The sequence below is a fragment of the Scyliorhinus canicula genome, chromosome 21 (genome assembly GCF_902713615.1).
Source record: "Scyliorhinus canicula chromosome 21, sScyCan1.1, whole genome shotgun sequence".
Taxonomy (NCBI): domain Eukaryota; kingdom Metazoa; phylum Chordata; class Chondrichthyes; order Carcharhiniformes; family Scyliorhinidae; genus Scyliorhinus; species Scyliorhinus canicula.
This window is the reverse complement of record NC_052166.1, coordinates 36980883-37034674: the sequence shown is the minus strand read 5'-3', so window position 1 is coordinate 37034674 and position 53792 is coordinate 36980883. Positions and strand designations below refer to the sequence as shown.

Here is a 53792-nt window from a genome sequence, read left to right as displayed (position 1 = left end):
CAACCTCCTTTACTGCAAGAGGAACAACCACAGCCTTTCCAACCTCAACGTGATGTTGTAACTACAACCTGCATTCCTAGAACCATTCTGGTTAACCTTCTCTGCACTTGCTCAAGGATCTTCACATTTTTCCTCAGGTGCGATGACCAGAACCGCATACAATGGGAAGAGGTAATGTAGTAGTAATGTCACTGGACCAATAATAAAATAGACCTAGGCTAATGCTCTGGGGACAAGGGTTCAAATTCCACCATGGCCACTGGTGGAATTTAAATTCAATTAAAGAAAAAATGAAATTGAAAACTGGTCTCAGTTGACCATCGTCGATTGTTATATTTTCAACAGAATCCCCCAAAACCAACACCTCTCCAGCTTAGAAGGACAAGGGAATGCTATTATCACAGTTGTGGCATGTAAGTCGACTATTGAAGCTCCAAAAAACAGGGGTCAACTTATGCACGGAGTATGAAATGTGAGCACAGTAAGAAGTCTTACAACACCAGGTTAAAGTCCAACATGTTTGTTTCAAACACTAGCTTTCAGAGCACTGCTCCTTCCTCAACATTTCACCTGAGGAAGGAGCTGTGCTCCGAAAGCTAGTGTTTGAAACAAACCTGTTGGACTTTAACCTGGCGTTGTAAGACTTCTTACTGTGCTCACCCCAGTCCAATGCCGGCATCTCCACATTATAAAATGTGAAACATGGGTGGTCGTCATTTTGAAATGTGAACCACATTATACTGATAACTAAGAATAAATTGCATGGCACAGTTTATTGGATGAATTTTGGCAGAAAATATTGCAAAAATATTATCTAAATGATCAGAGATTGCAGAGGGACCTGGGTGTCCTAGTGCATGAATTACAAAAGGTTAGTACACAGGTACAGAAAGTAATTCGGAAAGCTAATAGAATGTTATCATTATCGTGAGAGGAACTGAATACAAAAGTAGGCAGATTATACTTCAGTTGTACAGGACATTGTTGAGACGGCAGCTGTAGTATTATGGACACAATTGGTCTCCTTATTCAAGGAAAGATGTAAATGTGTTAGAAGCAGTTCAGAAAAGGTTTACTAGACTAAAACCAGGAATGAGCAGGTTGTCTTATGAGGAAAGGTTGGACAAGTTAGGTTTGTATCCCCTGAACTTTGAAGGTGACTTGATCAAACCTTTAAGATCCTGAGGGATATTGACAGGGTGGATATAGAGAGGACGTTTCCTCCTGTGGGAGAATCTAGAACTAGTGGCCACAGTTTAAAAATAAGGCATCACTCATTTGACAGAGATGAGGAGAAATTCTTTCTCTTGGGAGGCCGTGAGACTCTGGAACTCTCTTCCCCAAAAGGCAGTGGAAGCAAAGTCTGAATATTTTTCAGGCAGAGATAGAAAGATTCTTGATCAACAAGGGGGTGAAAGGTTATCGGGATAGCAAAAATATGTGGTTGAAGTTACAATCAGATCAACCTGGATCTAATTGAGCAGCGGGGCAGGCTTAAGGGGCTGAGTGGCCTACTTCTGTTCCTAATTTGTATGTTTGTAGATTATTAATTGTACAAAGATACCTTTAGCCACAATGCAACCATTTTAAAAGCACCAAATTAATTGCCTTCACCATCTAAAAGGAAAGAGTCTATCAAATCCATTCTTGTCATTTTGGCAATGAAATCATTGTCAGGATCCCATTCTGGATCAGACTTGAGCTTTCATTTTCAAAATCTCTCCACAAACACTCATCTTCCTCTCCATCCAATGACTTGAATATTCCACATTTTTTGAGCAATCCGATGACACTTTGTGCACCACAATTTCATAATGAAACCAAACAAAACATCAAACAGGGCAGTGCACAGGTTTCCACTCTTTGTGTAGGTTTTTCTCTATTAACCACCCGTCTATTTCATTTGGCAAGAATGTGATCCTTGAATGACTTGCTTAGGCACGCATCCAAAAGTTGAACTATGGACGTTGCCCCCCCCCCCCCCCCCCCCCGCCCCGGTATAATTGAAATGTCGCTGTTAGTTCATCATAGATCCTCTCGATCTCTTTGGTTGTATGGAATCTGAGCATGTCCCACATGTATAAGCTGTGTCCTTTATGTAGGTCGCTAGGACTCCTAAACCGCACACCAATCACTCTGTCCTAATCCATCCAACTGCTATGATGAACATGCCCAAAAACCCCTGCGGTGAACTTTATGTTCGGCATGATTTTATGGTAGACGATTACCATAGGCTTTAATTTTGCTTTGTTAACCATGCATGCAGGCTGGTACTATAGTGAATCTTTTTTGCTCCTAGCCTGTCATTTTCACTAGAACTGCTTTTGAACCTTTTTATTCTACAGATTGGGGGCTGGGCATATTGAAATTTGTGGTGTTTCAGCCATGTTGCCAATGTGACTAAATGGGTACTCAAATTTTTTGCCACTGACTGATGGTGAACTGCTGAAAATTAGTCATTTTGGCATCGAGGTCATGCGGTCGTCTCTGAGAACTCTGAGTCTTCTGTTCCAACTCGAGATAAACAGTTTTGCTCCATAAAGTGGCTACACCAATGGTCTGTGGGTCTGAAATCTTTGCTGGACTCATGGTTTGATTTGGCCCTCGTAAGTATGCACGTACACAGTTTATCTCTGGTGATGATGTAAACACTGCAACAATTTTCGAGGGCCCATTCCAATGTATATTTCTCAAGGTCAGGCCAGTGGCTGGTTCCTGTTCTGATGATGCATTGGCCTTTGGCATCTTCTTCAGTTTGAAATTTTGTTCCTTCATTCTTGCATCAGATTTTCGCCAGTATTAAACTCCCTCGCGGCAGCAATCAGTTGATGAGTGGGCAAATATTATGACTTTTAGCTTGAAATCGCCTTCCTACTTTATTCGTTTTGCTGGAGGACCCCAGCAGCACGGTTCAATTCCCGTACCAGTCTCCCAGAACAGGCGCCAGAATGTGACGACGAGGGGCTTTTCACAGTAACTTCATTTGAAGCCTACTTGTGACAATAAGCGATTTTCATTTCATTTCATTTTTTTCATTTTGTTTGTCACTCGCCAAGCCATGTGTGGCATGCTGTGTGTGAATGTCTTGACAATCTTCTTCACAACACAGCCCATGTCGTCTGCTTGGCCTAGTGTGCCGACTTATATTGAAAGAGTAAAACTTGCAATTCTGGGAGTGAAAATTTGAGGTGGACTATGAATGTGAGTTATAGCATTTTGTAGCTGAAAGGATGTGGGGGTGAGACTTATCTGCCGAGTATATTTAAAAGCATGATTTTTGGTGCCAAACGGGATGATCTTATACGTGGGTTACATATACGTCGCAATCTATGGTCCCGCCAAATGAGACACCATACAGAATTGGTCATATGTCACCATTCCCCCATCATCACCAGGTCAAGTTACATTCGAGCCACACAGGCAACGGCCATCTCTTACAATCGCTCCTTATCATTCAATGGCATTACCATTGCTGAATCCCTCACAATCAACATCCTGGGGATTACTATTGATCAGAAACTGTACACGACTAGCCATACTAATACTGTGTCTACCAGTGCAGGTAAACGGTTGGGAATTCTGTGGCAAGTAACTCATCTCCTGACCCCCAACGCCTGTCCACCATCTACAAGGCACAAGTCAGGAATGTGATGAAATACTCTCCACTTGACTGGATGAGTGCAGCTCCAACAACACTCAAGAAGCTTGACACCATCCAAGACAAAGCAGCCCACTTGATTTCTCCCCCTTCCACAAACATTCAATCCCTCCACCACCAACGAATAGTGGCAGACGTGTGTACCATCTGTTGTGCTCTTTGTTTTAATTCTTTCATGGTGAAGGTTGTAGTACTAACAAAGAATAGCAAGCTGCGTTTAATAAACAAAGCTAATTTATTACACTACACTGAATTAGATTTGAACATATTACTAAGCAATTGGTGAAGTAAAGATTGCACAATACATCTACACTATTGATAATACTATTAGTTCAACTATCTCACAACTACTTGGGCAGCACGGTAGCATTGTGGATAGCACAATTGCTTCACAGCTCCAGGGTCCCAGGTTCGATTCCGGCTTGGGTCACTGTCTGTGCGGAGTCTGCACGTTCTCCCCATGTGTGCCTGGGTTTCCTCCGGTGCTCTGGTTTCCTCCCACAGTCCAAAGATGTGCAGGTTAGGTGGATTGGCCATGCTAAATTGCCCTTAGTGTCCAAAATTGCCCTTGGTGGGGTTACTGGGTTATGGGGATAAGGTGGGGTTGTGGGCTTGGGTAGGGTGCTCTTTCCAAGAGCTGGTGCAGACGCAATAGGCTGAATGGCCTCCTTCTGCACTGTAAATTCTATAATAAATTCTATACTCTGTCTTGCTCACTCTCTCCATCTATCTCGATCTATCTTCCAGAAGTCAAAGAGGCATGTGATATTTGTATGGTTGCTCGATAGCACCATCTAGTGACCAGAGTAGTAACATTACATTAACCCTTTGTGTGCTTTACAATACCCACATATTGTGACACCAGCTACACTATTCACTGCGGGAACTAGCCAAGGTTGCTTAGGCAGCACCTTCCAAACCCACGACCATTATCATCTAGTAGAACAGCTGCAGAAGATACTTGGGAACCCCCACCATCTGGAGGTTTCCCTCCAAGTCACTCACCACCCTAACTTGGAAATATATCGCCGTTCCTTCACTGTCGCTGTGTCAAAATCCTGGAATTCCTTCCCTAACAGCACAGTGGGTGTACCTACACCTCAGGTACTGCAGCGGTTCAAGAAAGCAACTCACCACCACCTTCTGAACGGCAACTAGTGATGGGTAATAAATGCTGGCCCAGCCTGCGATGCCCACATCCCATAAATTATTTTTTTATGATATGTCTTGAAACTCCCAACACAAGCATGTGGGTGTATCTTTACCACATGGACTGTAGTGGTTCAAGAAGAAGGCCCACCATCATTACAATATTGGCCCTGCCCATATTTCCAAAGCGAATAATCATTATGGGTAGATCAAGTACTACACACCTTTGATCTCAAAGTTCCGCACTGCATGCAACCAGGCATGAGGGAAGTGGCCTGACAGCCCACATGCAGCCCCGCCCCTCCCTCAACTCTCTCACTGGCCAATAACACCTTATGCCGGCTTCAGGAAAACTAAAGTGTAATCACTCCAATGCCACATTGGCACCACACTGATTCATGGTTCTATATTTAAAATCAGATGATTAAAGTCTGAATCCAGAATTCTATTAACTTACCGCCTCAGTAACATTAATCGGATCAAAAACAAGCTAGTGACAGTACACTGCTAAAAGGAAGATGCTGGTGCCAGTCAAGAATGACATTTACGTTACACTGATCAAAAGTGAACTCTAGCACTTCTGCAAGGCTTTATTTAAGACATGGCCTGATCCAATAGAATCATTGTTTTTCACAGTAGAGTTTTAAAAATTTTGAACTGCTCTGGAAAACCTAAAGGTTGGCGTTTTAAATTCCTTTTTCACCTGATGCATCTGTTGTTAAGCACTGTATTATTCTGACCTGACAGGAGGGCCCAGAGATCTGAAACATCAGAGTCCCTGTGGCTTCACTTGAACACGATTTACCCAGATGAGGGGTGGGGTGTCCCCCCTTTTCCTCGGGTAGGGGGAGTGTACAGTTAGGAGAATAAACTCGCTAGCCTGAGAGTTTATACATACACTGTAGCCACATACTCCCTCCAAACACGAGCTGCTCTCCATCTATTTCAGAAGTACAAGAATGCATGTGCTTCATGGGAAAAAGGAACAAACTGTATTATTCCAGTAGGGAGATCGCCTGATGGAAGCATTCAGCATATAAGGGGAGCAGCTCGATCAATCCATGCAAATGCAGTACGAGTCCACAGAACAGACTTTGGCCTCTGTATAACCAGAAAAATGCATTACATTGAAAGGCAGCAGATGGCAGATGCACAATTGAGAGTTTATCACACTGCAAGGGTTTAAGTGATTTTGCTAAATGCCAGGGCCAAGCCCTGTAGCACACTCTTGGCCTTTGCTTATTTTCCATTGAATTTATTACAAATTAACTTATTCCGTGAGAACTTGGAAGTTGCAGCATTAAGTCTTTAATCGTTTGGATCATTTGGCATCAGGCCCCAATAGCATGCAGAGGAGCAGCACTTCAAGTCGGTTCCCGTTGGCTGCTACAACATGTACAAAACTGAATTTAAAAGCTCATTAAGTGAAGCATTATTATACAGCAGGAAGATGACAAGCACCAAGGAATAACACTACTGCAATCTAAATCTCAAGGCACAGGTAAACCACGTAAACGTGTTTCAACCTTGTGTTTTCCGACATCGTTCGAGTAGGATTATGACAATGCGCTCTCAGATCATTATTTTTTTTTTTTTTTAAATTTAGATTACCCAATTATGTTTTCCAATTAAGGGGCAATTTAGCGTGGCCAATCCACCTACTCTGCACATTTTTTTGGATTGTGGGAGCGAAACCCACGCAGACACGGGGAGAATGTGCAAACTCCACACGGACAGTGACCCAGAGCCGGGATCGAACCTGGGACCTCAGCGCCGTGAGGCGGTTGTGCTAACCACTAGGCCACCGTGCTGCCCCTCTCAGATCATTATTAATGTTTTGTGTGTATTTCCTCTTGTCACAGCAATGATGACGCTTTTAAAATACTTAATTGGCTATAAAGTGCTGTGGCATACCCTGAGGTCATGTGATGCACTACTTCATTTAAAATGCGTTCTTGGGCAGCACGGTGGCCTAGTGGTTAGCACAACCGCCTCACGGCGCTGAGGTCCCAGGTTCGATCCCGGCTCTGGGTCACTGTCCGTGTGGAGTTTGCACATTCTCCCCGTGTCTGCGTGGGTTTCACCCCTACAACCCAAAGATGTGCAGGTTAGGTGGATTGGCCATGCTAAATTGCCCCTTAATTGGACAAAATAATTGGGTAATCTAAATTTATAAAAAAAAAAAATTAAAAAAAAAAAAAAAATGCGTTCTTTCTCAGAACCTGATTGCATTTTGGAAATTGGCCCCGAAGATATTGGAGAACAAGTTCCAATAATTGCCAACGCTGGATAGGAATCAAACACATATCACATCCTTCTCTGCTTAATGAATTGATGATGATGGAGTCCCCCTGGCGCTTCAATACAAGTGAAAATCAAGTTTGCATTCTAGGTTGATGTTATCTCGCGTGTGATGTTAGGCGAAGTCTCTATGAGGTTATTCATGACCTTGCCCCACGCCTGAGGTGTGGTGATCCTCAGGTTAAATCACTACCAGTCAGCCGGTGATCATCTGGGACTACGGCGATTTTACCTTTACCTATTGGCATAACTATTTGCAAATACTGCCCCTGCTGTCAGTGCTGGAGGGATAGACGAAGGGTTAGCTTTGTGCCACACTCGCAAATCCTATCCTATTTTCTGCAAATGAATTACTATCCCAAAAAAAAAGAGAAGTGGAAAAATAATTCCTGTAGCTGTAGCACAGGAACTGACTAACGTTTACTACACTTTAAGAAGTACTGAATTATTGCCCGCCAAAAGTAACTTCCAAAATAAATAAAGCCTAATTTCTTCAAAGATGCCTAACCTCCCTATTGCCTTAGTTCATAAACCCCAAAGAACCAAACACATGTGTACTTTAGGGATTGAGGCCGTTTAACAGGAACCAACAGCAAGGGTCAATAAGAGTCTGTTTATCTTCCAGATGGCAGCATATGTCAAATACATACTGTAGTGGGAGTGCTCTATTGCAAGTCAACTAATCAATAATCAGACTGATATTACTGTGGTTTAACAATGAGCCGCTTTCACATGATAGTGCAGCAGAGCTTTTTATTAAAAGCAAAATATTGCAACTGCTGGAAATAGAACATAGAACATAGAACAGTACAGCACAGAACAGGCCCTTCGGCCCTCAATGTTGTGCCGAACAATGATCACCCTACTCATCCACCCTATACCCGTAACCCAACAATCCCCCCCTTAACCTTACTTTTTTATTAGGACACTACGGGCAATTTAGCATGGCCAATCCACCTAACCCGCACATCTTTTGGACTGTGGGAGGAAACCGGAGCACCCGGAGGAAACCCACGCACACAGGAGGAGGACGTGCAGACTCCACACAGACAGTGACCCAGGCGGGAATCGAACCTGGGACCCTGGAGCTGTGAAGCATTTATGCTAACCACCATGCTACCCTGCTGCCCCGATCTGAAATAAATCTGAAATCTGAAATAAAAGCCGAAATTGCTGAATAAACTCAGCAGGTCGGGTGGCAACTGTGGGGAGAAACAGAATTAGGTTTTCTGGTCTAAATGACCCTTCTGCAGAACTTTTTATTACGCTTTGTTTTCACTTTTTCAGGGTGTACTGCGCACCTTGCTATACAGAAGAACTTACAAAATAGGAACAGAAGTAGGCCACTCAGCCCTTTGAGCCCCCTCCAGCACTCAATGAGATCATAGCTGATTTTCCTGCATTGTCCCGTGATATTTTTACTATGTAGAAATCGATCAATCTTAATCTTTAACATGCTCAATGACTGAGATTCCACAGTCGAAAGATTGCACCCCCCCCCCCTCTGAGTAAAGACATTTCTCCTCATTTCAGTCCTAAACGGTCTACCCTTTAGTCTAAGACTGTGTGTCCTGGTTCCTGAACACCCAGCCAGGGGAAACATCCTTCTTGCATCTACCCTGTCGAGCCCTGTACAAGTTTTGTATTTTTCAATGAGATATCCTCTTATCTTCTAAACTCCAGAGAATAAAGGCCCAGTTTATTTACCCTCTCCTTGTGGGACAATCCCTCCATCCCAGGAATTATTCTGATGAACCTTTATTGAACTCCCTCCATGGCAAGGATATCTTTCCTTAGGTAAGGAGAACAAAACTGCACAAAATACTCCAGGAGTTATCTCACCGAGACTTTATGTAATTGCAACAAGACATCTTTGCTCCAATAACAAATTGTATAGTAATATAGGTCGCAACATGCCATTTGCATTTTTTAAAATAAACATTTTATTGAGGTATTTTGTTGGCATTGTAACAGCAGCAATATAAACAATGTACATGAAAATATAAACATAGTGCAAATACCACCTCCCTCCCCAACTGGTCCCACCATTAATTAGCCCCTTAATCTAACCCCCCTCCCCCCACCCCTCACCCCCGCTGACGATTAATTCTCCGTGAAGAAGTTGACGAGCGGTTGCCACCTCCGGGCGAACCCTAACAGTGACCCTCTCAAGGCGAATTTAATTTTCTCCAGACAGAGAACGGTAGCCATGTCCGATAGCCAGATCTCCGACTTCGGGGGTCTTGAGTCCCTCCATATCTGCCTCCGGGCTACCAGGGAAGCAAAGGCCAGAACATCTGCCTCTTTCTCCTCCTGGATTTCCAGATCCTGCGACACTCCGAAAATCGCCACCTTTGGACAATGTCACCCTTGTTTTTAATACCTTGGACATGACGTCAGCAAACCCCTGCCAAACTCCCCTCAGCTTTGGACATGCCCAGAACATATGGACATGGTTCGCTGGTCCTCCCATATCCTCTGGAAACTACCCTGTCCTGAATTCCCCCATAGCGGCAGGAGTGGGAATGTTGATACCTGTCTCCGCAGAAAGTCCCTCACCTGTAGATATCGAAATTCGTTTCCCCCCGCCAATGCAAACTTCTCCTCCAGCGCCCTTATATTCGGAAAGCTCCCCTCTATAAACTAATCCCCCATCCTCTCAATCCCCGCTCTCCGCCATATTCGGAACCCCCCCGTCCATCCTCCCCGGGGCAAACCGGTGATTATTGCAGATTGGGGACCAGCCCAATGTTCCCCCTGCTCTCACATAGGAGGGCATTAGCTATGAGGAGCGGTTGAATAAACTCTGTTTGTTCTCACTGGAACGACGGAGGTTGAGGGGCGACCTGATAGAGGTCTACAAAATTATGAGGGGCATAGACAGAGTGGATTGTCAGAGGCTTTTTCCCAGGGTAGAGGGGTCAATTATTAGGGGCCATAGGTTTAAGGTGCGAGGGGCAAGGTTTAGAGGAGATGTACGAGGCAAGTTTTTTTACACATAGGGTAGTGGGTGCCTGGAACCCGCTGCCGGAGGAGGTGGTGGAAGTAGGGGTGATAGTGACGTTTAAGGGGCATCTTGACAAGTACATAAATAGGATGTGAATAGAGGGATACGGACCCAGGAAGTGTAGAAGATTTTAGTTTAGACGGGTAGCATGGTCGGCACAGGCTTGGAGGGCCGAAGGGCCTGTTCCTGTGCTGTACTTTTCTTTGTTCTTTGTTCTTTTATATCTCCTCCATTGCCCCCAGACTCTCAAGGCCGCCGCCACCACAGGGCTGGTGGAGTACCGTGCCGGCGGGAACAGCAGAGGCGCAGATACCAGTGCCCCCAAACCTGTGCCCTTACAAGAAGCCGCCTCCAGACTCACCCATGGCGACCACCCCCCCCCCCCCCCCCCCCCCCCCAAGCCACCCCCCACCCCCTGCCACCGCCACCAACCACTTCCTTATCATGGCTATGTTAGCTGCCTAATAATAATTGCTAAAGTTCGGCAGCGCCAGCCCTCCCTCGCCCCGACTCCGCTCCAGCATTACCCTCCTCACTCACGGGGACTTGCCCCCCCATACGAAGCCCGCTATAACTTTATTGACCTGCTTAAAAAAGGACCACGGAATGAAGATGGGGAGACATTGAAATACAAACAGGAATCTCGGGAGGACCGTCATTTTCAGCCTTTGGACTCTACCGGTTAGAGACAACGAGAGCGAATCCCATCTCCGGAAATCATCTTTCATTTGATCTACCTACTGGGCCAAGTTCAATTTATGTAGCCGGTCCCAATCCCGCGCCACTTGGATACCTAGGTACCTGAAACTGTCCCCTACCACTCTGAACGGTAGTTCCCCCAGTCGCCTCTCCTGACCCCTCGCCTGGACCGCAAACATCTCGCTCTTCCCCATATTAAGCTTGTACTCCGAAAATCGGCCGAATTCCCCTAAAATTCCCATGATTTCTTCCATCCCCTCAATTGGATCTGAAACATACACAAGCAGGTCGTCCACATACAGCGAGACTCTGTGCTCCACCCTCCCCCCGACCAGCCCCTTCCAGCCCCTTGAGGCCCTCAGAGCAATTGCCAGCGGCTCTATAGTCAACGCAAACAGCAGTGGGGAGAGGGGGCATCCCTGTCTCGTCCCACGGTGCAGTCTAAAATAGTCCGAAGTCGTCCTGTTCGTCCGTACACTTGCCACAAGAGCCTGGTACAGCAACCTGACCCAGTCAATAAAGCCCCTCCCAAATCCGAACCGTTCCAGTACCTCCCATAAATAATCCCACTCAACCCGGTCAAAAGCTTTTTTCCGCATCCATCGCGACCACTACCTCTACCTCCCTACTTTCCGGGGACATCATGATCACATTTAACAACCTTCTTACATTCTTGCCTTCCCTTAACGAACCCCATCTGATCCTCCACAATGACATAATCCTCAATCCTGAAGGACAAAATTTTAGCCAACAGTTTGGCGTCTACGTTCAATCGGCCTGGAAGACCCACATAGCTCCGGGTTCTTGCCCCGTTTCAGGATAAGCAAAATTGTGGCCTGTGACATAATCTGTGGCAGAACCCCTCTTTCCCTTGCCTCATTAAACACCTTCACCAGCACCGGTCCCAATATCCCGGAGATCTTTTTGTGGAACTCCACTGGGTACCCGTCCAGTCCCGGGGCCTTACCCGACTGCATGGCCTTCAAGCCCTCCACTATCTCTTCCAACCCGATCGGGGCCCCCAGTCCTTCTACCAGCTCCCCGTCCATCTTCGGTAAAGTCAGCCCCTCCATGAAGTGCCTCATCCCCTCCGGCCCCGCAGGGGGTTCCAACCTGTACAGCCTGCTGCAGAAATCCCTAAACGTCTTACTCACCCCTGCCGAGTCCCCAACTAAGTTCCCATCCCCGTCAATAACTTTCCCTATTTCTCTAGCTGCTTCCCTCTTTCTGAGCTGCTGTGCAAGCATCCTGCTGGCCTTCTCACCATGCCCGTAGATCGCCCCCCCCCCCTCACCTTTCTAAGCTGTTCCACTGCCCTCCCTGTGGTTAACAAGCCGAACTCCGCCTGTAGTCTCTACCATTTCATAAAAGCCCTATCTCTGGAGTCTCCGCGTACCTCCTGTCGACTTGAAGAATCTCTTTTACCAGTCGGTCCATCTCTGCCCCGTCCGTCCTGTCCCTGTGAGCCCGGATCGAGATCAGCTCTCCTCTCACCACTGCCTTCAGCGCTTCCCAGACCACCGCTGCTGAGATCTCCCCCTTTTCATTTACCTGCAGGTAATTCTGTTTGCATTTCCTCAGCCTCTCGCACATCGCTTCGTCTGCCAATAGCCCTACATCTAACCTCCATTGCGGGTGCTGATTGCTATCTGTACTAACCTGCAGGTCAACCCAGTGTGGGGCATAGTCCGAGATTGTGATCGCCAAGTACCCCGTGTCCACCATTCCTGCCAGCAAGGCCCTACCCAAAACAAAGAAATCGATCTGAGAGCATACCTTATGCACGTGGGAGTAGATGGAGAACTCCTTCACCCTTAGCTGCCTAAATCTCCATGGATCCAGTCCCCCATCTACTCCATGAACCCTTTCAGTTCCTTTGCCATTGCTGGCACCCTGCCTGTTTTTGAGCATGACCGATCCAGGCCGGGATCAATAACTGTATTAAAGTCCCCTCCCATGATCAGCTTGTGCGAGTCCAGGTCCGGTATCGTCCCCAACATCCTCTTTATAAATTCCACGTCATGCCATTTTCATTCTTAATTGTTTGTTATATCTGTATGTTAGCTTTAGGTGACTCATGAGTGACACACAGTCCTTTGAAGCTCAACACATCCAAGCCTATCACCATTTAAGACAGAATCCATATTTCTGTTTTCTTTACCGAAGTGGATAACCTCATATTTCTCTACATCGTATTCCATTTGCCAAATTTGCTTTGCCTCTCCAAATCCCCTTGAGGCATCTTTACATAATAATAATCTTTATTGTCAGAAGTAGGCTTACATTAATACTGCAATGAAGTTACTGTGAAAATTCGCTAGTAGCCATATTCCGGTACCTGTTCGGGTACGCTGAGGGAGAATTTAGAATGGCCAATATACCTAATAGCACGTCTTTTGGGACTTGTGCGAGGAAACCGGAGCACCCGGAGGAAACCCACGCAGGCACGGGGAGAACGTGCAGACTCCACACAGACAGTGGAATCGAACCTGGGACACTGGAGCTGTGAACCAACAGTGCTAACGACTGTGCTACCATGCCGTCCTGCATCCTCTCACAACTCACACTTCCACCTAGTTTTGTGTCATCTGCAAACTTGGAAATATTAACTTTAATCCCCGCATCCAAATCATTGACGTAGATTGTGAACAGCTGGGGCCCAAACATTGTTCTTTGCCATGCCCAACCAGTCACAGCCTGCCAACTTAAAAATGAACCATTTATTCCTACTCTCTGTCTTCTGTCTGCTCACCAGTTCTCAATGTACGGCAGTATACTCCACCCCAATCGCAGCCCCTCCGCTCAATCCATGTGCTCTAATTTTTGTTCACTAACCTCTTGTACAGGACCTTATTGGAAGCTTTTTAAAAATTCTAAATATGAGGGCAGCACAGTGGCGCAGTGGTTAGCAATGCTGCCAAGGTCCCAGGTTCAATCCCGGCTCTGGGTCGCTGTCCATGTGGAGTTTGCACATTCTTCCCATGTTTGAGTGAGTTTCGCACCCCACAACCCAAGATGTGCAGGGTAGGTACATTGGCCACACTAAATTGCCCCTTAAATGGAAAAAATGAATTGGGTACGAGGAGAATCTAAATATACAAACTTACCAGTTCCCCCTTATCTGCTCTGCCAGTTACATCCCTAAAAAACAACCTCCAAATGGTTTGTTAAACATGAATTTCCCTTTCATAAATCCGTGTTGACACCAGCCAATTCTACCGTGGTTTTCCAAGTGTCACAGCAAATGCTTAGATACACAGCAGGTATCGCAGCACCTGCAGAAGTTGGTGGCTTTTTGTCAGAGGTGGGGAAAGGGGTGTAACAGGTTTTAAGCAAGCACAGAAGCAGGAAAAGGAGAAGAGGAAAAACAAGTGGGGCCGTCTCTGATAGTATAAGAAGCAGGAGTTTAACGGTAAAAGGATGATGGTGCAAGGCAAAAAGAGATGATAATTTAATAAGTGCAGAAACAAAAGGTTGGCCTACTAGAGGTATTTATGCAGATAGCAGAATCATTAGTAGCTATTGTTCAAAAATATACGTCAGCAGAGGTTATGATCTGAAATTTTTGAACTCACTAAAGTAAAAGCGAAATGCTACGGACGCTGGGGATCTGAAATAAAAATAATTTTGAACAAATCATCAAGTCTGGAAACTTGAAAGTGGAGACAGAAACAGAGTTAGTGTTTCAAATCCAGCATGACTCTTCTTCGGACCCCTGGAGTTCCTGAATGTTTGTATATGGGCTGTTCAGTGCAAGAGACAGAGTGAATGTCAGGCCAGGTGAATGGGTCAGAGCCTCCCCGAGGGAAAGTGCACTCTGGTTTGAACCCCCCACGCCCTGACTCCCTCATTCCACTGATCCACATTTTCCCACCCCCTTCAACATGCTAGATTTTAATGTTTCCATGTCACCAAATTGAAGAGTGAGTGCACTCGTAATTCCCATTTTTGATGTAATTGACACCATCCCCTGCCCAAATCTTCTTTCATCCTCCCCTGTTGGAAAGCAGAAATCTTTTAGTTTCTACCATTGTAAATTGACGATTGTCAACTGAGTCAAGTAGACAACTTATCAAAGTATCATAGAATGGTAAAACAGAATCAAATCGTAGAATCTGTACAGTGTAGGAGGCCATTCGGCCCACTGGCTTCACCTACCCTCTGAAAGAACACTCTATCCAAGCTCAGCCCCCCCCCCCTCCCCTCCCCCTCACCCCCTAATCCCATAACCTCACCTAAGCTTTTGACGCTAAGGGTTAATTTAGCATGTACATCTTTGGACTGTGGGAGGAAACCAGAGCACCCAGAGGAAACCCACGCAGACACAGGGAACAAAGAACAAAGAAAAGTACAGCACAGGAACAGGCCCTTCGGCCCTCCAAGCCTGCACCGACCATGCTGCCTGTCTGAACTAAAATCTTCTACACATCCGGGGTCCATATCCCTCTATTCCCATCCTATTCATGTATTTGTCAAGATGCCCCTTAAACGTCACTATCGTCCCTGCTTCCACCACTTCCTCCGGCAGCAGGTTCCAGGCACCCACTACCCTTTGTGTAAAAAAACTTGTCTCGTACATCTCCTCTAAACCTTGCCCCTCGCACCTGTAATTGATTTTATGGAAAGATGTGTCATTTGAAACATGGAAGTCTGGCAATACCTGATTTAAGAAACACGAGAGGATGCAGGGAAAGATCCCATGAAGGGTTAACAGCAGCTGCAAAGAGCAGGATTATAAAATGCAGATTCTTTCTCCCAAACAGGCTTAGCAAACACAAAGGATTTTTGTATGAAGCTAAAAACAATGGTTCACACCTTCATTAAAATGAATCATCTTAGTAAGCATCTGGAAAAGCATGGATGAGGGTTTCAGTTGAGCTAGGTGATAAATGTAAACCTTTCAAGTTATAACCAAGTGGATTTTTAGCATACAGCTAAAAGCAATGTTTCACACCTTCACTGAAGTAAAATCAGCAGATAGAAAAGAATGACTACAGGGTCAAATATATAGGTGTGAAATTCTGCCAACACCAGGTAAATTAAAAGAAAATTGGAGACTATCAGTCTACGGGAAACATAATTTAGATCCAAAATCAAAGTCAAAATTATGAGCTGGGAACACAATTGGAAACCAAAACTATAGAAATGACAGGAATTAAAAGTAACACCTCTTGAAATCAAAGCATTTTGAATATCACAAAGGAACTTTGAACATCACAAAGGAAACAATGTAATCAGAGACCTGAGAGGTGAGGTCATGTCAAAATGAATACTTAGTCGTGTTTGAAAGATTTAGATTAAATGTACCTTTTACAATCCAAGTGAAATAAAAGTTACTTTACAATAAAGTAATAAAAACTTAATAACTGTTAGAACGATATATAAACCCCGAGAAAGGGACAGGAGATTAGGGAAGTCCAGGAGAGAAGCAGAGAAGGAACAAGCAGCTCAGAGTCAGTTTACAGTCAGTTCAGTCATGGGAAAGGGACAGAGCCGTAGCCAAGCTAAAACAGCTAATACATCTAAGGAAAACCAGAATTTAAAGAGGAGGCAGAGGCAGCTCAGAGTCAGCTCAGAGATAGCCAGCAGCGCCAGCTCTCATAGCCCGGTACATGGGATCGACAGGACATAGCAACCGAGCAGAACAGTGAATACATCTAAAGAAGACCGGATTTTAAAAAGAAGATTGATTGTCAAGGTGGGCCTGAAGGTCCCTTCAACCAACCAGGAGGATCCAGAAGCAATATATTTTTACCTGTCTGTAATTGCATCTTTTATAAGAAAAAGAAAAAATATAATAAAATAACTTTAAAGTTTTAACCTGAAACAGTGGTTATTCCAAAGTCTACTTTACTTACTTAGCAATGCGGGACTCAGGAATGATGCTACTAAATGAAATCTTCTGTGAAGGTATGGGTAATACCGGGGGATAACTTGAAAACATAGTTTGACCTGAATAGCACCCACGAAGCCTGCATAGAAGTCGGGGAGTGAGAATCCCTGTTCACCATTTAGAATGTCGGCCCTTTTTGGTATAGGGGGACTTCTAAGAATAGTGGTGAGTTTTCTTTTTTTTAATTTAGATTACCCAATTATTTTTTCCAATTAAGGGGCAATTTAGCGTGGCCAATCCACCTACTCTGCACATTTTTGGGTTGTGGGGGCGAAACCCATGCAGACACGGGGAGAATGTGCAAACTCCACACAGACAGTGACCCAGAGCCGGGATCGAACCTGGGACCTCAGCGCCGTGAGGCGGTTGTGCTAACCACTAGGCCACCGTGCTGCCCTTAGTGGTGAGTTTTCAACAACACACCTTAAGTGTGAGGTTATCCAATAGGACCAAAAAAAAAGGATAGAGCAGAGTACTTTCTAAATGGAGGCAAGGTACAGTGGGGAGAAAGTGCAAACTCCGCACAATCACCCAAGGCTGGAATTGAACCCGGGTCCCTGGAGCTGTGAGACAGCAGTGGTAACCACTGTGCCACCCTGTATATTTATGAATGATGAAACATTTTCTATAACTCATTATGAATTTTGTGGTGTACTAAATGTGGTCTTATTCATGAGGGAGGGGGTGGTGGTCGTGAACAAGCCCGATTTTCATGAAAATGAAGGAGGGCCACTCGTGCTGCCCTCTCACTAGCCTAGGTTGGGGCGCATTGGTTGAGTCAATGTGCTGTCAACCACGCCCTGTACACGTCGTGCTTAACTTCCATTGGGAAGTCATTCAATTCCTCAGTGATGCGATTAAAACCCCACCTCTACACGTGTCAGCCTATGAGTCGTCACTCTGGGCGGGACGGATATTGACAATTTATCAATTGGTCGCTCCCTGCCCCCTTTCTGTATCAGTCTGTCGGAGACGGTATCCTGAACGGTAGGTGCTGTGGCCAATTTTGCCTTCTTAAATAGTTCCTCCTGGAGTTGAGCGAGTGGTGAGTACAGAAACATCCCCGTGTAGTGTCGAGAAGAACTTGGCGTTTCTCTTTTCAATGATCTGACGTTTTGCACTTTTATTTTATTTTTTTGGAAAGCTGTCAGGATGTCAGTGGCTGTAAGTTCCAAGCTGAATAAAGCCGTCCGGGAACAGTACCTTAAACTGCCCCAGGGTGACAAGGTGCAGGCTACCTACGTGTGGATCGATGGTACAGGAGAATGTCTTCGCAGTAAAACCAAAACTCTGGATTTTGAGCCCAAGACTGTTCAAGGTCACGTATTTATAAAAGTTTACCCCAACACACACACACACACACACACAGTAATGCTGTCTGTGACTTCATTCAGAAGATTTTTAAACTTGCCTGATTGAAAGCTTTGCTTTCTTCCCCCACTTCCAACAGATATCCCGGAGTGGGATTTTGATGGCTCGAGTACCTTTCAATCGGAAGGCTCCAACAGCGACATGTATCTGATTCCGGTCCGCATGTTCCGGGATCCTTTCACCCTGGATCCCAACAAGCTTGTGCTCTGCCAAGTTCTCAAATACAATAGGAAGCCGGCAGGTGAGTTCTGTGGAACTGCTGCCTAGTTGAATTGGCTTGAATTAATGTTGGTTGATGTTTTGACTTTTTTGGGGGGAGGTGGGAGGAGGAGATATCCTGGAAAGGTTACCAAGCGACTATTCCCCTTCCTGTTTAAATAGTATAATTTCCTAGCCTCTTTTATTTTTCTCTCTTTCTTTCTCCCCCCCCCCCCCCAATTCTATTCCATTCCTCAAATGTTATCCATGTATTTTTTGGTTTGGAAACCTAACTGCTCCAAATTGTGTTGTAGAAACTAACTTGAGACAAACGTGTAAAGAGGTGATGGACAAGGCGAGCTCCTCTCACCCCTGGTTTGGGTTGGAACAAGAATACACTCTGTTAGGAATCAATGGACATCCTTATGGCTGGCCTGAAAATGGGTTTCCAGGGCCACAAGGTGAGTAGAGACATTATGGGATGTCCTTGGCAGCTGCATTTTTTTAAAGCTAATTTTACCCCAGTTTTCACATTTTGATTTAATAAGTTTCTGTTCCTATTTCTTTTTTGGGCAATGCTCCTTTTTAGGAGTGGCCCCTTTTAATTTATCCCTCTGGTAATTTCTGTTCTATTCTGTTGATTGGCTCTAAAACATCAATAACATCTATGCTATTGTGGGGGGGAGTGGGGGGCAATAGTTGAGGCATGCCTCTTATTTTCTGGGAACTTTATGTTTTTAACTTCTCCCTGTTTTATTTCCAAGAATTAATAAAAGGGCAGATTTTGTGGCTTCTAGCCAAATGTATTGGAATGACATCAGTCATGGACCTTGGCCCACATGAAGTTATCATTTTATGGGTGTTGAGGAAACCCATTTCAGTTGGAATGAGGGAATTAATACATGTATTGGCACAGAACAGTTTAACCAGTGAATTTGTCAAGAATGTGAATATAGTAACCTGGGGACAAGAGGTGTCACTTGATAAATTTATTATACACAATAGGGTTAAATAGTCTGGTTCTAAGTTACAGTAAATAGCTAAGTATTGCTAGCTTGTAAAGTTACTTCTAACTTAAAAATAGAGATGTAAGATGAACATTGTAAATGAGATGTTGTGAAATAACCCACACAGTTGCTGCATTCCGATTAATTTATAACAGGACCCTACTATTGTGGAGTTGGAGCAGATAAAACCTTTGGTAGAGATATAGTGGAAGCTCACTATAAAGCATGCTTCTATGCTGGAGTGACGATATCGGGAACCAATGCTGAAGTCATGCCATCGCAGGTATAAATTTGGGCAGAGGTTGCATGCTTGTCTGGTAGTTCAAAGGAAATTGAATTTAACTATGAGCTTATTTATCTCTTCCAGTGGGAATTTCAAGTGGGAACATGTGAAGGGATAGAACTGGGAGATCACTTGTGGATTGGCAGATATATCCTTCATCGCATTTGTGAAGACTTTGGAGTTGTCGCTACATTTGACCCAAAGCCAATAACTGGAAATTGGAATGGAGCTGGATGCCATGCTAACTTCAGCACAGAAGCCATGCGGAAGGAAGGCGGGATCAAGTAAGATTTTAATCATCTGTAATTATATATCTATGGGTTCAGTGATATCAAGAAACGTGTTGCTTGAGAGTAAGTAGGTCAGTTTAAACTGATTTATCAATGACTAAAATCAAGTCAATTTAAACATTTTCAGTAAGTATCTATGATAGATCTACTTGGTAATGAAGGTGATACATTTGAAATGTCAGGAACTTTTGGTTCCAAATTCATTAGTTTTGGATGGATAATTGCAGCATTAATTGGCATCAGTTGGCAGATATTATCCTTGTATTAAGTAGCCCAAAACAAATTCTATGGATCTTTACCCTAGTTACCACTTTGAAGGTACTATTGGGATATTTTGTATCCTTCCCAAGAACTATACCCTCTGCACCGTGAAGTCTATGGTCTAAATCACATGAGCTACATCCACCACTGATTTATAAATGTTTATTTTCTGAATTGAACATCCTAAAACTGTCCCAGTAGGAATGTTGCCCCTTGGATATAGAACTTGTGATTTGGATAGAGAACTGGTTGGCAGACAGGAAACAGAGTGGGAATAAACGGGTCCTTTTTCAGAGTGGCAGGCAGTGACTAGTGGGGCACCACAGGATCCATGCTGGAACCCCCAGCTGTTCACAATATACATTAATGAGTTGAACAAAGGAATTGCATGCAATATCTCCAGATTTGCAGATGACACTAAGCTGGGTGGCAGGAAGCAGAGAGGCTGCAGGGTAACTTGTAGGCAAATAATCGGCAAATGCAATATTATGTAGGTAAATGTGAGGTTATCCACTTGGGTGGCAAAAACAGGAAGGCAGATTATTATCTTGATGGTGGCAGTTCAGGAAAGGGGATGTGCAACGAGACCCGAGAGTCATGATGGAACAGTTGCTGAAGGTTGGCATGCAGGTACAGCAGGCAGTGAGGAAAACTAATGGAATGCTGGCGTTCATAGTGAGAGGATTTGAAGTAAAGGCGTAGGGTTGTCTTGCTGTAGTTATACAGGGCCTTGGTGAGGCCACAGCTTGTGTGCAGTTTTGGTTTCCTAGTTTGAGGAAGGACATTCTTGCTATTAAAGGTTGCCCAGCAAAGGTTCACCAGACTAATTCCTGGGATGTCAGGACTGACAAATGGAAGACTAGATTGACTGACTGGGCCTGTACTCATTGGAGTTTAGAAGAATGAGCGGGTATCCCCTAGAAACATATAAAATCCTGATGAGTCTGGACAGGCTAGATGCGGGAAAAATGTTCCCGATGTTGAGGACGTCCAGAACTAGGGGGTTACAGCCTAAGAATAAGAGGTAAGCCCTTCAGGACTGAGTTGAGGAAGAACTCGGAGTTATGAACTTGTGGAATTCACTACCACAGAAAGCTGTCGGGGCCAGTTGGTTGGATATTATCAAGAGGGAGCTGGATGTGGCCCTTGCGATTCAAGGGGTATGGAGAGAAAGCAGGAGTGGGATACTGAATTTGTATGATCAACGTGATCATATTGAATGGTGGTGAATGCTTGGAAGGGCCGAATGGCTGACTCTTGCACCTATTTTACTATGTTCCTAACATAACCATCCACAAGGAAACAGACAAAGGGACAATGCCTAATGGTTGGATCCAAGTCTTTCAGGTGTGTGTTTGTGGTAGATGATTAGAATTCTATTGTACAATTAAGTTAATTCTCAGTTAATTAATTTTAATTGAGATTAGCAGATTTGTTAACTGGATGTGTCCATAACCAGATGTACTGAGGGGTCTGGCAATGGTTGGTATATGGTGTTAGATCATCAATCGGATATGAATTTGTTTGTGCTTGCATAGTTATCTCCTATTCTTTACTATTCCAATGCTAATGTGGCCCATCTCACGTCCTCCACATTTATAAACTTCAGTTCTTATCGTGTCCTGCAGTTCCACTTGCTATTAAACTGTCCTCCCTGAACTATTATTGGTTTCTAGTTCCCTAAAATGCCATTCATTTCCAATTGTTATGTTTAAATTTTTTTTTTTTTGCATTGTCCCTCCCAATAACAGTGGTTCCCCTCTACAACCGTTTTTGAATTTTACTGTTCCTCTAATTGGTACTTACCTTCCAGTCTTTGCCCCACCCAACCCTGTGCTACAAAATTCCCTCCCTAAATATTTTACCCCCCCCCCCCACCAAATCTCATTGACTGAGCTTTTGATTTGCCTATCTGGGGTGGCACTGCACTGCAGCCTCACAGCACCAGAGACCTGTGGTCAATTCTGACCTTGGGCAACTGGCTGGAGTTTGCACTTCCTGTGTTTTGCGTGGGTTTTCTCCCTGTTGGGTTATGGGGATAGGGTCTAGGTGGGCTACTTAGTGTTGGTGCAGACTAGATGGGCTGATAAGCCTCCTTCTGTACTGTAGGATTCTGAGTCCCTCAAGATCATAAGATCAGAATATTTTCCCTTCTAGCACCTGCTCTGATTTTATTGAATGTTTTTATATAGTGTCCATTAATATTGATTACTTTTTAAACTAATCTTGCATGCTTTTATTATTGGTTGATGACTATCTACTTTGGAATTTTGTAAGAGCTTTCTATCAAGTGATTTTTAACAAATATTGTCCGTTGCATTGGTTCAGGATCAGTGTCATTTTCAATGCAAAAATCAATAAACCAAGGAAAAGGCTATTTTGGATCTGGTGGTGTATGATGAGACTGGATTAATTAATAATGGGTCCTCTAGGTAAGAGAAGTCCTGACGCGGTAAGAGTTAAAAATGAGAAATGTGGGTCTGTAACTAGTGTCAAGGCAAATCAGTTGGCTAAAGTGAAATGCGAAAGTAGCTGAGAGAAGCTATGGAAGACATTTAAGCAGATAAGATGCCAAGATGCATAATCCATCCATGGAATTAAGGATGGTATCTAATTGCAAAAGAAAAATGTATAATGCTCCAACGATTAGTGGTAGGCCAGCAGATTGGAAGAACTTTAGAAACGAGCAAAACCTGCCCTTTCAAGAAATGACTAATATCAAAAAAGGAAATAAGTAGTGACAGTTACCATGTCACATGTCTGCACAATTAATAATGAGGAATGACAGACTTTGAAGTATTTTATATCTCTCTTCACAATACAAGAGACCTAAAGCATCACTTGAGGAGGAAAAAGTACAAAGAAAATGAATGGGGCTTGAGACTTCAGTAGGGTGGTGTGAAAGGAAGTGGCTGAAGAGATGGTGGATGCCCTGTTTGTGATCTTCAACGTTCTCTAGATTTTTGGAAGATTGCAGTGAGAATTGGAAATAACCACTGAGGAAACCGTAGGCCAGTTAATCTAAGATCTGTTTTTAGGAAAATGTTGGAATCCATCATTGAGTAGTTGTGGATATCTAGACAATTGTAATCTAATTGGGCAGAGAAAACATGGTTTTGTGAAAGGGAAATTGTGTTTGATAAATGAGATGTAACCAGCAGGTTGGATGAAGGGGAACCAACATGTGTAAAAGGTTCCTGAGAAAGGCAAGCACATTGGGGTGATATATTGGTACAAGTGGAGGATTAACTAACAGGATGCTGTTTCAATTGGCAAACAAACTAATGGAGGGCCATAGGAGCTAGTGCTCAGACCTCTGCTATTTATGATCTATTTAATGACTTTTGTAAAGGGACTATATTGTAACCAAATTGCTGCTGATAAAGTTTGAGGAGGATACTAAGTCTGCAAAGGGATAGGCGACTGGGGGAACTATCGTTTAGAATGGTAGGGGGAAGTTTTAGGGATCTAGGCATCCAGGTAGTGTGGGAATGGGGAATAGCTACACAATAATCTGGCCCATCTGGTGGACCAAATGAAGGACAATTTTCGGAGGCTGGACGCACTCCTGTTGTCACTAGCTGGGAGGGTCCAGACAGTGAAGATGATGGTCCTTCTGAGATTCCTGTTTGTGTTCCAGTGTCTCCCCATCTTTATTCCGCGGACCTTTTTTAAACAGGTTAACAAGTTATTACGGGCGGGCAAGACCCTGCGAGTAAAGAAGGGGATATGGAGCGGAGCCGGGGAGAGGGCGGGCTGGCGCTGCCAAACTTCAGTAACTATTACTCGGCGGCGAACCATGATCAGGAAGTGGGTGGTGGGGGGAGGGTCGGCATGGGAGTGTATGGAGGCAGCTTCATGTAAGGGAACCAGCTTGGGGGCGTTGATAACATTGCCTCTGCCATTCCCGCCAGCACGGTACTCCACCAGCCCTGAGAGTCTGGGGGCAATGAAACCTGGTAGCCTGGAGACGGATACTATTGGCTTGGAGGAACTCCTAGCCCCCGAAGTCGGAGACCTGATATCTGACATGGCGAGCTTTCTCTGTTTGGAGAAAATCAAGTTCGCCTTGGGAGGGTCACTGTTGAGGTTCGCCCAGAGGTGGCAACCGTTCATCGACTTCTTTGCAGAAAACTAATCGTTAGCAGAAGGGGGGGGGGGGTTAGTTTAGTTTAGAGTAGGGGGTTATGTTGCTCGTTATGCTTTTACTTAATTGCTCTGTTTTAATAACCTTTGCTCTCGAGTCGCCAGGTATCTTTCTGATACCACCACGAGGTTCAAAGCCAAGTGCTAATCAATAACTCAATAAACCAGTTAGTAAGTTTCAAATCAATACACATTTATTATACACAGTCAATCACTACTCATGCATAAACTCTACTTACTAAACTATCACTGCTACTAAAGGCCTATACTTAGCTTTCGAATGGCCCAGCAGGTCAGAGGAACAATGGCCTTTGTCCGGTTCTGAATCTGCTAGCTTCAAGCTGGTATGGAATAGTAGCTAGGAGCATCTATCTCGTAGTGTGCGTTGACTGGAGACTTACTTGGTTGATGCAGCTGCTAGGCAGGTCTCTCCTCGCTGAGAGTCATGGTCAAGAGTTCTTTTGAGAGCTGCCAAGAGAGCAAACTGAACTTGGGGACTCTATAGGTCCAAGAGGTTTCGCGTCCTTTTGGGCGTACACCGGACTTGGTCCCAATTAATTGGACCATTTCCCTATCGTTTTTATCGATTTCTCCAATACTGCAGTTCTCTGATCGTTGGGCGGACCCTGTGTCCATTGGCCTGCTTTTGTCCTAGCTCCCAGTGGCGCCAGGGAGTCTGGTTTGGTCCCGATTGATTCGATGTTTCTGGGGATCGCTCATTAGAATGTAGATGGCTATTGGTTTCGGTTCTGTCTGGGTTCTGCAAATCTTAATACACAGGAAACCTTGCACCTGCTTGTTTTCCTTGTAGCTGGCCAATTTTCCCTGTACTCTTTGTGGGCATCCATTTTGGAATCGGGACGTGGCCACCCCAGGTGGCTACACTCCCTCCTTGTGGTCTTCAACGTGAAGCGTGAAGGATCACATTACTGCGATGTCTTCATTCCCTGACCCAGCGGGCATTCATACTTGGGCTCTACTCTTACACTAACTATGCACATTCTCCCCGTGTTTGCGTGGGTTTCGCCCCCACAACCCAAAGATGTGCAGGCTAGGTGGATTGGCCACGCTAAATTGTCCCTTAATTTGGAAAAAATGAATTGGGTACTCTAAATTTATTTTAAAAACTATGCAATAAATTTTTAACAATTTTACATACACTTCATCAAAACTCTATGTCATTAAGGACATGCATTACCAAACAAAAACTGGAACCTCTAACTATCCTCAATAAACCACTCACTTAAATCATTCAAACATACTAACTTCCTAACTGTACAAATAGCAGCATTCAAATTTTCCTCTGGTTTGGCAGTCAAACCCAGAGTTTTACAATCCTTTAGTCATAAATGAACACATTTCTTTATTTACAAATTAAGACGCACAAACAAAACAAATGTTCTTTATTCCATGTCAAGGGGTTCGGGGGCTTGGTGGAAACTGAAAATAGGGGATCTTATTCTGTATACCGGGGTGCGAGAGCGGTAGGCTCTCCTTCGCCATTTCTTCATGCGAATAGTCTGCACAATGCTGCAGAGTATCGCCAGTGCTAGAAGTGCTTCAACAACATACAAAAGGGAATACCATGTGATAAACGTATCACACCATGTCGGGGTACTGTTGGTAGTTACTGGGCCCTGTGTACTATGGGGGAGTGAATCATTGACGGCCTGTGGAGTGGGGATGAGGGGGTTTGCATTCACGTGCAACCAAATGCATACTGTCCAAAGATGGAGGATGAAGTCAAGAGGTCTTCTCCTCTTGTCCAGGAGCTTCTGGAATTCTGTGGATACAAGCATGACATCTGTTATTATCTTGCTTAAGATTTCGTGTGTTAGTCTGTCAGTCCTTTAGTGTCAATTTCCCTTTATAATTGGTCACCATCTGTGACTCCCTCATTTTTTTTTAAACCGAATTTCAGGACAAGACACACTTAAAAATACTGAAGCAGTGCGAGCCGTCTCGCAGGCTGTGCGATTTACCATCCCAATGTTTGAGGATGTAAATAGCGTGAGGAGAAGCAACCGAAGGGTTACTATAAAACAAAACAAAAACTTTTGAAACAAAGGAGCCAAAATGAGGTGCATATGGGCCGCGACGGGTAACACTTGGATGGGATCCCGGGTAGGGCGGGCTGTGCTCTACCCGAGCTTAACTGACCAGAGGGGGGGGGGGGGTCCTCAGACAGGGCGGGGGTTAGTGCCGTTTCTCCACTGCCTGAGTAACCGGCAAGAACGGGCAAGAATTTAGTCATCGTGGGGGTTGCAGTAATGCCTCTACCGTCGAATCGGAAGAGCAGTTACGAACTGTGTTCTGGCAAGTTCTCAGTGATTTCGGCTGATAAGCTTACTGGCAAGTTCTCATAGGTTTCTGCGGACAAATTGGCGTGGGGTTGTGGAAGGCTGTTTAAATTCAAACAAAGAACATTTGACAAACACAAACAAACATGCAACGAATATCGTGCAGGTTCCATCAGAAAGGACACCGTTTCTCTCTAGCGGTTCCTTATTAACATCATCTGGACATCTCCGTTATCTGTTGCGAAGAGGGTCGCAAAGGGATTCGCGTGGTGAGAGTCAGACTTCATGTCATCTTCTTCTCCCAGCTGCCATACTCTTGTACGGATAAGGTTCGTCAAAGCTGCGTCGTGACTTGGGGTTCATCTCAACGTTCCGGATGAGTCTGAACGAATTGTCGCGGTGCCATATAAGTGTGTCAAGTTCGGAGGTAATGGAGTCAGGGTCGTCATCGTAGGGCGGTGGTTCTGGGTGTGGGGCCTTTAAGGTATGTGATCACTAAGGGATCACTCTAATCGTGTTCAGAGTTGCTGGGAGTGGGGCCTGTTGCAGGGGGGATAGTATCGTGGTGTGCTGTGGCTGTCGTCGGTGTCTCCGCAGTTGCTGTCGCTGTAGCTGAAGTCAGTGGGCGTGGAGAGGCGGAGTTGAGGTAGAGTCTGTGGATGGGCTGGACTGGCTGGGGATGGTAGGAATGTGTCTTCTGTGGGTGGGGCGGGGCGAGGTCCTCTGCTGCGGTGAGCAGAACGTGGCGTGCGTGGTTGGACTGCGAGCCATATGCCTTGAGCTGGTTAATATGAAACCACGCAGTCTTGCCGTTGGGGTACTTTATCTTATACACAGAGGGGCTTACTTTGTCTGAAATGGAGTACGGACCTGAGTACTTGGGTGACAGGAATGTACTGGGGTTGTAAAGGGATAGCATGACCTGCTGTCCTGCTGCAAACTCAGTCGCATGCACTGTCTTGTCGAAACAAGCCTTGCTCTGTTTCTTTCTTGTGCCCAATTTGACTGCGGCTGCTAGCTGAGCCGTTTTAACGTTATCGATTAGCTGTCGCACAGCGTTCTTGTGGGTGAGGGCTGTCACTTTGGGGCTGGTCAAGTCTAGTCCCAATAAATATTCTGTGCCTTTCATGGGGTGTCTGGTCATGAGAGTGTGGGGGGGGGTGTATTCTGTGGATGTGGAAACCGTGTTCCGTAAAAACATGACAGCAAATGGGAGGACTGAGTCCCATGAGCTGTTGTTCTGTTGAACCATCTTTCTGAGGGTGGCTTTTGGGGTCCGATTCATTCTCTTGACAATACCGCTTGGCTGAGGGTGGTATGCTATGTGAATTTTGAGTAATGCCAAATATTGTCAGGATGTTTTTCGTAACGCGTCCTGTGAAATGGGAGCCTTGGTCAGATTCAATGCTGCGGGGGAGTCCCCATCTCGTAAAGATGTGGTCAGAATTTTGGCTGTGGTCTTCACCGTATTAATTCTTGATGGGAATGCCTCTACCCATTTTGCAAATGTGTCGATGACCACTCAACACATTTGTAACCATTTCTGCAAAGGGGTAAGGGTTCTATAAAGTCAATCTGGAGGTTAGTCCATGGGCCATTAACGGGGTGGGTGTGGCTAAGTTGAGCCTTTTTTTGCATATCTGCCCGGATTGTTCTGGGCACAGATCAAGCAATTATCAACGTAGTGGGTGATGTCTGCTTTTAAATTTGGCCACCAACAGAGCTGCCTGAGGTGGGCTACCGTGGGCTCAATTCTCTGATGTCCATGACTGTCATTGGAACAAACAAATGAGTTGATTCCTGTCCTGCTCAGTAACTACATAAAGACTATCAGCATGACACCGTCATGTGTGGTTATAGAGTTCCTAAATTTGTCGTAAGGGGCTGGGAAGTTTCCCTTTAAAATTTCCCTGAGCTTTTCGTCTTGTCGCTGGGCCTGCATTAAATCTTGGATATTTGCCTGAGACCTGCACTGCGCGTACTGGCTCGCTTTTGGGGGGGTTCCAAAAATAACCATGCCTGGAGCCTGCTTTAGCTAGTGCGTCAGCTTTCACATTTCCAGGTGGGGAAGAATGGTGGTGACTGCGAACTTTGAATATGCCATATATCCTGTCCTTTGCCTGCTTTAAAATATGGTGGAGTAATGGGGCTGATGGTAAGGGTTTCTCGTCTGTGGAAACAAATCCTCTTGCTTCCCACAGGGGTAGGAATTCTGTCAAGCTGTTGCAGACATACAGGCTGTCTGAGTATATGTCTGCTGGGCTGGGGAACGAATCGGGGTGATCTACTATATAAGCAATTGCTGCCAGTTCTGCTGCCTGCGAGCCCAAGTGTCCTGGTAACGGAAGTGAAATTTCCTCTAGGGCGCGTCCCTGCACGTCCTCTACATAAATTCCGCATCCTGTTATGCGTTTACTGTCCAGTACTGTGGAAGAGCCATCCACATATATTCTCAGGGGTGCGCACGTGTCTGTGGGCTGGGGTCTCTGGGGTGAACTACCTATGTTCTTGGGAGGTGTTTTTGCGATGAAGGGCCTGTGTTGTGGTGTGGTGAGATAATCTCACATTCATGAGGGGTGCCTGGGTACTGTAAATTGTCTGCAAGGAAAGTGTGGGTTTAACTGTGATGTCCCGTCCCTGTAAAAGAAGGGTCCAACGGGCTGCTCGGATTTGGCTGACTGTGCCATCTTTAAGTCGGCCGTCTAACAATAGCTGTGTTGGGGTGTGTTGTGTGAGGATGGTGAGGGGGTTGAGTCCTGTTATATATGAAAAATACTGAACCGCCCAAAAAACTGCGAGCAGGTGCCTTTCACAGGCAGAAAATCCTTGTTCGACAGGATCTAAAACTCCTTGAGGCATAAGTCTTAACTGTTCGTGCTGTTCCTGGAGGAGCACGGCCGAAAGGGTTTGGTCGGTACTCGCTACCTCTATTGCGTAGGGGGAGAGTGGGTCTGGAACCTGTAGTGCGGGGGCTGCAATGAGTGCGTGTTTTAAAGCGTCCATGGCATCTGTATGCTGCGGAAGCCATTCCCACGGTGCTTTTTTCTTCAGAAGGTCGGATAGGGGCGTTGCTTTAATGGCGAAACCGTCGACATGGTTTCAGCAGTAGCCAACCAGTCCTAAAAATGACCGGAGGGCTGAGACATTTTGGGGAAGGGGCAATTTGACAATCGAGTCAATCCTTTTATGCTCGATCCCGCGTTTACCATGCATGATAATTGTTCCCAAATATATTACCTTGTCTTCCAAAATTTGGGCCTTTTTTGGGGTTAACCTTGCATCCAATTTCTTTCAGGAGTTCTGCTAGAATCGATCTTGTGTTCTGACTCTGTGTCTGTCTGCAGTAACCGGTCGTTTACGTACTGGACCAGACATTCGGGGTGGGAAAATTTAGATAAGCCATTTGCCAGCTGTGTGTGGAAAATGGAGGGGGATTTGTGGAAGGCATGTCCACGTGTATTGCTGACCTTTAAAGGCGAAAGCAAATTTATACTGGTACGCTTTAGCCAATGGAATGGACCAGAATCCGTTGCTGATCTCCAAAACCGTAAAATATCGTGAATGGAGTCCCTGCTTAAGCATGGTCTCGGGACTTGTGGCTACAGTGGGAGCTGCTGCTGGAGTGACTTTGTTGAGTTCCTGATAATCAATGGTCAGTCGACGTGATCCATCAGGTTTTCTTACTGGCCAAATCGGCGCATCATTAGTGGAGGCTACTGATCTTAGTACGCCCTGTTCTAATAAGCTGTCTATAACTTTTGAGATTTCTCCCTCTGCTTCCTGGGAAATCCGTACTGCGTCTGGGGTCAGGTCCTGTAATCTGAACCGAGCCAGCCATTCTGCCACAGTCTTGCTTATGATGTGCAAATGCTGCTCTGTTTACCTGCACAACTGCCCGAACCTGCTTGTCTGTGCTAAGTGTGCTCGGGTCAAAACAGTATTCGCCGTCTGCGCTGATCCTATTAGCATAGTCTCCTACTGTGAGTGTGGCGGGGGCTCTTGCTGTTTTTGCCATTCTCCTGACACATTTGTTTACTGGATCAAATGAGAGGTTCTGGGAGCTCATGAAATCAATTCCCAAAATGTGTTCTGCTGTTTGGGATAGATCAACTAAAACTATGGGGTGTTTGGTTGTTATATTGCCAATCAGAATGGATACAGGGGCTGTGATGTGTTCCTGCTGTGAGTGGCCTGTAAAGCCGCTGAGTGTGATGGTGTCTATAGTGGGCCACGTGTCTTTCTGAAACATGGTGGAGGAATTAAGTGTGGTGCGGGACCCTCCTAGTGTCCCAAAGAAATTCAACGGGCTGACCCCGTACTTTTGCTGCAACGACCGGTCGGCTGGACTTATCCCAAAGGGTGTCACAGACCCAAGTTGGGGAGCCCGAACACCGTTGGTCTGTGCCGTTCATGCCTGCCTGGTCTGAACGGGCGCTTGCACTGTGAATAGGCTTTGTCCTATTCCTATTTAGGGTGCCTGTCTGTTGGGCTCTCTGTGGCTTTTGTGGGGCATTTCATTCTCGTTCAAAGTGTCCTAATTGACCACAGTTGTAACACTCCTGTGATTTCTGGGGTGGGCTGTTTCTACCTTCATTTACCCATGCGGGGTTCTGGTGCGTTTTTACTGCCTGCTCTTCATCGGGTTTCCTGAATGCGGGTTTATTCTGTACGGATTGCTCCCAAGCGCGGGACAACCTTTTTAAAACCCATTTTTCGTTGTGGGCCTCATCTGAGGGGTCATAATTCGCACAAGCTCTCTGTCCTGCCTCTGTTGTGTGAGAGATCGGGATTCAAGTCCATTTGGCCATGTTAACGGAGGACAAATGGGCGCGGGCTAAGTCTCCGAAAACTGCCGTGAAATGAATCCACAAGCGTCCAGCAAATGCTGTGGGGTGTTCTGTTTTCTTCTGCCTGCATCTATTCAGGCCTTCTACTGGGTCGCCTCGGTTATAGCCGATCGCATCAAGGATCGCTGTGTGCATTTCTGCTAGGGTGCCTCCTCGTACATTCTGTGGGTCGGGAAGGGCTGCTACTGCGGAAGGGTCTAGACTCAAAGCTGTGAGCTTTACCCTGCTCTCTCTTGTCCAGGCCGTACATGGTTGCCTGCTGCTTAACCTTTGCAAAGAATTGGTGGGGGTCTGAAGTGGGGAGGAAGGGTGTGATTTTCTCGCACGCGTCCCGTAATTGGGTCACGGTTAAGGGGGTCGTATACATGAAATCTGTGTCTCCGTCTGCGGTTGGTGGTTACTGGATTCATGGGGGTGTGTTCTATCTGTTCTGTAGGGGGTTGGGGTGCTCTTCTTTTCTGGGGCTTCTCTTGTGCACATGCTCCATGTACGTACCTATGCGCTGTCTCATTTAACTCTTGCCAGTCGGGGCCGTTTTCCTCATTTAATTGGGATCCAAATGTGCTTTGAAAGCCATTCTGGACTGAAAGCAGAGATTGCAGTTCTGCAATCTGCTTCTGGCACTTTGCATGGCCTACCAAGCTCTGTCTTTGTTCCGTGGTGGAAGCATGGAGCGCTCCTAGGGCTGCCTTTAAATCACTGCACTGCTTCTGCAATGCCTCTACCTGCTGTTCCGTTTCTTGTCTTACCAGGACTGCACGTTGTGTGTCCTGGTAGGCCTTGTCGTACTGGGTCTGGAAGCTGCTTAAGTGTGCCAGACAAGACTGGTGTGCCTTCTTGGCATCATCCACCTCTGTCTTTTGCTGCCAACCTCCCTTTTAACTCTGTTCTCCTTCTCTATGTCGCTTACATCGACTTTACTCATCGTATCTCTCATCTATCTCTTTACGGAGCGTCCTAACGACCTCCTCTGTGCCTCGCAATTGTGCCAGACAGGACACGGTTGCCATCGGCTTGCAAGCTTTCCCAAGCTCCTCTTGTGGATCTCTGTCAGGTTCTCCCACCAAGTATGTCCTATACTCCCAGGACCTGTTTCCTCATTTGCACAAAATTCGCTCCAAAGGGGCCATCCTTTCTCTTTGAGGTACTTCCTTATTTCCTCTTCCCAAATGGGACACTGTCCTACTCTACTGGTCGCTGCGACCACAAATTCCTGCAGGTTCATAAGGCGTTCCATTTCCTTCATTGCCATTTTTCCTCTCTGAGTTCTCTTTAAATTTGGAACAAGGGGTAACAAAGCAGTGCTGCAAACACGGTTACAGCTTTCGCTAATTTCCGGAATACAAACTCCCGACAGAATTTGTTGTGAAAAACTATCATATATCCCTGTTAGTACGCATGCATTAACACACTTCCGAATTCTGGAGCATTGATCACAACTGCTTGAACACTTGTGGTTATTTCTGTTCCCAATTGGATTCTAATTCAAATTTTAGGTTCTCTCGGAGTGGGAGGGGGGCCACTTCTAAGTCGAGTCCCGTCTAGAGTTCGCCAATAAATGTTGCTCGTTATGCTTTTACTTAATTGCCCTGTTTTAATAACCTTTGCTCTCGAGTCGCCAGGTATCTTTCTGATACCACCATGAGGTTCAAAGCCAAGTGCTAATCAATAACTCAATAAACCAGTTAGTAAGTTTCAAATCAATACACATTTATTATACACACAGTCAATCACTACTCGTGCATAAACTCTACTTACTAAACTATCACTGCTACTAAAGGCCTATACTTAGCTTTCGAATGGCCCACCAGGTCAGAGGAACAATGGCCTTTGTCGGGTTCTGAATCTGCTGGCTTCAAGCTGGTATGGAATAGTAGCTAGGAGCATCTATCTCGTAGCGTGCGTTAACTGGAGACTTACTTGGTTGATGCAGCTGCTAGGCAGGTCTCTCCTTGCTGAGAGTCACGGTCAAGAGTTCTTTGAGAGCTGCCAAGAGAGCGAACTGAACTTGGGGACTCTACTTAACTTTATAGGTCCCAGGGGTTTCGCGCCCTTTTGGGTGTACCCCGGACTTGGTCCCAATTAATTGGACCATGTCCCAATCGTTTTTTATCGATTTCTCCAATACTGGAGTTGTTCCCTGATCGTTGGGTGGGCCCTATGTGTCCGTTGGCCTGCCTTTGTCCTAGCTCCCACGGGCGCCAGGGAGTCTGGTTTGGTCCCGATTGATTCAATGTTTCTGGGAATCGCTCATTGGTATGTAGATGGCTATTGGTTTCGGTTCTGCAAATCTTAATACACCGAAAACCTTGCACCTGCTTGTTTTCCTTGTAGCTGGCCAATTTTCCCTGTACTTTTTGCGGGCATCCATTTTGGAATCTGGACGTGGCCACCCCAGGTGGCTACAGTTAATAAAGGTGAGATCTATAAGGGAGGAAGCAGGTGCACTATAGAGTTATGTATAGTGTTTATTTTGTCGTAAAACCAAAAATACCTCAATAAAATGCTTGTCTGCAAAGGGATGAGTCGGGAAAAATGGTTGATGGAATATAATGTGGGTTATGTTGGCAGGAAAAGCACAGAGACCGCAGTACAGATCGGAGTGATCTGGTGCAGAAATCACTTAGTGTGCAGGTACAGCAAGTGATTCAGGAAACAAATGGAATTTTGCCCTTTTATTGCAAGGTGAATGGAGTATAAGAGCAGGAAAGTTGTACAGGGCATTGGTGAGACTGGAGTACAGTGTATAGTTTAAGGAAGGATATAATTGTATTGGAAGCAGATGATTTTCTCGACAGATTCCTTGGAAGAGGTCCTCTTATTTTATTTTTTTATTTTTAAATTTAGAGTACCCAATTAATTTTTTTCCAATTAAGGGGCAATTTAGCGTGGCCAATCCACCTATCCTGCACATCTTTGGGTTGTGGCGGTGAAACCCACGCAAACACGGGGAGAATATGCAAACTCCACACAGACAGTGACCCAGAGCAGGGATAGAATCTGGGACCTTGGTGCCGTGAGGCAGCAATGCTAACCATTGCGCCACCATGCTGTCCTGAAGAGGTCCTCCTTGTGAAGAAAAGTTGAGCTTTCATTGGAGTTTGGAAAAATGAGGTTATATTTTTTTTTAAAGGATTCTGAGGGGACTTGCAGAGAATGTTTCCTCTTGTGTGGAATCTAGAAGTAGGCAGCACTGGAAGAAAAGGGGTTCCTATTTTAAGATGAGAGATGAGGATTGAGGGTTTGGAATTTCTTTTTCACAGAGCAGTGGAGGCAGAATTAGGCCACTCTGCCCATCCAATCGTGGCTGATATTTTTCTCATCCCATTCTTCTGCCTTCTCCCCATAAACCCTAATCTCCTTATTGATCAAAACGCTATCTATCTCTGTCTTAAAGACACTCTGTGATTTGGCCCCCACAGCCTTATGCGGCAAAGAGTTCCACAGATTCACCATCCTCTGGTCGAAAAAATTCCTCCTCATCTCCGTTTTAAAGAATCGTCCCTTTAGTCTGAGATGGTGTCCTCTGCTTCTAGTCTTTCCTACAAGTGGAAACATCCTCTCCACGTCCATTCTATCCAGGCCTCGCAATATGTTGTAGGTTTCAATAGGATTCCCCCCTCATCCTTCTAAACTCCAATGAGTACAGACCCAGAGTCCTCAACCGTTCCTTCCTAAGCATTTCCCCATTCAGAAAATAGTCTATGCCTGAATTCCTCCTTCCAAAGAGCATGCCCTCACACTTTTTTCCACATTGTATTTCATCTGCCACTTAATTGCCCACTCTCCTAGCCTTTCCAAAGCCTTCTAAAGCCCCTTTGCTTCCTTATAGGGGACAGGTAGGAATGTGGAGGTGTGGCCACTTCAGGGGCGAAATTCTCCGACCCCCAGCAGGGTCGGAGAATTGTCTGGGGCCGCCAAAATTCCCGCCCCTGCCGTGGAAGAGATTCTCCGCCACCCGGGAAGTGGCGGGGCGGGAATCTCGCCACTCCGATCGGCGAGGCCCCTGCGGTGATTCTCCGGCCCAGATGGGCCAAAGTCCCGCCGCTGGGTGGCCTCTCCTGCCGCCGAGGTTTGAACCACCTCTGGTGGAGGCGGGATCGGCGGCGTGAGCGGGCCCCTGTGTCCTGGGGGGGGGGGCAATTGGACCCCGGGGGGTGCCCCCACGGTGGCCTGGCCCGCGATCGGGCCCCCTCCCTCAGACTCCGGGCCAGTGCCCTGGGTGCACTCTTTCTCCCTCCGCGGCCACCACGGCCTCCGCCATGGCGGAGGCGGAAGAGAAACCCACATCGTGCATGCGTCGGTGGTGACGTCTGCGCCGACCGGCGAAAGCCTTTCGGCCAGCCCCGCTGCCGGGGGTGCCGGTGTTTTGCGCCAGTCTTCTGGTGCCAACCGCTCCGGCGCAGGGCTAGCCTCCAAAGGTGGGGAGGCCTGACCCCGGAGTTGTTGGCGCCACTCCCCAACGCCGGGCCGGGTAGGGGAGAAACCCGCCCCAGATCAGCCGTAATCTTGTTGACTGGTGGAATAAATCTGAATAGCCCCCCCCCCCCCCCCTCCCCCCCGGTGTTTTTAATGACCTTGTGTAATGGGCACTTTGTTTTGTTCGAAGTAGAGCCTAGGTTGAAATTCTCCTGGATGAGGGCTGACATTTCCATGTATAAAATGTTTGATTTAGGTATATTGAAGAAGCGATTGAAAAGCTGAGTAAGAGGCACCAATACCACATCAGCGTGTATGATCCAAAACGAGGACAAGATAATTCCAGAAGGCTAACCGGACTGCACGAAACATCAACCATCCATGACTTCTCGGCTGGAATAGCAAACCGTGGGGCTAGTATTAGAATTCCCCGGGGGACTGGACAAAATGGTTGTGGATACTTGGAGGACAGAAGGCCAGCTGCCAACTGTGACCCTTATGCTGTCACTGAAGCTCTGGTCAGGACCTGTATCCTAAATGAAACGGGTAATTAGCTAAAATGTTGCACTCAGTGGGCCCTATAGCACCTAAGAAGATTGGTGATATTTTACCTAATCCAAAATGGTTTCATTTGTCAATATATGTATTAGACATGCATAACTTGTATTTTTAAACACCTACTTGAATATTAATAGTTATTTAATGCTCTGTATGGAAGCTTGATTACACCAGTAAATCTTAAAGCACACAATGTCCAATAATAGATGATTTTAGTGTCAAAACAGTCGGAATGGGTGTGGGAATTACACTTGTATAGTTTTCTGAATTAGTTTTTTACCTGACACCCGTTCGAATTACCTCTAGGATACTCCAATTGTTTCATTGATTCGAGGAGGGGCCTTAAACTTTAGTTCACCAACTTACAATAGGTTCATTTATATTGTGATATTTCAATGTTGTATGGAATAAACTTTTTTGGTCTCTTGTTTATTGTAATATATTTTTCTTGTAATAAACACCATGAATTATCAAAAACGAAATCTCAAAACGGGTACAGAATGTCCTAGCAAACCTAGGAACAAGTGCGACAGGCCAACTCCGAACTATTACTTCAGGAACTGGCACCTCCTTGGATTATATAATGGATCAGTTCAACTGCTTAACAAATGAGTGGGGTGGGTGAAAACAGAATGAAATTGCTCATGGTAAGTCAAAAATGGGTAAGTCAAAAATTGGTAAGAGTCAATGTGGGCATGCTGAATTTCCTGAGAAAGTATAGGCGGTATTGTGCTTTCTTGGTTGTAGTGTTTTCCTGCTTTTAAAAAAAAAAAAAAAAAAAAATTTATTCAAATTTTCACAAAATATCAATAACAGAAAATACTAGCAGAAAGAACAACCCAAGCCCCCCCCCCCTCCCCCCAAGTGTATACAAAGAAGAAATAATTTAACGCCCGTCATTAGCGAAGAACAAATATATATGTCCCTTCAGCCCAAAACAAAGAGACAACACCCCCCCCCCCTTCCAGGTTGCTGCTGCTGCTGCTGCTGGCCCTTTGCTACTGTTCTGCCAGGAAATCTAGGAATGGTTGCCACCTCCTGAAAAACCCCTGCACTGATCCCCTTAGGGAAAATTTCAACCTCTCCAATTTAATAAACCCTGCCATATCGTTGACCCAGGCCTCCACTCTTGGGGGCCTCGCATCCTCCGCCGGGCTACTAGGGATGCAAAGGCCAGAACACTGGCCTCTTTCGCCTCCTGCACTCCTGGCTCCTCTGCAATGCCAAATATTGCGAGCCCTCAGCCCGGATTGACCCTGGATCCTACCACCCTCGACACTGCCTTTGCTACGCCCTTCCAAAGTTCCCCCAGTGCTGGGCATGCCCAAAACATATGGGCATGGTTTGCTGGGCTCCCTGAGCACCTAATACACCTGTCCTCACTCCCAAAGAACTGGCTCATCCTTGACCCGGTCATGTGAGCCCTATACAGCACCTTAAACTGTATGAGGCTAAGCCTCACACAATTTTCTTGTTTTTAATTGGTGTTCCAGTTTAAGGTATATCAGTTCAGCCCATTGATTTTATTTCCCTGTTTCACTTTTTTTTTTCTTCTGGGCTGACATCCCCTCAGGCTTACTATGTTACATTATCTTGTCCTAAAAATAAAATACTGTGGTGCTGGAGATCTGAAATATAAACATACGGCTGGGTAAACTCGGCATGCCCAGGGCAGCATGGTGGCTCGGTGGTTAGCACTGCTGTCTCTCAGCACCGAAGTTCCCAAGTTTGATCCCGGCTCTGGGTCACTGTCCGTGTGGAGTTTGCACATTCTCCCTGTGTTTGCGTGGGTTTTGCCCCCAACAATCCGGACGATGTGCAGGCTGGATGGATTGGCCACACTAAGTTGTCCCTTAATTGGAGAAAATTAATTGAGTACTCAAATTTTTTTTTAAATCTCAGCAGGCCTAGCAGCATATGTTAACGGAGTTAAGGTTTCTGATCAGTATGATCCTTCACAGCACTGTAAGAAGGTCTTATGGACGAGAAATGTTAACTCTTGTTTCTCTCACCACAGATGCTGCCTGACCTGCTGAGGTTATCCAGCATTTACTGTTTTTATTTTTCATAACCCTGCACCTGTAAAGTCTCTTTGGTGGCTAATTGTCCCCCCCCTCTAATAGCCACGAAACATTGTGATGCCCCCTTGCCTCAGAGGGTGAGTGAGGCATTTGAGACTGGCACTGCTACTCTGCTAGTGCTTGGAAGTACCACAGATAAGATGGGGCCGCTCTAATCCTAGATTTAAAATTTTAAAAGTGCTTTTTCTTAATACCTGGGGGTTGAGTTTAAAGGCACAGACATCTATGTATAGGTTATGGCTTTCAGTGGTCCTCATGTACTGGGGAGCCCAGTGTCCAGGATGTTCATTTCACACAGGTGGCGTTCCTGACCCATGGAAAAGGAATGCAAAAACGGTTCAGGGATGCGGAGGAAAATTTGATTTCCTCTGAAAGAAAATTCAAAGACATGGGTTGTTTCGTGAACCAAAATGTGTCTCAGCCATGCAATTCCATGAAGGTGAAGGTAGGTGGCAGCAAAGACGGGGCCTGGCAAAGGTGGTCTGGTGCTGACAATGCCAAATCCTGGGGCCCAGGCTCTGAGTGCCTGCAGTTCATCATTGTCTACACTAAGCAGCCAGATCGAGCTGAAATATCTGGGGTGTGATCCACCAGCCAGTGCCGCCAGGATCGTGAAATACAATTGGGTGGAGAATTCTGTGTCGGCCAAAAAACGGTGTTGCTAATTGTACAGTAAATGTCATTGGCATATTAATGGGCCCTACCTGGCATTTTCTAGGCCTTTCACACTGCTCGCCTCCACCAAGAGGAATTGCCAACAGTGTGGTTCGCTTGTGGTATTAACCATTAGGAAACGGGTGCTGTGGTTGCTGAGGGGGTGTGAAGGGTGCCCAACATCGCTTATAGTGTGCTGTCACTTGTGCCGCTGGCTGGAGGGCATCTGACAGGGTTGGGGAGAAATGGGGGCGGCCAGGAGATAGGCTGGGATCAGGGTGGCCAGGCATGGACCACCAAAGGCAGCTATGCAACTGCGCACTCCACCGACTGCCCACTGAACTTAGCACCATGGGTCGTACGGGTGCTCCCCTGGCCGTCATCTTCTAGGTACCTCTGGCCCCAGACAACCCATCAACGGATGGGTGTGCTCCAGTGCTGTCTTCACTGGGATGAGGGTTGGCATGCGTTGGAATCTCAAATTCTACATGGTGCTGGTGCTAGACCATTAATGGGACCTGATTGCCCCAGGGCTGGCACTGCCTTTGTGAATGTAGAACAACGCAAATCAGTCCCAGCATCAGCACCTCGTCTCTCAAATGGAGAATCAGCCTCTGATGTTTTTTGAGCTGGTCTATCTCCGGCCAATTCTACTGCTTCCTAATGTAATGTGCCTGTGTGCATTGTAATGTAAATGTGCACAGCAGAAGGGTTAAGGTGGGTTGGAGAGTCGTGCTGCCCACTGAATGATATATGTAGTCACACGGTCAGAGAACAGTCTAGTGAGAATAACATTCTTTAAGCAACTAGCCTGCATGCTGGCAGCAACCGCATGCAAGATCGTACTGGGCACTGTGACTACCCTTAGCTCAGTTGGCTGGATAGCTGATTTTGATGCAGAACGATGCCAACAGCATGGACTCGATTCTTATTCCTCTTGCCCTTGCCCGAGATGTGGTGACCCTTGGGTTTGATCACCCATCAGTCAGCTGACTTTCGGGGGTGGGGGGGTGCAGCCTAATCCTCGGGGACTGTGGTGACTTAAATTTCACCAGTAAAGATGTTAATGTAGGGCAGCACGGTGGCCTAGTGGTTAGCACAACCGCCTCACGGCGCTGAGGTCCCAGGTTCGATCCCGGCTCTGGGTCACTGTCCGTGTGGAGTTTGCACATTCTCCCCGTGTCTGCGTGGGTTTCGCCCCCACAACCCAAAAATGTGCAGAGTAGGTGGATTGGCCACGCTAAATTGCCCCTTAATAGAAAAAATAATTGGGTAATCTAAATTTATTTTTAAAAAAGATGTTAATGTTTAAACAGTAGCCGCAATCTCATCAGTGAGCCATCGCTGCAATATAATGGACCCATCGTGTGTAGATAATGACACTTCCTACCTTCAGAGAGTTTTACAATTCCAATTTTTTTTTTTTGAGAAGCCCACCAAGAAATCGTGAACCTTTCCAAAGTTGAGATGCAGCAACTCTGTGTGCCTGCTTGAAAAATGGGTAAGTCAAATACATGACATTGTAGAACTTAATACTGTTTGGGGGGGAGGGGACATTGATCGGCCTTGATGGGGAACCTGGAGGGAGGTTTGGGGAACTATTGAAGGGAAGGTGTGAGAGGGGTTGGGGGGGAGTTTGGGAGAAGGTTGGAGAGGGTGCGAGGGGGTTTTGGAGGCAGGTTAGATGGGGCATTTTGGAGGGGGTTGTGGGTAAGGTTGAGAGTAGGGGAGTTTGGAGATGGTTGGGATGCTGGGTGGGGAGTTTGAAGGGGTGTTTTTTGAGGGGTTAAGTTTGAGGGAGTTTAGAGGTGGTTGGGAGAGATGTTGGGGGGGGGTAGGGGTTGGGAGATTTGGAGGGGTGTTGGGGGGGGTAAGGTTTGGAGGTTGGAGAGATTTGAAGGGGTATTGGGAAGGGAGGTTGAGGGAGTTTGGAGAGGTGTTGGAGGTCATTTGGAGGGAAGGTTGGGAGAGATTTGGTTGGGAGAGATTTGGAGGGATGTTAGGTAAGGTTGAGGGAGTTTGGAGGGGTGTTGGAGGTGATTTGGAGGGAAAGTTGGGAGAGATTTGGAGGTGGTTGGGAGAGATTTGGAGGGATGTTGGGTTAGGTTGTTGGAGGTGGTTGGGAGAGATTTGGAGGGATGTTGGGTGGGGCGTTTGGAGGGGTGTTGGGAGAAGTTTGGGAGAGGCTTGGAGGAGGGTTGCTTGGAGGAGGGTTTGAAGGGCTTTTGGGAGGATGGCTACAGAATTGAATTGTAAATATAGTTATTTATTTGTAGCCATTTGTTGTGGCTTGAGGTAATACGATGAGGCAGAGTTAAATCACAATGGTAATTATTAATAAAAGGAAGAACCTATTACATACAGAACAACACAACTCCAACACAGGACTAATTCTGTCAACTCCCAGGCTTATACTGACGATCCCCTGCTCTCCAGGTTTGCGTGCTCCAATCGGCCCAGGTTCGTGCACTCCACCTGCATAGGTCCCAGGCAGGTCACATTGCCCATGAAACACTGCCCCTTAAAGAGGCCACGCTATTATATCCCTCCCCCTTGCGTTCACTTACACTTGCATAAAAAGTATTCTTTTATATACAAGTATGTACAGTCAAACAGAAGGGAGCAAAAGGGTAAAGTTTTTAAGGGCGGTCTATAAGGGGACTTTCGGACACTTGCAGAACGTCGCATCTCTACACTTGGTTCTTCCAAGACCACAAGATGGATAAGCAGCATTAGACCATTTGAACCATCGGGTCTGCTCTGCCATTCAATCATGGCTGATATGTTTCTCATTCCCTTATTAGTCAAGAACCTAACCTATTTATCTCTTATCTTAAAGACACACTGTGATTTGGCCTCCACAGCCTTCTACGGCAAAGAGTTCCAGATTCATCACCCTCTGGCGAAATAAATTCCTCTTCATCTCCGTTTTAAAGGATTGTCCCTTCAGTCTGAGGCTGTGCCCTCTGGTTCTAGTTTTTCCTACTGGTGGAAACATGTCGACTCTATTTAGCCCTCGGAGTATCCTGTAAGTTTCAGTAAGATCCCTCCTCATTCTTCTAAACTCCCGAGTAATCCAGACCCAGAGTCCACAACTGCTCCTCATACGACAAGCTCTTCATTCCTGGGACATTCTCATGAACCTTCTCTGGACCCTTTCCGAGGCCAGCCCTTCCTTAGATATGGGGCCCAAAACTGCTCCAAATACTCCAAATGGGGCCTTGTACAGCCTCAGAAGTACGTCCCTATTCTTGCATTCTAGCCCTCGGATGAATGCTAACGTTGTTTGCCTTCCTAACTGCCGACTGAATCTGCACATTAACCTTCAGAGAATCTTGAACTAGGGTCCTAAGTTCTTTGTGCTTCTTATTTCCGAAGCCTTTTCCCAGTTAGAAAATATTCGAGACATCAGAATTCCCATCAGTGGCAGGCAGTCATACAGATTCTGAAGATGAGCCCGTACCGATACTTCTCCAGCTACTTCTGCTAACACATTAGATTCCCCCTGAGAAATCTTTGGTTCTACCACCATCGACTCTGTGGCTGGTACGGTGGTAAGTACCACTGGGTCCACACATCTCACTGTGGGGCTGGCAGCTTCCAGCTTTCCTGTATGATCTTTATGCATCCGCACTCTGCGGCCCTGTCAGTGATGACTTTTGACACTGGGCCAGTCCTTGCTGTAACCTTCATGGGTACCCAAACTGGTCGCCCCCCCAAAATTTCAAACGAAAATTAAATCCTCCACTTCAAACGGGCCGACTCCCTTGGCTGAGTTGTGGTGCTTCTGTGAGGTTTGCTTAGACTCCACCCTCCCCATCAATTTCGGTAAAACAGGGCAGCACGGTGGTGCAGTGAGTAGCACTGCTGCCTCACGGCGCCGAGGTCCCAGGCTTGATCCGGGCTCTGGGCCACTGTTCGTGTGGAGTTTGCACATTCTCCCCGTGTTTGCGTGGGTTTCGCCCCCACAACCCAGATGTGCAGGCTAGGTGGATTGACCACGCTAAATTGCCCCTTAATTGGAAAAAATGAATTGGGTAATCCAAATTTTTTTTAAAATAAAAAATAAAACGATTTCGGTAAAACAAGGTCAAGGTGGGTCCTCAGGCCTCGACCCATCAACAACTGGGCCGGTGTAACCCCGGTGCTGGCATATGGGGCCGTGTTGTATGGGAGCAAAATATTGGCTCATTGAAGCGGCAGTGGCCTGTTGGGCTGTTTCCTCATTGAAGGATTAAAGGTTTGGACTGCTCATTCCGCCAAGCCATTGGAAGCGGGGTGGTAGGGTGCTGTAAGTATGTGTTGGACACCATTGGGCTTGATGAAAAGTTGAAGCTCCTCGGATGTGAAAGCGGTGCCATTATTGTAAATGATCACTTCCAGGATGCCGCGTGTTGCAAAATTCTGTCGCAGCTGTGTGACGGTGGCTGACAAAATCGTTGAACGCACGAGTTGGACCCAACCATTTTGAGTGGACATCCACAACATTGAAAAACACCATTCCCATAAAAGAACCAGCAAAATTGATGTAGAGCTTTGTCCAAGGGCACTCCCCAGGGTGTAGTTTTGCTGTGGGTGGAAGGGTCGGTTGCGTCTGGCACTGCTTGCAACAATTGACGAGAACCTCTATTTCTTTGCCTAACCCTGGCCACCAAATGTAGGTCCTGGTCAACATCTTCATTTTGGTTTGGCCAGGATGCGTGTTGTGCAACTCCTGGAGAGGTGACTGTGGTACCAGGGGTGGCCCGAACACTCTGTACCCCCAGAAAAGAAGCCTGTCTACACAGGTGATTTCAGCGCGCAACTGCAAGTAGGGCCTGACTTGCTCTGACTTATCAAAATGGCAGTCAGTAATAACCATCCTGTTTACCTTTGATAAAACTGGGTGCCTGTCAGTTCGTGTCTTGATGCATGCCAATTAAATGGGCAGAATGTCAAGAGAATTTAAAGCCAAGACAATCTCCTGTCAAATGGGAGGCGCTGATGCTGCCTGTGGAAGCACAAGCCGGCTTAAAGCATCAGCATTTGAGATCTATGTACCTGGTCTGTGTTGAAAAAGTGTAACAGGACGCAACCAATGGCAATGCCTATCTTTGCATTCTGTCCAATGCAATCGGTGGAACCAGATTGTCCGGAGAAGCTCAAATATCGGTTTATGGTTTGAGACAATGGTGGGGTGGCTGCGTAAACATATTGGTGCAATTTTTTGACATAGACATAGAATTTACAGTGCAAAAGGAGGCCATTTGAGCCATCGAAAGAACACCCCACACCTCCAGCCTATCCCTGGAACCCAATAACCACAGCTATCCTTTGTGGACACTATGGGGCAATTTAGCATGCCCAATCCATCTAACCTGCACATCTTTGGACTGTGGGAGGAAACTGGAGCACCCAGAAGAAACCCACACAAACAAGTGGAGAATGTGCAGACTCCCCACAGACAGTGACCCAAGCCGGGAATCGAACCTGGGACCCTGGAGCTGTGAAGCAACTGTGCTAACCACTACTACCGTGCTGCCCAGTGACTGCATATATGACTACCAAACTTTCTTTATCTATCTGTATATACATCCTTTCGTAGGTTGGCAATTGCCAAGGCGCTGCCAAGCATAGCCCAGCCACTGAGGAGCATCGCCAAGGACATTGACACGATGGTGCCAACCATGGGGAACCGCTGGGCAGGCAGAGCTCGAACCAGCTACCCCTCCATGCCAAGGTGAACCCCAGGGCCTTGTGGGCATGGACCAGGAGGAGGGGGTTTGCTGGATGCCATCCTATGGAGTCGCAACAGTGGCCGCCAGCTCCCCAGAGTTGCACCCCTCTGATGTGGCCGCGTCTCAAAGTCAGCATATGGGAGAGTGTGAGACGGTGCGCGGCCTAAATAGAGTGGACATGTTTCCACCAGTAGGAAAAACTAGAACCCAGAGTCCCCAGAGGATGCCCACCAGGGGCATCGTAGGCTACAGCTGGCTGCTTCCACCTCTGATGTGCATCCTGGGGAATCGCCTATATGTTGTGGTGGTGCTAGGAGGGGGAAGCACGGGCGGCACGTGGCGCAGTGGGACTGCAGTGCTGAGTACCCGGGTTCGAATCCCAGCGTTTTCACATTCTCCCCGTGTCTGCGTTTGTTTCGCCCCCACACCCCAAAGATGTGCAGGTTAGGTGGATTGGCCATGCTAAATTGCCCCTCAATTGGGAAAAAAAAAGGGAAGGCCAAGCACACTGAGGATCACTGAGGGCACCAGAGGAGGAGGGGAGATGGTGGGGGGGGGGGTGTTTGGAGGGGGGCGCGGGGGTGGGGGCAGCACCATAGAGAGAGTGGGGAATTGTAAAACACATTAAACATCCTTGTGCAGCGGCATGGTGGCACAGTGGTTAGCACTGCTCCCTTATGGCGCTGAGGATCTAGGTTTGATCCGGCCCGGGTCACTGTCCGCGCAAAGTTTGCACATTCTCCCTGTTTATATGGGTCTCACCCCCACAACCCAAAGGTGTGCAGGCTAGGTGGATTGGCCACACTAAATTGCCCTTCATTGGCAAAACAAAAGAATTGGGTAGTGTAAATTTATTTTTTTTTAAAGAAAAATAATTAACACCCTTGTGCACAACCATTATGACGTCTGTCACTTTCTTATGCAATGCAGGCTCATCTCCGATCCCTTGGCCCCTCTCCCCCCTCACCCATGGCACTCACCCACTCTCCAGCCATGGTCATGTCCCCAGAACTGAGTCCCATTCCCTGGGTGTTCTGATCTTGCGTCCACAGTGTTCAAGCACAGTATCCATGCATCAAGGTGTGATTGGGATCCTAGGCAATGACTTTGACATGCCACATGGTCCACCCACCCACAGGAACCCACTTGGGTTGTGTGAAGTGCTCACTTAACCACCACTGCCAATTCCCTATTAGCAATAGCTTTCAGCCGCACGGCCAGAGGCCTCGGCAGTGGGTGGGGGTTATGGGTGGTTGTTGGGGTAGATGGGCAGGGACAAGTGTTGTCCCCGGGTTGGCAAACAATCCAGGGGTGGGCTGCATCCTGGGGAAACACCTATATGTTGTGGTAATGTTAGGAGGGCGAAGCACAGGGGTGGCACGTGGCGCAGTGGGACTGCAGTGCTGAGTACCCGGGTTCGAATCCCAGCCCTGGGTCACTGTCCGTGTGGAGTTTGCACTTTCTCCCCGTGTCTGCATGCGTTTCACCCCCACACCCCAAATATGTGCAGGTTAGGTGGATTGGCTACGTTAAATTGCCCCTTAATCACCTCGGCTCTCCACAGAAGCCCTACTATCGTGTTCATGTTTTTCAAAAGGAGTACGAATCAGCTCCAGCGTGAGAACTTGCTGGGGATGCCGATGAATGACAGGAGGCCGTTGGACATGGGGTAGTGACCAGTTGCACCCACACCCCCAGCCCATCCCTTTTTTAAAATAAATTTTGAGTACCCAATTCATTTTTTCCAATTAAGGGGCAATTTAGCGTGTTCAATCCACCTACCCTGCACATCTTTGGGTTGTGGGGGCGAAACCCACGTAAACACGGGGAGAATGTGCAAACTCCCCACGGACAGTGACCCCGAGCCGGAATCGAACCTGGGACCTCGGGGCCATGAGACTGCAGTGCTACCACTGCGCCACCGTGCTGCCTTATGTCAGCCCATCCCTGCAGATGGACCCCACCCCCAGCTGAGGGTCCCCGACCCTCGCCGAACATTGGGATGGCAAGTCCAGCATTCTGGGCTCTCTGCCTGTGAGCCAAGATGGATGCTCACCTCTTCGGCTCCCCACAAAAGCCCTACCACCCGGTTTACATTGTTCAAAAAGAGTACTAATCGGCTCCAGCATGAGCACTTGCTGGGGAAGCCAATGGATGACAAGAGGCCGTTGGACATGGGGTGGCTCTCGTTGATTGTAGGGGATTTTCACAGTAACTTCATTGCAGTGTAATGTAAGTCAACTTCTGACAATAATAAAATATTATAGTTGATTTCGCGCCATGCTATGGCGAGATCCTGATTTTGCCTACGGGACAGGTCAGCTGCATCGCAAACTGATGCCTGGCGCGGTTCTCGTTTTTGGCCTGTCCAATTATTCACAGGCCTTGTTTTGCTTGAGCGAGAGCGTAACTAGACCGGATAATCGCGCCCATCATCTTTGCGTGTCTATGTAAGTGAAATAAAAGTTGTATGCCTATTGGGCATGTGTTATGGTTAAGAAACTTCATGTCATCTGTTAGTGTTAGAACTGAAGTAAAGTTTTAAATATTGTTTTCTTTTCTTTTGTTGTAATAAATTTTGTTTATAAAATAACTAAGCCCTATTCCTCATATTATCACTCTCTCGGAACAAATAGATCTTTCCAAACCACCTTAAAAACTTAAAAACTTAAAAACATTACGTTTCTGGTTCAATATCTCAGCCATTCTTGAGGGCTGACCAGCGTCTGTAACAGGCCCAGCGTTGTGCGCTCCACTTCCATAGGTTCAAGATGCATGTCATTCTGGGATGGATGAGATGAACTGGGCTGGATGGTCTTTGTCATACATAATTACCTTGTGAACAGAGGGTGGGAATCATTGCTGGAGTTCTGATCACCTTGTTGCCAATGGACATTTACTATCGGGTGAGATTACCAGGACAGGAGTGCATGATGGCCTCCTACTGAATCAGTAACTTGTTTTACACTGCACATAAATGTCACGGACCTTTTCCATTGGCTGCAACCTTGTCATTTTGTCTACGTACCTATTTTTCCATTCCACCTTGATGCTTTTTATGTGTATTTTTGAGGTATTGAATTATCGTGATGAAGTTGTTTTGCAAAGTAGATATTGAAAAAGATTGTTGTGAGAAGCAGCAATTAGCAGAGCCTTCAACTGATCAAGGAAACGTGGATACAGTTGTGAACTATTCAGTCTTTGTCCTCTTTGGTCTCTGTGGTGGTATGAATAGGAGCACTGCCATTGGTGCAGAGCACTGGTTTCCCATTGGCTCTGGCTGGTCATGTGCCTCTCGTCTGATTGGCTGGGGCTAGTCATGTGACTGCTCACCAATTGGTCGAGAGGCAAGTAGACCCCACCTCCGAGGCAGGGTATAAGTACCCAGAGTTCCCTGCGGTCGGCCTTTCACTGTAGTCGACCACCAGGCTAACATCTAGCTGATTAAAGTCTAAGTTTGGACCTTCATCGTGTCTCGCGTCCAATTGATGGTACATCAATTTAATCAGCTAGAATTTTGAAATGGAGCTACGCATCAAGCCTGACTGCCTCCGCATCAGCCCGCATGCTTCAAATGCGCCTGCAACCTTTAAACATTGGCTGGCGTATTTCAACAGCTACCTGACGACTGCGGCCAGCAAGCCCACCAAGGAGCAGAAACTCCACATCCTCCACTCGTGCGTGGGCACGGCGGTACACTCAGTGATTAAGGATGAAAACGATTATGACGCGGCCATGGATCTTCTGAGAGGGCACGCTCTCCGGCCGGTCAACGAAGTATATGCACGGCACCTCCTGACTACTAGACAACAGTTCCCTGGTGAGTCCCTCAACGAATTTTACCAGGCCCTCATGGCTCTGGGGAGAAATTGTGCCTGCCCCCAAGTTTCTGCGACAGAGCACATGGAACTTTTAATCACAGACGCTTGCGTTGCCGGCATGCAATCCTCCTCTATCCGGCAACGATTAATGGAGAAGAACGCCCTCAGCCAAGCTGAGGCACGGACCCTCGCAACCTCCCTGGAGGTCGCTGACCTGAAATCCCGCACATACGGGCTGCGCGGCAACCCCTTGGACTTCATGGCACGCGCCACCTCCATCCTCCGCTGACCCCGACCCCCCCCCCCCCGGCCTGTGCTGCGGGATGCTCTGACAAGCTAACGGGGCCCCGCTGCTATTTTTGCGGCCTCTCCAAACGCCCGCGCTGCCCGGCCCACTCCGCTCTGTGCAAGAGCTGCGGGAAGAAGGGCCATTACGCTGTGGTCTGCCAGACCAAGTCGGTCGCTACTGTTCCGCGCAGCGACCGCGGAACGCCCCCCCCCCCCCCCCCCCCCCCCCGGGCCTCCCAGGGCCCAGCGCTGCGCACCGACCTCTCTGGCCTGCTTCCCTGCCCCCGCAACAGGCCCACGGTCCTCCCTACTCCCGCTCCCGGCTGCCCTGACCGGCCCGCAGACGCCGCTGACCTTGCCCCCAGCCGCCACGAGGTTCCCGCGGGTGCCGCCATCGTGGGCCCCGGACGCCACGTGCGGGTCCTGGGTGCCACCATCTTGGGGCCCCGACTCCACGTGCGGGTCCTGGGCGCCGCCATCTTGGGCCAACACGGAAGGCCCTGCCAGCGATTACTCTGCCACCGAGGATGATCTGGAACTCTCGCCACGACTTGCTTCCATCACGCTCGACCAGTCGCGACCACGCACACTCGCCAAGACAACGACAACATTCCAGCTCAACTGGCATGAGATGAAATGCCTACTGGACTCGGGGAGCACGGAAAGTTTCGTCCACCCCTACACGGTAAGACGCTGTGCGCTCCCCATCCACCCAGTCAAACATAAAATCGAGTTAGCCTCGGGTTCGCACTCTGTCCAGGTCACCGGGTGCTGCATAACGGACCTCACGGTCCAGGGGAGGGTTTTCAAAAACTACAAACTCCTCATTCTCCCCCGTCTATGCACTCCGGCACTCTTGGGCCTGGATTTCCAGTGCAACCTGCAGAGCTTGACCTTCCAATTCGGCGGCCCTATTCCCCCCCTTACTGTCTGTAGCCTCGCGTCCCTCAAAGTGGACCCACCGTCCTTGTTTGCTAATCTCACCCCAGATTGTAAACCTGTCGCCACTAGGAGCAGACGATACAGTGCCCAGGACCGGACCTTCATCGGGTCCGAGGTCCAGAGGCACATTAAGGAAGGAGTCATCGAGGCCAGCAACAGTCCCTGGCGAGTCCAAGTGTTGGTAGTTCGGACTGGGGAGAAAAACCGGATGGTCATTGATTACAGTCAGACCATCAACAGGTTTACGCAGCTGGACGCGTATCCTCTCCCCCGCATTTCCGACCTGGTTAACAGGAAGGCGAAATACAAAGTTTTTTCCACGGTAGACCTCAAGTCTGCCTACCACCAGCTCCCCATCCACGCGAGTGACCGCAAGTACACCGTGTTCGAGGCTGATGTGCACCTCTACCACTTCCTTAGGGTTCCATTCGGTGTCACAAATGGGGTCTCGGTCTTCCAACGGGAGATGGGCCGAATGGTCGACAAGTACGGTTTACGGGCTACCTTCCCGTATCTCGATAACGTTACCATCTGCGGCCACCACCAGCTGGACCATGACATCAACCTTCAAAAATTCCTCCGAACCGCGAAACTCCTTAATTTAACTTACAATAAGGATAAGTGCGTGTTTAGCACCGACCGTCTAGCCATCCTTGGCTACGTAGTGCGTAACAGAGTGATAGGCCCCGATCCCGAACGCATGTGCCCCCTGATGGAACTCCCTCTCCCCAATACCCTCAAATCCGTCAAACGCTGCCTGGGCTTCTTCTCCTATTACGCCCAACTACACCGGCAAAGCCTGCCCCCTCATCGAGTCCACCCCCTTTCCCCTGTTGATGGACACCCGCCAGGCTTTTAGCCGCATCAAAGCGGATATCGCAAAGGCCATGATGCATGCTATCGACGAGTCCCTCCCATTCCAGGTCGAGAGCGAGGCGTCTGACGTAGTTCTGGCGGCCACCCTGAACCAAGCGGGCAGATCCGTGGCCTTCTTCTCCCGGACCCTCCATGCTTCCGAAATCCGCCACTCCTCGGTGGAAAAGGAGGCACAGGCCATAGTTGAAGCTGTGCGATATTGGAGGCACTATCTGGCCGGCAGGAGGTTTACCCTCCTCACAGACCAACGGTCAGTAGCTTTCATGTTCGATAATGCACAGAGGGGCAAGATCAAGAACGACAAGATCTTGCAGTGGTGGATCGAGTTGTCCACGTCCAACTATGATATCTTGTATCGTCCTGGGAAGCTCAACAAGCCTCCCGATGCCCTATCCTGCGCCAGCACGCAGATTGACCGCCTCCACTCCCTCCACACGGACCTCTGCCATCCAGGGGTCACCCGTTTTTACCACTTTTATCAAGACCCGCAACCTGCCCTACTCCGTTGAGGAAGTCAGGGCCGTCACCAGTGACTGCCACATCTGCACAGAGTACAAACTGCACTTCTACTGCCCGAGCAAGCGCATCTGATCAAGGCGTCTCGCCCCTTTGAACGTCTCAGTATAGACTTCAAGGGTCCCCTCCCCTCCAACAACTGTAACATATATTTCTTGAGTGTTATTGACGAGTACTCCCGCTTCCCTTTCGCCATCCCCTGCCCTGACATGACCACAACAACCGTCATAAAGGCCCTCCTGCCCATTTTCTCCCTGTTCGGTTACCCCGCGTACATCCACAGTGACTGGGGGTCCTCCTTTGTGAGTGACGAACTGCGTCAGTTCCTGCTCAGCAGGGGCATAGCCTCTAGCAGGACGACCAGTTATAACCCTCTGGGTAACGGGCAGGTCGAGCGGGAGAATGGCACCATTTGGAAGACCATCCTACGTCCAGAGATCTCCCTATCCCCCATTGGCAAGAGGTCATCCCCAACGCCCTCCATTCAATCCTGTCTCTCCTCTGTACTACCACTAATCAAACACCTCATGAACGTCTTCTTGTTTTCCCTAGGAAGTCGTCCTCAGGATCCCCTCTCCCGACCTGGCTGGCCACCCCCGGGCCCATCTTGCTCCGGAAGCATGTGCAGGTGCACAAGTCCGACCCATCGGTTGAGCGAGTCCAGTCACTCCACGCCGACCCGCAGTATACGTACGTGAAGTATCCCGACGGTCGGCAGGATACGGTCTCGTTTCGGGACCTGGCACCAGCCGGCGTGCGGCCTTCTTCCCCTACATCAACACCTCTCCCCCCCCGACCCCCTCTTCCCCGATCATAGCGTCTCCACCACCGGCCCGGGGTACGGAAACACATCTACGACCGACGCTCCTGGAGGCAAGGATGACCACCGGCCCGACGTCACCGGCTCAACTGTAACGGTCCACCAGAACACCACGGGCACCCGACAGGCTGATCGTGTCCATCTGATGCAACCATGGGACTTCATTGGACTCTATTGTAATTTTTTTTGCACCCGACTGTATTCGGTTTTGTTCATTTTGCCACAAGCCAGTGGGCAGCCCCCATCTTCTCGATTGTCGCTACTAATACCACCAGTCCTCGGCTCCCACCCCTCCCTATCTCTCTCCCCCGACAACATCCCCCCCCCACCTTCTTTCTCCACAAGGGGTGAATGTGGTGGTATTAATAGGAGCACTGCCATTGGTGCAGAGCACTGGTTTCCCATTGGCTCTGGCTGGTCATGTGCCTCTTGTCTGATTGGCTGGGAATAGTCATGTGACTGCTCACCAATTAGTCGAAAGGCAAGTAGACCCCGCCTCCGAGTCGGGGTATAAGTACCCAGAGTTCCTGGCGGTCGGCCTTTCATTGTAGTTGACCACCGGGCTAACATCTAGCTGATTAAAGCCTAAGTTTGGACCTTCATCGTGTCTCGCGTCCAATTGACGGTACATCAGTCTCTTAAAGGTTTTGCTGTGCAGACACAGCTGAGGGCCCAGAAACAGGAGAAGCACAAGGAATCATGATTTCTCTCCCTGGCCCTGGGTATAGAACAAATAGTTCTTTTTAAATTGCGCCCTATCACTGCCTGCCTCCTAATTGCATTCCATTGCCTACTTTCAGCAATGACTGGAAAAGAACAGATATTAGCACCAAAATTCTCTTCCACCATCATGCTGAAGATATTAACATGCAGAACAGAAGGTGTCTCAGAGGCCAAGGGTGAAGGACATGTCCGAAAATGATCAGGAACTTTACTATGAGCATCTATAAGCTTGGGTGTTTTAATGAGTCTATGGTCAGTCGAAATGCAATTCTTTTCATAGAATGTCTAATCTCCGGTGCACTTGTATTTCTCATTGACCAAAAGACACATCAGATACATCCCATTGTTCCAATATTTCATAGAATCCATAGATTCCCTACAGTGCAGAAGGAGGCCATTCGGCCATCGAGTTTACACCAAGAAAACTCTGCCTAGGCCCACTCCCCTTCCCTATCTCCGTAGCCCTGCGCATTGGTCATGGAGACAGTGCTAATTACTGTGAACAAGTTGCCTGGCGGCAAATATTTGAATAGCCAAGGGTTTGCAAGAAGTTTAATTATATGTGCCAGTAAATTATGGGTGTAACTCTGCCTTAAGCGGAATCTTAAGTTTGCAGTTTCAAAACAATATGGCTACTTGAACAAGAAACATCTCTATCCAGAAGAGTTTGTTTGAAATTGAGGGAGGGAGTGGTATAGAAAGGAGGAGAAAATCCAGAAAGCTTGGTGACATGCAGGTTCTGCCAACAGTAACAGTGTGATCATTTTCTCCTTTCACTTCTTGCCAAGTGGATGGCCAGATTGACGATGCCGAATGGGAATGGCAGCCATTGGGAACACTCTCCAGAAATTGGAAGGGAATCAGAGCTTTGTGCTACATAACAAGCACAATCTACCTGAATGGGGACAGAGTTCACTACCGCGTGAGGTTAGCTGGGCACCAAATAACACCCCGCTACCTAACGCCC

At 47.3% G+C, this 53792-nt stretch overlaps 1 protein-coding gene across 2 annotated transcripts; it reads left to right on the top strand.

Annotated features, from left to right (window-relative positions):
* Positions 1-17587: 17587 nt before the first annotated feature.
* Positions 17588-36817, top strand: LOC119955743 (glutamine synthetase-like). 2 transcript variants are annotated; one of them, XM_038782256.1, is made up of 7 exons: positions 17588-17752; positions 17852-18025; positions 18158-18319; positions 18591-18737; positions 19439-19566; positions 19651-19850; positions 36086-36817. In XM_038782256.1, the coding sequence occupies exons 2-7, from the start codon at positions 17860-17862 to the stop codon at positions 36381-36383; spliced, it is 1101 nt and encodes a 366-aa protein (XP_038638184.1). In that variant the 5' UTR covers positions 17588-17752; positions 17852-17859; the 3' UTR covers positions 36384-36817. The 2 variants fall into 2 exon arrangements, with proteins under 2 accessions (XP_038638184.1, XP_038638185.1); XM_038782257.1 differs by having other exon boundaries at positions 17598-17694.
* The last annotated feature ends 16975 nt before the right edge of the window (positions 36818-53792 follow it).

Coding starts and splice junctions, on each gene's coding strand:
- LOC119955743 (XM_038782256.1), top strand. CDS start 17,860: ATGTCAGTGGCTGTAAGTTCCAAGCTGAATAAAGCCGTCCGGGAACAG. Junction 18,026..18,157: donor TGAGCCCAAGACTGTTCAAG/GTCACGTATTTA, acceptor CACTTCCAACAG/ATATCCCGGAGTGGGATTTT. Junction 18,320..18,590: donor ATACAATAGGAAGCCGGCAG/GTGAGTTCTGTG, acceptor ATTGTGTTGTAG/AAACTAACTTGAGACAAACG.